Source organism: Curcuma longa, chromosome 7 (genome assembly GCF_044706935.1).
Source record: "Curcuma longa cultivar G26 ecotype Majalengka, Jawa Barat chromosome 7, ITB_CL_G26_1.1, whole genome shotgun sequence".
NCBI classification, from domain to species: Eukaryota; Viridiplantae; Streptophyta; class Magnoliopsida; order Zingiberales; family Zingiberaceae; genus Curcuma; species Curcuma longa.
Window position 1 is genome coordinate 3,499,020 of NC_133867.1, and position 60,948 is coordinate 3,559,967.

A 60,948-nucleotide genomic window follows, 5' to 3' on the forward strand; every position below is an offset into this window, starting at 1 on the left:
GGCTTGGCTTGATTTGGTTACCTTATCAAACAAGTTTGAACATCATAAAACTTGACTCGACTTAACTTGTTTACAACCCTAACTAAAGCCAAATTAAGATTATGACAACTACATGGTGTGTAAAAAACTCTATGATTTATTTCAAGCAATCTTTTTTGTACGCCTTTGTATCTTCCACTCATGTTAGACCCGTTGTTGTATCTCTGTCCTCTTATGTCATCAATGTCAAGCCCAACTCTAGTTAACACATTCAAAAGTTCACTTGATAACTCAAAACTTGATGTGTCATCTACCTTCAAAAACTTAATACAATATTTTCTACTTTTGGTGTGTCCTGTTGAATTATCCAAGCATCGTAGCACTAGAGATATTTGTGTTAAAATCGATGGAATCAAAATATCTCCATAATGGTATGATATTGTCCACTTTGGGCCTAAACCCTCATGACTTTGTTCTTGGGCTCTCCCCAAAAGGCCTCTAATGGAGATACTTTCTATCCTTTTAAACTCATGATCTTTTCCATGTGCTTTAGATGTGGGACTATGTTTGCACCCTTGCAACCCAACAATCTCCCCCTCAAACAAAGGACCACAAGCCCCCCTCAACGTCGTTTTTGATATCTGAATCATTGACCCACCAGAACTTTTTGCCCCTCGGTCCACCCAACCTACTAGGACTTCCCACCTAGCCGCAGCTAGGACTTTTTGCCCCTCGATCCACCTGACCTACTAGGACTTCTCACCTGGTGTCTGGTCCTCTTGATTCAGATATGAGAGCACCCACTTCCTTTGTTTAAGGTTCAAACCACAGGATTAGATATGGATTATGGCTCATCCGGTGGTTAGTCCGATGAAGAGCGGTCTCGCTCTGATACCACTTTGTTAAAATCGATGGAATCAAAATATCTCCATAATGGTATGATATTGTCCACTTTGGGCCTAAACCCTCATGGCTTTGTTCTTAGGCTCTCCCCAAAAGGCCTCATCCAATGGAGATTACTTTCCATCCTTTTAAACTCATGATCTTTTCCATGTGCTTTAGATGTAGAACTATGATTGCACCCTTGCAACCCAACAATTTGTTCTTGATAATTCGCAAATGGAGTACAATTAAGTGTTACTAAAAAATATTTTACATTTTAACTATTGCAATGATTGCCCTTTTCACTTCTTTGCCAAAGTCTCTGTCAATTCATTTTGAATTTTAAGACTAAAATATGTATACTGAGATTTCCTTGTTTCAGAATGTCAAACATGCTCCTCCATCACTAGATTAAACTCAGCAACCATTTCTATCATTTGCAAAAATAGTCCATTATTCTCGACATAAAGTTTCTCATCATCTTCTTGAAAGGCCAAAGTATTTTTGGCAAGAATTTTTACAATGAAGATTATTTTTGTTAACTTTAGCATAAAGGTGGAATCTGTTACCCCAGCGGCCCCACACGGTCGGCTCCACGACCATCTATGAGGAGGTAAATCTAGAAGTTGTAGTTGACCACGATAGGGGAAGGCATTGCCTCGGCTTTGCCGAGATTCGACCTTTGCCTACTTCAGCAAGTCTTCCCCGTAATAACCAACTCAACTATACTCCGGGGGCGAAATTATTTTTGTTAACACTTACCTTCAATGTTGTCTTTCTTTGTTGATTTTAAGTTGCATATTGTAACCAATTGTTTGATTTTTTTCAACCTCTTTTCTAATTCAACCTAAGCAATCATATAATCCATATGGTCTCTACTAGTTTCATGATGTTTAAGACTTCTATGCATATTACACTAGTTTTTGTATCTATCATTATTCAAATTCCCTATTTTACTCATCATTTGTTCAATCTTGAACAACTTGCAATAGAAGTAAAATATTCTATCCAATGAAATAGAATATACAAGCTTCTTCTATCTAATGTTTGTCAATTTGCCTTACCCGTATATAATGCAATGAATCAAAATGTCTATTATTACTATCCTTAGAAAATAAAAATTCATTCACTCTTTTTCGATCAATTTCTACTAAGTAATCTTTCAATTTTTGATAGATGTTATTCTAATTTTCAGAATCCTTCAAATTCAGAGTTGAAGTTAATTTTTCATGTTGAGAGTCTTCTTATGAGATTTTATTGGACTTAACTAAATTGGCAACCTCAGCCAATTCTTCATTTTCAAAGTGACTTTTTTCTTAAATCACCACATTATCTCCTAATTCTTCTATTTCTATTCTACTACTTCTAATAAAATATTTATTAATATCACCAACTTGACTTTGAGTTAATATCTCTTCCCTTTATTTCATTTTTCTCTTTGGAGCCAGACAGATATTTTGAAGGTATTTTAAATATTCTTTTATTATACCTACAAATTATAAAAGTGAATATATAACTCAACAATTCATAATGAAATTAATTCAAATCATAATTTTAATCTTCAAACCTAATTTTAGAAAATTAGGGCTTGTAGTATCCAAATTTAAGGTTTTTCAAATTTATACCTTAAATTCTCGAAATTCCAACTCCTACACAAAATTTATTAGCATCTAATTTGAAAGTTGAATAAAAAATCAAACAATAATTGGATTGTATTTTATCCACCTCAAAATTGATCGAACGGACTAATAATTCAAACAACAAAGTGGTTGAAATCAAAGTCCAAGGAAAAAGATAGTTTTGCCAGTCGTCGTTGATAGAAGAGGAGTAGTCCGTTGGCGACAATGATGTGCAAGTAGAATGGGAAGGGCCACAATTAGGGGTTGAACTAAATATTTACCTAGAGATGAAATAGAAGACTAATGGATTTATGTGTATCAATGTAAATACTTATTTATTTATTTGTACTTTTTTAAAATTCATGCTTTTATCATATGCCATCAATAATACAAGCATAATTTTTTAAAAAAAATTGAGCCCCTTCTATCTATTGGACTCATAAAAGCTTCTTCAACCGAGGTAACGGTTCTGACGTCATGTGGCTGAAACATATTCTTGAGCTCATGGACATCATTAGGGATTGGAATAGATTAAGCAGGCAAGATTATGCCCCTTAATCCACTTATTTAATTATTAACTAAACTGGAAATTAACGGAGATGCATGCATGAAATGAAAGTCCACTGGCATTCATGGCGATGCGCATCTCCTCATGATCCTGACCTTGAATCCGTTCTTCATGTGGAGGATTATCGACAGCTTGGGCTCCACTGGATGCCCTTCCACCGCCTCCAGCCGGAACCTGTAGACCACCGCCGCCGCCGCCGCCTTCATCTGCGTGAAGACCACCTCCTTCCCCAGGCACGCCCGCGGCCCGGAATTGAACGGCACGAACTTGTAGGAAGGCTCGTGCCTCAGCCGCCCCTTCTCCGAGATCCACCGCTCCGGCCGGAACTTGCCGCAGTCCTCCCCCCAGACCCCGTCCATCCGCCCGATCGCGTAGAGCAACACCAAGATCTTGGCGCCCCGCTCCACCTTTTGCCCGCTCGGCAGCACATCCGGCCCGACCGCCTCCTTTTGATTGATGGGAACCGGCGGGAACAGCCTCAGCGCCTCCAACAGCGAGGCGTGGAGGTACACCATCTTCCCCAGCTCCTCTTCCTCGAACACCGCCGAGCCCGAGCTCGAGCTCGATCGTTCTGCTAATATGGTCTTCAATTCCTCCAGTATTTTCTCTTCTGCCGTGGGATTCTTGGACAGCGACCAAAAGAACCATGAGAGAGCTGCACCGGTGGTGTCCCTTCCGGCGAGCATATAGTTGACGGCCGTGTCGCGGAGGAACTTGTGGTCGATTTCTGTTCCTTGTTGGTCGTCGTCGTTCATGTAAGACGAGAGTAGATCGGTGCTTGCTTGGGTTTGGTTGGAGTTCTTCCTCTTCTCCGCAACGCATTCCGCTATGAAACGATCTATTTCCTTCCACGCCGTGGCCATCTTCCTCTCCGCCGCCCCGACGCGGTGCCGTCTCATCCACTTCCACCACGCCGGCGGCACGGTGTAGCGGAGCAGCACGGTCTCCATGGCGTCGTCAATGGCCCGCGCGAAGGGGATCGTCGGGAAGTCTATGGAGAGGCAGCAGGGGTCGACGCCGAAGACCAGGTAGGCGGTCATGTCGAAGGTCAGCCGCAGGAACACGTCCTGCAAGTCCACGGCCGCCCCTCGTCGCGCGACCTCGTCGAGGAGCGGGAGCAGCCCCTTCTCGACCTTGTCGCGGCTGGCCGCGGCGACGAATGACCGGAAGCTCCTCTGGCCGAGGAGGGCGTGCGCCTTTGCGCGTTGCCGCCTCCATCGCTCCCCGTCGGAGATAAAAATGCCGTCGCCGAGGATGTCGAAGATGTCTGCGAATTCGTCGCCCTTGGGATAGTTGTGGAAATTGGTGTTGAAGATGTGCTGCAGGTTTGCAGGGTCGCAGGTGACGATGTAGTTCAGGTCGAGGAACCAGGGACCTCGGAAGGAGAAGGTGCACCCTGTCTCCCGGAGGATCTCCTTACCCCAATTGTCCAGTCTGTGGAAGTTGACAAGGAGACCGGGAAACATCCCGGCGAGCGGCCAGTTCATCGGGACAGTGCTCGGAGTTCCGAAAAAGAAGCGGTAGTAACAGTAGAAGAGGGCAAGACAGAACAAGGAGATGAGGAACTCGGGATAAACTTGGAGGAGAGCCATGAAGAACCAACAACCGTCATTGCCACCAGCCATGGTTTGAGCTAATTTGAAGGAGGAAAGTGGGTTTTGGAACTGATATATAGATCAATTGATAGATAATCATTAATCAAGCAATATATATATATATATATATAAAGGTGCAGTACAATATAATTGGCCATTGGATGCCTGCAAATTTTACCTCTTTCACGTGTTTAGCGTTTAGAATAGATTGAGAGATATTAAGGGCATTTTGGGATTCCGACAAATGTACATGCTTAAGTTAAATTTTGAGAGATCTTGTAAAAGAAAGAGTAAAATATAGTTCGGATATCCTATATCATCATTAGTTTTACCTTTTTCTTTCTTCATACATGTTAAAGTAATGATTTTCTGCAAAAGATGAAATTCATCATTTCAACAATCCTACATGGTCAACTCAATGATCATCTGTGAATTAAAGTAATGATTGAAATTTGCTCAATCCAAGTCTTGTTGTACTAGTACATACCATGTATTTCTGTATTAAATATGTGTAAAAAATTTATAATCAAAATAAAATCATTCAATATATAATTAAAATCTAATTAACAAATATATAAATAAGATTTGTAACTAAATAAAATCTTTTCAATATTTTAACACTTGACACATATGTGTCTCATCATTCACTAAATGACTAAATGAGTGAACAAGATATATGAATCATGACTATAGGTTCTCTAAACACGAATATTATCTTCTATATATCACAATGATCAATATATCTTAATGAATAAACCTTATATGTTTATTCAAGGTCCAACTTTAATGATATTTCTCAAATTAATATGTACACAAATATGAGAAATATCATAATTGAGTTTTATTGATAACTAAATTATTCTTACAACAAAAATTACATAAGGGAACAAAGTCACATTCCCTCTACATGATCCTTAAATTTCAACGATGACATGCCCTTAGTCAAAAGATCAACAATCATCAATTCAGTACTAATGTATCTAATAAACCATTGTCTTATCTTTAACACATTCTTTTATGGCTAGATACTTAATGTTGATATATAGATCAGTATAATATATTCTCAATGGCCTAAAAATAGAATCCACAATTCTAAGCCCTGAAATAAAACTCTTCATCCAAACACCATGTAAGATCGGCTCAAAATAGGATACGAACTCAACCTTCATAGTGGAAGTGGCAGTCAACATCTACTTTGCACTTCTCCAAGACACAACTCCATCGGCTAGCATAAAAATATATCCTGACGTTGAAGTCGACATAATCTGAATCAGTGTAGTCAATCACTTCTACATTTTCAACTTATCTAAAAACAATCATGTAGTCTTTAGTCCCTTGAAGGTATCTCATCGCCTTCTTTGCAGCTTTTCAGTGGTCTATACCCGAATTACTTTGATATCTTTCCAACATGAAAACAACAAATGTAATGTCAGGTCTAGTGCAGACCTGAGCATACATCAAGCTTTCGACAACAAAGGCATAAGGAATTAATGTTTTTCATTTATTCCCTTTCAAAGTAAATTTTTCTAATATTGATTTATATTGAATTTGTCACCCTTCACAATGGGAGCTATATTTGGTGAACAATTTTTCATCCAAAATTTTTCTAAAACTTTATTGATATAGGTTTCTTGAGACAGTTAAAATTCTTTGAAATCTGTCTCTATGTATCTTAATGCTAATGATATAAGATGCATCACCCATATCTTTCATATCAAATTTCTTATATAGGAATTATTTTACCTCATATAGTAAACCTTTATCATTAGTTGCAAGTAAAATATCATTCACATAGAGTATAAGGAAACAAATCTTGCTTCCATCGACCTTTTAGTAGATACATTGATCCATGACATTCTCCAAGAAACCAAATAATGAGATGACATCATGAAATTTCAGAAGTTTATTTCAATCCACATATGGATTTCTTGAGCTTGCATACCAAGTGCTCATTATTACTAGAGGAAAATCTTTTTTGTTGTTTCATATAAACCTCTTCCTTTAGATCTCCATTAAGAAATATTATTTTCACATCCATCTATTACAACTCTAAGGCAAAACGTGCAACTACCTATCTCCTGATATTTTGCAAAATCAACAAGGCTTAGAAGATCGCTTTTGATATTTGTGCATGAATCAACGTAATCAATAGTTATCCACTGCATCACTTTTCCCTTTATTATTTAATATTTTTCTACTCAATAAAAAGGAAACAACCAATCTTCATTTTGCTAAAATTAACCCTAGGCAGTTGATTTTTTGTGGCTTAAAAAGTTTAAAAAAATATCATGGCTTGGAGAGGGAAAGCAGGCGAGGGGAAAGGGGAGATCGGAACAAGAATGATCTCTAGGGCTAGCGAAGGAGCGTTATAGAGGATGGAACTCAGTTGACGAACACCGAGATGATAGAAGCAGAAGCGCAACCTCTCCGCCTCAGTTGGATGTTGCTCCCGCTAGGCAGGGCGACCTCAACAATCTAGGAGACCCTCAGCCATGACAGTTAGTTCATCCAATACATATTTGGAAACATCTTCGAGGTTACCTCCAAGTATAATCCCCCAATCATGGCCATCGGCAAGGGAGCCTATGAGATCATATGGTGAGTTGTGTCCCTCTCCTTTGGTTTTTCCCCTTCAAGATGGCGATACATCTGAATTGATCTACATGAATGTGATCCTGATTCTGCTTTTTAGGAAAGATATTTTTTTCTTCTCTTTTACATGGTTTGCCTATCTGAATCCTTGTTGCCTTTTTTGGGTTATAGCTTGTCTTTGAATTCGAAGATGGGCGAGCATGTTGCGATAAAGAAGATAGCAAACGTGTTTGATAACAAGATCGACGAGAAGAGGACTTTGCAATGTTAGTTTTTTTATTGCTATGTTTCCTTCATTAGGGGTGAGTAAAAATTCAGTTAAATCAAATAAATCAACCGAATTAAAAAATTTGATTCGATTATTTCAAAATTTTGGTTATTTTTTCTAAAAAAATCAATTAATTCGATTCGATTTTAAAATTTCTTATTTGATTAAATCAAATAAACCAAATTAATCAAACTAAAAAAATAATTTATAAATTCTAAATAAATAAATTTATAAATCCTTAATTAATTAGTAAAATTTTCATAATATTTAAAAATTTTGATTAATTTAGTCAAAAACTGAATTAACTGATAAAATATCAGTTCTATTTGTTTGATTTTTATTGAAAAATTCAGTCTATTAGTTCTATTTGTTCGATTTTTATTGAAAAATTCAGTCTATTCAGTTGGTTCAAAAAAAATTAATTTATTCAATTTTTGATTAATTCAATTCGATTCGATTCAATTTTAATTGAATACTCAGCCCTATATCTTTCCTTCTCCTTTGCCCAATTTGGTGATTTTGCTACCCTTGCAACTATCCTATTCTTTTACATGCTTATTTAATGATTGATAAAAGTGCGGTTAATATATGCAATGAAAATTCTTATAACTTATAGTTTAATATTCTCTTTATTAGAAACTCTTTTGATAATAGATAATAGATTGTCGCCGATCTTATTAAAGTTCCATGGATTTTACATTTTTTATTTACTATAATATCTTCAAATTTCGATCAACTCCAAATTAAAGAAGCAGTAGAACCCTTGAAGTAGTTTGAAGATTACCTACATCTAGCCGTAAATAATACAAAAAATTTATGGAGATGAAAGAGATAGGTGTCTAGCAAATTTTGATTTACATGGGATATCTTATATATGTCTTAAATACAATGTTTGTTCGCATGCTTTTGCTTAATTAATTCTGTTAAAACATTTAATATATAGTTGTTGCATGAGATAAATCATTATACAGATTTTGATGGATTAAGTTGTATGTGTACAAAATTTATGACTACGTATACTACATACTAGTCAATGCTATATTGTCGTTTGTGTAGGTACTATTGGATCTTAAATATAATAAATAAAGAAAAAATATAATATATTTATTGGACTCTATGGAAAACAGGAACCGAGATGATGCTTGGAAAACTATTATAACCAAATAGGTAGTAGATTATACTAATTGTGAATGCATTCAGTTATAAATATGAAAAAATAACTTTTATTTTTACAATGTAGTGGGATCAAGATGTATAATGCCTTGAGGGGTATTTCAAAAGGATCAATTTTAAACAATTGATGATATGTATTGTAACTATGTATTTCGACATCAATTGATAGTTCATTTGGATTGTAACTAATCGTATTACCTTTTCAATACCATTAGGGTAATCTAAAATAAAATGGTGGTATTGAATGTAAATATTGTATAATGTGGTATATGAAAGAGATAGTCTTGAATAGATTCATAGTTGGAGAAGAGCATGAATTTCTTCTTTATGAAATATTGAGTCATTTTGCATTAGGTCTTAAACTTCTGCTAATATTTTTAGAACTTTTATTTCTAAGGTCATAAGTCTAAATATATCTTGATTTATTTACTGTTATTTGATTGAAGCAAAATCTCAATCTAAGTTATTAACATTGTACTTTTTATATTTCAGTTTATAGCATTAATCAAGAATAAGTATTATAAGCAATCTCAATATGATGAAGTAAGAAGTAAATGGAGTGAATTCGTCTACTCCTATATAGGTGCTTAAGAGTAGTGTACATTGTGATATAAATTTTTGAATTGTATTTAGATATATATGAATGCACTTTTGGGTGAAGTTAGTCAAACATATCTCAAGTTTGAACTTGTGAATTTCATTTGTTGGTTTTAACACTTTATTTGGGTCAATCTAAGTTGGATTTCATTTTCAATTTTGTATATATTTGTGGTAAATTTGTTCAATTTTGATGATATTTTTTACTTCACTATTTTATAAAACAAAATGAAGTTAAAGATAATTCAAATACTTCCTAAATTTATTAAATTAGTGAAGGTAATCAACAATTACTTCGCAAATACTTCGGTACTTTTATTAAATCGATGAAGTAAAAGAACCTTTTTACTTCATAATCGATCCAAATTTCAAATCGGTTATGCATTCTTAGATTAGCCAAAGACTTTGATTTTTTTACTGGATATGACTTCGATTTTAAAGTGAAGTATTAAAATATTCTTTTAGTTAATGTGCATCTACTTCGGTATTTATCTATTTATTATTTCGTTGAATATCCAAAGTCTATCAATAAAATTCTACTAGTGTGTTACTATTATATATATTCTCATCAAATAAAAACATATTATGTGCAGTGTGTATGGCAATAATACGTCGTAGTGGGCTCACTATAGTTCAATCGTTCAACGAAGAGCAGCAAGAATATAGTAAATTGCATTTGATAGATTTAGGCTCAAATTATTGATGACTCCAAGGATTATAATAAATTGGTGATAGTTAGGAAACTCACTTTGTTATCAAGTGATAAGAATTTGCGTCTTATCTCATAGGAAGAGGGGGATGGGATCGATCTCAAGTATTGATTGCATAATTTGAATATGTCTATTTCGGCATCATCTCACCTTATAGGGATATTCTCCCTCCACCCAAGACTAGGTCTCGAGCATGCTTTGCTTCAACTTCAACGAAGAGGAGATCATGAAACTTTTATTTGAGTGTGCAACCTCCTCTACTCCGAAAACTTTACCAATGATCAAGGTTGTGCCTCTATCATTTCTTCATTGGAAGAGAGGAAATTGCCCATATTCACCCCCTTCATAACCAAGTTATCTCTTCCCTTCATGTCCCTCTCATTTTTAGCAATTCATGGATTTAGATGCCAATCTCTTTTCCTAACTAGTGTTCCTCCCCTCCCTTTTTCTTCTATGCGATTAAGATCTTCATCAACAACCATCTCTTGTTCAATCAACTAGCAAGGCAATCAATTTCCCTTTTAGCCAAAAGATCAACTTTGTCGAATCATCTAATTTTCTCTTTAGAGCTTCAACTATCATAGAGATTCGACTTGCTCATCCAATAGTCCATTGTATAGTGTTCTAATCATCTACCTTTTTTCCCTTCTACTTTTTTTCAATGTTTGTAATCTCTCTTAGTGTTTTAAGTTTTTCATCATGATTATCACAAAGAGTCTTATGACAATTTAACAATGAATAAAAGTAATACACTTCATCATTCAAAATAAACTTTTGTGACCATCTAATTGACTGTCTCCTAACCCTTGACCTTTTAGGGCTAACTTGGAGAAAGGGCAATATATTACCCTGTAAATAAGAGTTGTTTGGCTAAATAGAGGTTGATTCTTGCTAGTTTTAATGAAGCCCTCTCTTTGTTGTTCTTGAATAAAACTTAAAACTTATCAATTATAGCAAAAGATAAAATTCACCATCCGAGCAATACTATCATTTTCATGATCAGATCATTTTCATGATCAGATCATTTTCATGATCATCTATGAAGAAATAAATCAAGAAGTTACAATTAATCAAGAAGTTGCAATTGACCACGTTAATTCTGTCATCAAATTGTTGTTCTGTGTTCCCTGCAATTCTTCTTATCTACCCTTGTCTCCAAAATGTGTATTATCTGAACGCAGGGATGCAAATCTTTGTGTTAAAACATGGATATAAAGAAAGAAAGATTTGGTCCAAAAGTGACTGTGATCGCCATTGCCTACTGCCTCAATCAAATCCAAGATTCAACAGTGAAGCTGTACTTGAACGAATTCACTCCCCTGATATGGTCAAGCGTGTCAGAGCCGTCGAGGATGCCTCCGCCTTCTTCTTCTTCCTTCTCCACCATCTGCAAATAATCTCATAAGAAGCAACTTTGATCGATGATATTCAATGAAACTTGAACTTGTTTGCCAGAGTCGCGATGAGTTTAAATTACTTCCGCATCGTCATCGAGCTCATTGGCACTGGGCCTCAGCCTCGCCGCCTCTCCCAGTTCGTCATCCTCGCCGCCTCTCCTAGTTCGTCATTCTTCGTGAATCTCCCACGCACTCGAGGCCGGCTATCTGCTAAAGTTTTTCTGAAGGCGTGCTGCGCCCAAGAAGTATTAGAAGACAGAGTTAGTTTACTTGGAGGGAGAGGTACCCGCCTACCTTGATTTTTGTTGACGATTTTTCGCCGGAGAGAGCTGAGTGGCTGAGTGGCCAAGTGGTCGAGTCACCGAGTGACCGAGACGCCGAGTGGTCGAGTCGCCAAGCCGGATGGCCAAGACACCAAGTGGCTAAGACGCCGAGCTGAATTGCTGAGCTGAGTGGGCGACTACTGAGACGAGTGACCCAACCGAGATGTAGACTGTCGAGCCGAGTGGGCGAGATGCCGAGAGGTCGATTGTCGAGACGAGCTGCCTAGTCGAGTTGCCGAGGTAGGTAGCTGAGTGCCGAGCCGAGACAAGTGGCCGAGCCAAGAGATCGACTGCCAAGACAAGTGACTGAGCCGAGAAGTCGACTACCGAGCTGAGTAGGCGAGATGCCGAGAGGTCGACTGCCGAACCGAATGGGCAAGTTGCTGAGCCGAGTGGCTGAGTGGCAAGACGGATAAGTTGCTAAGGCCTGCGTTCAACACAGTTTCCTTAAAACAGATTCGTCCCCTCCGGCAGTGCTTAGAGGTAAAGACGGACGTCTATTTTCCAGGATTCAACGACAGAACCGGAGAAAGATGAAGCACAGATCGTTACTGACGAACTGATTACACCCGTAGGATATCACAGGGAGAAGCAGGGGAAAGAGAAGCGAGGGATCGAAAATACTCTTGTTGTGCTCTCCTATCGCTGCTTCGCTACCTCTTTTATAACCTCACACCATATCTCCAATTAATTGAGGATTAATGGTAGAATTGATAGCTTGATTCAAAACGTCAGGTAATTAACTCTGACCGTTTCAACGCCAAATAATAACTCTTATCCGTTTCACCGCAGCCATTGTTACAAAAAAATGAAAGGAATGACAAAATATTAATTCATTTGTTTAGGCAAATTATGTCCTAACTGGTCCGACATTTGACGTGCGCAGGTCACACTCGCACATGCAATTCGAGCCCTGGATTTGCACCCCTGCGCACCCATACGTGAAAAAAAGTCTCTCTCCTTGTATTTGTTCACAACATCAATGTTTGTTATAAAATATAAACCAACCAAGTTACCCCTCAACCATCAATATGAGACTAAACTCCTCCATATAAGAGTTTTCTCTATCTTTCCATTTCATTGTTTCCATTCATATTTCCAACAATTTTCTTGCTGAAGTTTCTCTCATTCCTCTTCTTCATGTACATGTGGATCTTCTCCTTCCTCTCCTCCACGGACAGGTGGCCTACAAGCCTTGTAGGCGGGATCATCCGACGACGCAATGGCGTCGGAGGTCGGCAGCGGCCACATGCTGCTGCCCGCCACCGGGTGCTGCTGGCTGCATCCACCGATTACCTTCATCGTTGTTTTCAAAGGCAAAAGGCGCGCGGATTAATTGCGATTCTTGGTGTGCAGGGGCGGATGTATTAAGGGGACCGGGGGGGCCATGGCCCCCCAGCCCAAGTTGAACCTTTAATGTATTTAGATTAAACCCTTAGGGTTACTGGTTAATAGGTTTTAGGGTTAATGGGTTGTTGATCTATTGGATCCTAAACCAACCCGATAAGCCGATAAGGAAACCTAGAAATCGCGAGTCTGCCTTCGTTGGGTCCCGATCGCGCCTCCGTCTTCTTCGTGTCTTCGTCGGGCGCGGCGGCAACAACTTCAGCTTGGATTGCCGGCGATCTGCAAGGTGGCTGAGGACGCCGGTGAGTGAAGGGTGGATTGGGCAGTGCCGGTAACAGGGTCAATCGGCGGCGGTAGTGGCGTGAAGGGCAGACCGAAGAGTCAAAGAGAAGAAGTAAATCGGGTGAGTTTCAGCCGAATAGCTTGATCTCTAGGGTTTTTTGGGCTGTGATTTGAGTTCTTTTTTGGTTTCCACTTTCCAGGGCTTGGGTGGTTTGATCATCGAATCAGAGAGATTGGTGGGTGTCGATCACAAGGAAGAAGAGAAACGTCGGTAAGGCCTCAGGTACTCTGTCCAGGTGCTTTTTCTTGTCAAGTTGCTGCCTTTGAGCCTTTCTCACATTTACCACCATATATTCATATATCTTTATGCAGAAATTTGTCTCATTGGTTTTTTTTTCAAGGAACTGCAGATAATGTAGACTTTAATTTACTGTCTATGGTAGGTTTATATTATGCTATATTAGGTTTTTGTGCTAAGGATTATAAATGTTAATTTAGTTATTCTTTATTTTTTTATATAATTATTTAAGTGATTAAGTTTGTACTTAGGTCCTTGATATGTATCTTTGGGCAATTCTTTTGTTCAAATGAGTATATCGTTTTCATTATATGGCCCCCCAAATATGAAATCCTGGATCCGCCCCTGTTGGTGTGGAATTCAACATGCACGAGTGTACCTGCAAGTCGCCGGAGCCAAACAGGCGCTGTTGCAGGGCTTCGTGCCCGAATGAGCACACTGGAGCTCCTCTTTCGGACGCATCAGCCAGCAGCCTTGTGGTGGGGTCTACAGTCGGCGTGACTCCACCGAAGAGCCCCTGCGTGTTGGCTCCGCCGTAGAGCGTCGCGTTAATGCTTTCTAGAAACTCGAACGAAGGTGCGTTCAACCCTACCATTTCCGGCGGAGCATAGCCCGGCTCCAAAAAGAAATAAACTTTATTGATTATGTTGCATCCCTAAACGATGCAATATATAGATGTTTACATAAACAAGGTCAATTGACCAATTCTAAATTAACGGACAAAATCTAAAAACAATATTTAATTAACAATATTAAAATTACTTAGCTTCTATTACCCCCCGACAAACTTAACGGGAGATCTTTGACGTTGAGTTTGCATCTTAGCTTGCCGAAACGTTGTCCGGATAATGGCTTGGTAAAAATATCGGCAATTTGATCTTCTGCTGAGATGTATGAAACAGATAATTGTTGGCTAGCCACACGCTCTCGAACAAAGTGAAAGTCAATCTCAACGTGTTTCGTACGAGCATGAAAAACCGGATTTGCTGTAAGATATGTTGCTCCAATATTATCACACCAAATTTTCGGTGTAGTTTTTGAGGCAAGATGAAGTTCTGAAAGAAGTGATTGAATCCAAATAAGTTCTGAAGTTGCATTAGCTATAGCTTTATATTCAGCTTCAGTGCTTGAACGAGATACAGTGGGTTGCTTTTTCGAATTCCAAGAGATAAGATTCCGACCAAGAAATATTGCATAGCCACTGGTAGAGCGTCTATCTTCGGGAGAACTTGCCCAATCCGCATCACTATAGGCATGTAAATCTCGGGATGAGTTGCGATATAAAAGAAAACCATGTAGAATAGTGCCTTTAAGATAGCGAAGTATTCTTTTCACACTTTCCCAATTTTGATCGGTGGGAGCATGCATAAACTGACAGGCACGATTGACTGCAAATGTGATATCAGGACGTGTAATAGTCACATACTGTAAAGCACCAACGATACTTCGATAGATCTGGGGATCAGACATCGCTGAGGTTGAAGATGATGTGACACCTGTATTTGTAGCCATCGGCGTAGAGACCGGTCGTGCTCCATCCATTTTAGCCTTTTGAAGAAGCCCAGTGATATATTTGGTCTGAGAGAGAACATAACCTTCTTCATGCGGAATAAGTTCAATGCCAAGAAAATAATGAGCATTTCCTAAATCTCGAATAGGAAATTCTTGGTTAAGAAGACTTAATAGATTGTTGATGCCCTTCTGATCATTGCCAGTTAATAAGATGTCATCCACATAAATAAGAAAGAATATCATGGATTCATCATTGTGTCTATAGAAAAGAGAGGAGTCAGTTTTTGAACCAGAAAATCCTTGACTCTGCAACCATTTGGATAATCGATGAAACCATGCACGAGGAGCTTGTCGAAGACCATATATGGATTTCTTGAGGTGACATACATGAGACGGAAATTGTGGATGAATAAACCCAGGTGGTTGTTCCATAAACACCGTCTCCTCAAGATTACCATGAAGAAATGCATTAGAAACATCCAATTGTCGGATAGACCAATTAGAACTAATGGCAATTGATAATAATAATCTGACAGATGTAATTTTGACTACTGGGCTAAAAGTGTCATTGAAGTCAATACCTTGTTGTTGACTAAAACCCTTTGCAACAAGCCGAGCCTTATATCTTTCAAGAGAACCATCAGCGCGATGTTTAAGACGGAAGATCCATTTAGAGCCCACAATATTCATAGAGGGAGTGCGTGGAACTAAGCTCCATGTTCCATTGCGAAGAAGTGCATCAAATTCCGTTGCCATTGCATTACGCCAATTCGGATCTTTGTTTGCTTGTGTAAAACAAGTTGGTTCAATGGTTTTCGAGGAAACCACTAGAGCTTGAGGAAGTGGATGCCGAGTAGCCATTGAGCATCGTGCATATATGTCACTCAAGGAACGCATGCGACAAGGAGTATCACCACTTGTTGATGTTGAAGGTGAGTTTGATGAAGGGGTTGTGTTATTTGATGATTCTGAATGAGGAACCATGTTTCCTGTAGTGGGAGATGCCTCCAAAATTGGACATGGAATAGGTTCTAAGGCCTTGTCACCCCTGAAATTATTAGTCCGTCCAGCTCGTACTGGAGAAGACACATGAGGCGATTCAGATGACCCAGATGAATTTTCAACAGAAGCTGGAGCAGGCCCTAGAATGCCATCACCACCTGTATTTGTAGCAGGACTGGTCGGAGCAGCAGTCTGTGAGAACTCAGAAGAAATATTAGGTGGTGGTATTAAGAAAGTTCCATTATTCCCTGAAGATGGAGGTGCAGTTGAGGCTGTAAAAGGAAATAGAGACTCATCAAAAATAACATGTCGAGATATATATATACGCCCTGTCGGAATATGCAGACAACGGTAGCCATGGTGCAAATTACTATAACCAAGAAAAACACATTGTTGAGAACGTGGATTCAGTTTATGTTTAGAATAGGGTCGGAGCCATGGATAACATGCGCAACCAAAGATACGTAAGAAGGTGTAGTTAGGAGTTTGATTGTAGAGTTTTTCCATGGGACTTTTATGCTGAAGCAACGGAGTAGGTAGACGATTAATAAGATAGACTGCAGTTTGAACTGCATCATCCCAAAATTTAAGTGGAACTGATGCATGATTGAGAAGAGCTAATGCAGTTTCTATTATATGACGATGTTTCCGTTCAGCAGAGCCATTTTGTTCGGGAGTGTGAGGACATGAAACTCGATGAAGAATGCCAGAAGAATTTAGATGACGATGAAGGGCTTGATATTCTCCACCCCAATCAGAATGGAGAGAAAGGATCTTACGATTAAAGAAACGCTCCACATGTTTTTGAAACTGACAAAAGATATCAAGCAGGTCAGATTTTCGTTTCATGAGAAAAACCCAAGTAAATCTACTAAAATCATCAATAAAAATTACATAATAGATAAAACCTTGGTTTGACAAAACAGGAGCAGGACCCCAAACATCAGAGTGAATTAATTCTAAAGGAAATTTAGACACATGACAAGAAGAACCAAAAGGTAATTTATGACTCTTTGCTTTCAGACAAGCATCACAAGAATGAGATGAAGAGGATAAATTGGTTGGTAGATCAAACTGACTGATGATGTTCTGAACCAGACGTAAAGATGGATGTCCCAGACGTGCATGCCAAGAGTCTTTATTTGTGCGTTCTCCAATAAGCGCTTTGGTGGAGGTAGGTTGTAAGTGATAAAGACCATCTTTAATTTCTCCTCTGAGCAGGATGGTTTGGGTGATGGGATCCTTCACAAGACAAAAATGAGGATGAAATTCAAAGAACACATTATTATCTAGAGCGAATTGACGAACTGATAGTAGATTTTTAGTAATAGATGGAACATGAAGAGTATTGCGCATGTAAAAGAGACGACCAGATGAGTGAAAAAATGTGTTTCCAAGGTGAGCAATTTGCAAACCTGAACCGTTGCCTATTTGTACCGTGTCAGGACCATGATAGGAGGTAGCCTCTGTAAGAATGTCATAATTTGATGTGACGTGATGAGTCGCGCCAGAATCTGGATGCCACCCTGATCCTGAGGAATCCGCTGTAGGTGTATAAGAATTACTTGTAAGAGAGAATGCCCCAGGATAAGATGGAGTTGATGATGACGCTCGAGTTGAGGATGCAAAACCACCACTAAAATTTGAATCAAATCTCTTATAACATTGATGAGCAAGGTGACCATTCTTGAGACAGATTTGACAACGGCCTCGACCTCGACCTCGTCCTTGACCTCGTCCTTGATCTTGACCTCGGCCTCGACCTCTATTTCGTCGTCCTGGACTTTCTTGATGATGATGAGTGTTGTCAGATTTATAAGCCGATTGTGCCGAAAGAGCAAAAGAATCCGAAACCCTGTGAGATTGCAATTGAAGAAGTATCTCATGTGAAGATAGTAATCCATGTAGGGTATTAAGAGACACTTGATCAATGCGAGTAGTTATGCTGGGAATAAAGCTGTCATATTGAGGCCCCAATCCTGTAAGAACCTGAACCACCAAATCTGAATCTGAAACAGGATGACCAATCGCAGCTAAATTATTGGCAATTGTCTTTATAGATTGCATGTATTCATTGATAGACTTTTCTCCTCGATGAATTGATTGTAATTGCATGCGCAGTTGAAGAACACGTGCTTGAGAATCTGAGGCAAAAGTTCGAGCAAGAACCTCCCATATTTGCTGAGAGGTAACAAGTCCTACAATCATAGGAAGTATAGATATATCAATTGTCGAAATTAACCATGTCATAATAATTTGATCCTTCTTGCTCCAAATGGCATAATTTGCATCGGCTTCTTGTGGCTTGGGAGAAGAACCATCAACGATGCCAAGTAAGTCATGAACTCGTAATAGAGAAAGAAACTGCATCTTCCAAAGCATATAATTATCATTGGTAAGTTTGATGGGTAAATACGCCATGGCATTTAGAGGCAAAGCAGAAGATTGCATTGAAAAATTTATATCGGCGGTCGATGATGGCGAAGAATTATCTGACATTTTGTAGATGAAGAAAATATGCACTGAATTTTGCACCTCCGGATTTGGGGTTTTGCTCAAGGAACAAGGGGTGAAGGGGTTCTTTTGCGCTTCGGGCGGAAGAAAGAGCAGGCGACGGGATCCGGCTAGGGGAAGAAAAGGGAAGTCGCGGCAGTGGGAAGAAGAAGGGTTGCGTCCAGCGGTGTCGGTGCGTCAGGCGCCGACGGTGAGAAGGGGAGAAGCGGGGATCGAGGGAGGAGGCGTCGGCAAAAGAGGGATTGAGGGTTTAAGAGGAAGGGTGGCGGCGGGAAGACTCTGATACCATATTAGAACAAAAAAAAATAAACTTTATTGATTATGTTACATCCCTAAACGATGCAATATATAGATGTTTACATAAACAAGGTCAATTGACCAATTCTAAATTAACGGATAAAATCTAAAAATAATATTTCATTAACAATATTAAAATTACTTAGCTCGAGAAAGCTGCCGCAGCGAATCTGACAGAATATTTGTACAATAATTAGCCAAAGCCAAATTGCGCGCAAGATTCTCCCACAATAAATTACAGTCGACGTCTCGTCCAAAATCCAGAAGAGAGAGGTTGGTGGCGCTTTGCCGTACTGCCATAAGGCTCGGATTCTAAAACACGACAAACAAAGACGCGGCCGCAGACCAGCGTTTCGTTTCCTCTATCGCTACTTCATCTCTCAATCGAAAGTGTTGCATTAATCTAGAAATGGATTTTCTAAATCTAAAATGAAAAATGAGACCAGAAGGATCACGAGGATGTCAGAGACTCACAATCAAGAGCTCGCCGGAGGCCGCCGGTTCCATAATCTCCTGAAGCATGTCTCCTTCGCCGACCCTCAACCTCTAGCTACGACAAGCAGAAACGATTCGAAGAAGGAGAAGGAAACTGAAGCTAACTCCGGTTCATATCTCCGGCGACCCATTGCTCCAACAGCAGGTATATATATATAGAGAGAGAAGGGAGATTAATTAAAGAAGGAAAGGCTGTTGGCTTATTATAAACAGTTGCTAAAAATGGGATGATGAGGAGAAGGAAAAGATAAACAGAATACTGGAGAAAGATAGAGATGCTGCATGCGGAGAGCGACGGCGACGAACTAACGCTGACGGGCACACGGCGTGTCGGCGTCAATTAAAGTTTGCCCCCCGCCGAGTTTGACGGAGCTCCGTGACCCTCAGTCAAACTCCTCCTTTCTCTAGCCATGGATGCTACTTACGCATCATCTTCTAGGGTTCGCTGTTCAGAATCAAATCTATTCTGCATGCTTTGCTCTTGTTCAGAGTCAAAGCTGCAGATATGGTCAGTACTCCTTGAAATTGTTTATGAGCTCGGGATGGAACTAATTCCCATCAATCCCTCAAAAGACCTCCCACTGTCTCCAAACTTTTAAGGCCACGAAGATAATTGCCTGTTGGCTAGGAAGGGAAAAGAGAAAGCAGATGAAATCTCTCCTTGAGTGATCTCTGCTGCCTCTTTAGAGCTCCACTGGAATCTCGTGTCCTTCTCTCGAGATTTTCTGTTTACATATCAATCAATAGTAATCAACAATGGCATAACATAACAATAATATATTGATAAATCAAAAATGATAAAAAAATATCACTAATACAACATCTGAATACAACATACATATCAAAATATTTAATATACTTCAATACAATCTTAATACAATAACATAAATACAAATATCTGCATATACTGATACTGTATCAAATGTCAAAATATAATAACATATCAAAATTATATCTAAACGATCGAGCCCAGCCAAAATAAAAGATCCTACAAAAAGACAATAAGATATGTTAGTAATAACTTAATTATAACAACGTATTTGAAAAAAAGCATGTTTACAAGTAATAATTTTAAAAAAAATAAAAGTAATAGAAATGTTAACATACCTTGCAGACAGCTACTTATCAGGAGCATTAAGGTCTTGAGCCTCCGTATCAGGGTCTGCACCTCGTATCGCATGATAAGTAGGCATGGATGGTGTCGGGCCGAAGGCCTCAATGAAGGTCGTCATCTGCCGCGCAAGCTGATCATGTTACTACGTCTCATCTGTGGCTGCTGCTGCGCCTCTAATGCGGAGAGTCGATCCTTTAATTCTTGATTTTCTTTTTGTAGGGCTTCTATCGCAGAAGATGATCCGTTGGGACGACCCCTGGCTCTAGGGGCCATCACACGATCATATACGACTTTCGCTTGGGACCCTAGACCATAGAGGATGGAGTTCTTCTTCCTTCCACCGACCACATCATAGTAGATCTCATTCAACTGGTCGGTTGAGAGCTCCTGCCTCTCTCCTCCCTCAACTACAGGCGTAGACGCCTGTGCAACTCTAGCAGAATATTCAGCCTGTTTAAAAATAAATTATTATAAAATTTAAGATTAGAAAAAATAATTACATGACGGTAATGTGAAATAAATTTAAAAATTATTTTCTTACGTCTAATGCATGCGAGCGAGGATCGATAAAAGTGCTATCCTTGGACTTATGTGTCTTCATAAAAATCTCCCAACAAGTAGGAGGACGCTGCAACTCGTGCTCCTGAAAAATTATAAATACAATTAAATAAAAATCAAATCATTACTAATTAATTAAAAATATATTAATTGTAAACTTACTAAGTCCAAGGTATGCTCCACAATGGAGCAGGATTCAACTGTATGTTTTGTGGATCCGGCTAGGGCCAACTAGCTCAGTGTTTCTGTTGTACTGAACTGTCGCTGTATTTGTCTGCCATCTTTCTACTTGCCATACTGCTTGCCATGCAGCCCAGATGTCCTTTGTGATCTAAGATAGTCTGGTGCACTTTCTTCTGCATTTATATAGCAGATCTTTATATAATTTGACACAAGCAGCATTCCAGATGTCTTGAAACTCCTGTTCATGCCCTAGCTCAAAAGTATACTTTTTCTGCAAGAAAAAAAAATAATTAATAGAAACAAAAACAACTTCATTATAAGGTGTTTAAAATGATTTATCACAAACTCATCGTAGTAGAAGGTTCGCATGTCATCATCGACATGCCTCCAAGTATACCATTAACACTTAGCAAAATCAAAATCATGTCTCTAAATTGTTTGAATGACTTAGAAGAATCACGTATGCCTCTCCTTCACTCTCTCATGCACGGGCTTCATGAGAGAATGAAATACATGAATTTATAATGAGTTTGGAGGTGGCTGAGAAGAGGGGAGTTTGCATGCTACAGTTTGCATGCACGGGCTCCAGCTAACAGTGTTGCCATACTCAGGCCAATTCTAATACATGTGCTATCATGAGTTCAATCATTCCTAGCTAATTAAGTCTTGCTGTTATATAAAGAAACACAACAATCATTAGTTAGTATAAGCTAGTTAATTCTCCAGTCCACCACATACATGCATATGAGTTCAGGCAAGGAGATAGCAAATTAAAGGGTTTCTGATAACTGTCATGAATTGGGCGAGAAGTTAGTTGTGCACTTGGCTAAACACCTCTGGCTCATTGACAGATGAGTGAGAACAAATATATTAAAATACACTGTCTTTACCAGAAAATGATAACAGCAAAAGCCTTTAACAATAAGTGTCACGTGGTAACATAAAATACATAAAAGTTTACTGGCAGATATCAATCATCAACATTAACATTTTCTTGATCCTCCTCACTAGACTCAGTTAGCTCAACAACCTCCTCACTGCTCGAATTGGTTCCATCATCTATCTCCTGGTAAGCTACATTAGCATCTACAAGTAAAACAGATGAATTTTGAATCTGAGAATCTACTAAATGTGTCTCTACTTCTTCATTTTGAAATGCATCATGGTGTTGAGCTATGTTGGAGTTCGGTGTTTCTATGGTTGAACGGGCCTTCGTATGACAAACAGCTAACCATTCACTAACTCTTCTTGCCTTCGTCGGATATTCAAGATAGAAAACCTGACCCGCTTGGACCGCAAAAATGAAAGGTTCAAACTTGTTAAACCTTTTGTTTGCATTAACCTCAACTAAATTGTAGTTTGAGTGTATTCTGGTTCCTGTTCTGGGAGTCGGATCATACCAAGAACATTTGAATAACACACATCTTTTTATGGGTAAGGCAGGATATTCAATCTCAATAATTTCTTCGAGTCTCCCGTAATAATCAAATTCTGAGTTATTGTTGTTGATAGATCCTTTTACGTAAACACCAGCATTAAAGGTCAATCTTTGTGATTCCCGTTGTGTCACGTGGAATTTGAAACCGTTAACGTAGTAACCAGAATATACTTGTATCTTACGGAGGGGTCCAGATGCAAGATTGATTATCCTTCCATCTTCCACATTTGATAATCTACGATCGCTCACCTATAATAATATATATGATATAAATTAGATAAAAACTTTGATATTCCTGTATGAAAAATTATTTATTCTTTAACTTACATAGATTTGAAACCACAGTGCAAATTCTGTCTCTAACTTTTCCTCGACTTCACTTTGACTGATAGATGGATTTTCATAATGAAGTTGTTGTTCGTAAAGGCTGAAATGGATGAAAAGTTAAATAAAAATTAATTCAGATATCAAGACATAACTAAATAGGGATTACTAGTTGATTATATCAATCAACTCACCTTATGTATGGTTTGACCTCCTCACAATTCAGGAGTATATATGTTCTTGCAGCATGATATTCTTGTTGATTTAACCATCTTGAATTAGAAGCACCAAATGGTTTGCCAGGAAACTTGAAAATAGAAAGCAATGAAGGATCAATTGGCTGAGTATCATCATAATTTCTGGGATTCTTGCGATGTCTCGTGTTGACATTATCAGCAAAATAATAGGAGCAGAAAGAAGTTGCTTCTTCAACCAAATAAGCATTGCATATCGATCCCTCGACTCTGGCTTTGTTGCGAACATTATTCTTTAATTTTCTCAAAAATCTTTCAAATGGATACATCCATCTATACTGAACAGGACCACCTAATTGTGCCTCATAAGGTAGGTGAACTGGTAGATGTTCCATTGAATCAAAAAAACTTGGTGGAAATATACGCTCAAGCTTACATAATATGACAGGAATATCTTTTTCAAGCTTAAGCATATCGGCCGTCATAATACACCTGGCAGACAAATCTCTGAAAAATAGACTCAGTTCTGTAAGTGCTTGCCAAACATTATTAGGCAGAAGGTCATGAAAAGCTATTGACATAAGTCTTTGCATGAACACATGACAATCATGACTCTTCATTCCAAACATTTTTAACCTATTCATATCCACGCATCGTGCCATGTTGGAAGCATACCCATCAGGGAATTTTACCTGTTTCAACCAACTACATAAAGCTTGTTTACCTTCTCTGTCTAATGTATAACAAGCCTTTGGATATTTTTTGTTGTTTCATTCTGATGTAATTCTGGTCTGTTAACCAATCCTTTTAATTCCTCTCGTGATTTTGCAGTGTCTTTAGTTCTTCCAGGAACATTCATCACTGTATTAAATATATTATCAAAAAAATTTTTCTCGACATGCATCACATCTAAATTATGTCGAATCAATAAATACTTCCAGTACGGCAGGTCCCAGAAAATGCTTCTTTTCTTCCAACCACATTTGCACATCCTGACAATGTATTTATTTATCTCCTCAGAATTTTGATCATATACTGGTAGAAATCCATAACTGTCTATTTGGTCAATGATTTCTGCACCTGACTTCATTGTTGGTTGTAATTTTCTGACTACAACATTCTTTAGGAAATTTTTCTTATTTCTCCTGAAAGGGTGTTCAAGTGGCAAAAATTTACGGTGATTATCAAACCAAGATACCTTTCCACTGCATGGTAATGAAAATGCATCAGACTCTGTCATGCAATGTGGGCATGCTAATTTACCAGCTGTGCTCCATCCCGATAACATAGAGTATGCTGGAAAATCACTAATTGTCCATAATAAAGCAGCATGCAAGGTAAAATTGGTTTTACTTGCAACATCATAAGTCTCTGATCCTACATTCCATAATTCATTCAACTCGGCAATCAGAGGTTGCAAGAAAATATCTATCTTCTCTTTCGGGTTCGTTGGACCTGGAATAAGTACAGTCAGAAACATAAATTCATCTTTCATGCACATCCATGGCGGTAAATTATAAGGTGTTAAAATAACTGGCCAAGATGAATATTGTTGTCCTGACTGACCAAATGGTTGAAATCCATCTGCAGAAAGTCCCAATCTCACATTACGTGGTTCCATCGCAAATGTAGGAAATATTGTATCAAGATGTTTCCATGCAGGGGAATCACAAGGATGACACATTATACCTCCTTCGTGCATATGCTGATGATGCCACCTCATGTGGGAAGCTGTGGCGGCAGATGCATACAAGCGTTGAAGTCTAGCAGTTAAGGGAAAATAATACATAACCTTCCATGCAATATTTTTCTTTTTCTTCCCTGCAATGCGACTACGATGCTTGTAGCGAGGGTGACCACAAATTTTGCATTCAATCAGTTCACTGTCTTCATTCCAATATATCATGCAATTGTTTATACAACAATCGATCTTCTCTACGGGCAAACCTAAACCCCTCACCAATTTCTTTGTACTGTAAAAACTATCAGTCATTTGGTGATCAGCAGGGAGCAACTCTGACATCAATTGACAAATGTCATCGTAACATCGTTCTGAGAAATGATGTTCAGCTTTGATGTTCAATAATCTTGCAGTAGCTGATAGTTGGGAATGACCAGATGGAATACCTTCCCACACTTCTCTTTCACTAGCCTTTAACATGTCATATAGTTGCTGGAACTGCAGGTGTTGGTAGTTCATCTACATTAGATGGATCAACTGCATTAATAGCGTCATAAACCATTGATTGCATCATCTGATCATTAGATGTTGATTCATCTAAAACAGTTGTGCCAGATGAAGAAGCAGCCGAAGTTCCAATTCGTTCTGAGACATAAGGCTCCCCGTGACAATACCAATTGTAGTAGTTTGGAACAAAACCATTTTTACAGATATGCACTTTGACGGTATCCTCATCACGGAAAGCTTTATTTCTGCATTTGCAATGATTGCACGGACAACGTAACTCTGCACCATTCATGCATTCTGGATGACTCTTAGCAAAGTTTACAAACTCTTCAACTCCAGCATAAAATTCAGCTCGGATAAATCCATCGTCTAATCTATTGTACATCCAAGCTTTATTCATATACATTGTAACCTTCTGCAAAGATAAATTTTTATTGCATATAAATGATATGTTAAATTGAACGCACACATTAATTAAATTTCTACTAATTTTCTACAAATTAAATCACACTGCAAGGTACATTGTTGAATCGAAATATTGCAAAGTTCCAAGTACTTTCCAATTGACTTAAATTAAGTCCTAAATTTGAACTAAATCAAAGCCCTAAATTTGAACTAAATCAAGCCCTCCATCTCAGTGTTCGTGTGGATACCGTGGAGGCGCGAACACACTGATCGTGCTGAGATCCGACGACCTTGAAGGCAAAGAGTTGCTGTCGGGATTGCGAAGGGCACGCATCGAAGGTAAACTCGATTCTAGTAGGTAGAATCGTCTAACGAGTATGTTTTCGCATGGATCTTCTGGAGGGATCCTGTTTTCTGCTGCGTTATATGCGGTTTAATCGGTTTTTCGCGCATATAGATCCCTACACAAATAATAATAGAAGGTTCCATATTCTCATACTCTCATCTCTCTCGTCCTCAAACCACCAACTAAGGCACACAACTAATGCTTCATCACATACATGTATGCGACTGACAATTACTACCAAGTTCCATTTGAAATTTGATGGCATGAAATACTAGTCATATGCATGAACTAAATCAAGCACTAAATTTGAACTAAATCAAGCTTAACTCAAATTGACTTACAGAATCCTAAAAATATAAACTGCTCAGTAATTCTAAAAGTTAATTACTATCTGCCGGAGGAGACTGTGCCGGCAGTCAAAAATGACCGGAGGGGTTACCTTTGGGGAGAAAGTCAGGAGTATCTGCCGGAGGAGACTGTGCCGGAGCAAAAATGGCGCAAGGAGATTTCGTCGGAGGAGACTTTGCCGCGAGGATCTGCTGGAGCGACGCTGAGGAGCGACCGAGCGTTCGAACGCCGGAGGGACAGCGATTTCGCTGAGAGAAAGAACGTCGGACGGAGATCACAAAGAGAAAGAACGCATGGAGAAGAAAAATCAGGATCGGATCCAATCCTAAATCGCGATTATAGCGACGGAAGTAAATTTTTGTCGCTAATTAGCGACGGATATTTTACTTCCGTCGCTAGACAAGTTAGATTAGCGACAGATAATTAATCCCGTCGTTAATTAGCGACGGAATTAAAATATCCGTCGCTAATTAGCGATGGAATTAAAATCTCCGTCACTAATTAATAACAGAATTATTTATCCGTCGCAGATTTTATCATTAGCGACGAAATTTAATATTCCATCACTAATTATAACGATGGAATTTTATTCCATCACTATTTCATGATTTTTTTTGTAGTGTCTCTTTCCGGCGGTATCCATTTTCAGAGCTCATTCCTGACTTTTTTGAATCCCTGTCCTTTCCCCTCTTAAGATCCTCTCCCTTGATAACAACCTCTATTGAATCATTTCCAATCCCTGACTTTTTTGAATCCCTGTCCTTTCCCCTCTTAAGAACCTCTCCCTTGATAACAACCTCAACTGAATCATTTCCAATCCCTGACTTTTTTGAATCCCTGTCCTTTCCCCTCTTAAGATCCTCTCCCTTGATAACAACCTCTACTGAATCATTTCCAGGTCTACTTGGGTAATGAGATGGAGAATCACTAAGCAAATCGCTCACCTTCTCTTCCACACAAAGTGAACTTCTTGGAGCAACAGCTTTCTTCTGCCCTTCTTGTTTTTGATTGCTTCCCCTCCTTCCCCAGTTAGTAAACCAACTTTTCCTCTCCTGTCTACCTTCGCACATACTACTACTACTACCTACATCCTGGATTTCGATCTCCCTGGGCTCATAGCAACTGTGACGATGAGCAACATGTTGGGTTGGTCTCTCCTATGTGAGAGCGGCCCAAGCCCGTGATTCTTTACACGGATGAAGCCCAAGCCCTCATTTATATTAAGGGGTCATCTAGGGTTATCTTCGGAGGATAAGAGAGAAAAACGCAGCCAAGCAAGTTAGCCGAAAAACAGATTTCGTCGCAGTTCTATTTCAGCCTGCGCGATGTTCACTTAACCGGGCGTTGCCGCTAATTGCACCGTTGGATCTTCCTGAAATTTAGAGAGAGTATTCCCAACTTGAGGTTCTTCATTCTGAACGGTGGAGATCGTCATTGGAGTCTTCCAGCTGGTGATTTCATCCCTGTTTCGAAACTGTCAGATTCGGTATTCTTGATTTTAACTTCTTCTATTTGTGTTGTTAAGCGTATGATTGCCAAGACGAGTTCTTGATGTTACGCTGAGTAGAAGAAGAAGTTTATGTGCTGGTTGTTGGTGGCTAGAGAAGAACAGTTGTGTACCCACTTCTTTGTTGATTTAGTGGAAGTTTTTGGTGGTGCCTCAGGCCGTGGTTTTACTCCTCACATTGAGGAGGTTTCCACGTTAAATCTCGGTGTTGATTCTTGTCTTTGATTGTTTATTTCCGCTGTGAAAATTTTATTATAGTCTTAAGAAAGTCATTCAACGAATTTCGGGGTGTGTTAGTTCGTGTCACATCCTTTCAAGTGGTATCAGAGCAAGGTTCTGATTTGTGTCGAGTGATGGAGGCTAATACGAGCAAGATGATTATGTTGACTGGTTCGAATTATTCTTCTTGGAAGTCTCGGATGGAAGATCTGCTTTATGTAAAGAATTACTACATGCCTGTTTTCTCTACAGAAAAACCAGAGGATAAGACAGAGAAGCAGTGGACTATCTTTCATAGGCAAGTGTGTGGATTTATCAGACAGTGGGTTGAGGATAATGTACTAAATCATGTCAGTGGAATCAACCATGCTCGAACTCTCTGGAGTAAACTTGAGGAGCTTTATGCAAGCAATACAGGAAGCAACAAGATGTATGTGATGAATCAGCTGTTGGGATTGAAGTATAAGGATGGTTCTTCAATGGCGGATCATATCAACAACTTTCAGGGTCATATTAATCAGTTGTCTTCCATGGGTCTTAAATTTGAAGACGAGTTGCTTGGTTTGTGGTTGTTTGGTAGTTTGCCGCACACTTGGGATACTTTCAGAACATCAGTTTCGAATTCAGCTCCAAAAGGAGTGATTACATATGATATGGCGAAGGCTAGCTGCATGAATGAAGAGGTGAGGAGAAAGTCTCTTGATTCTAATTCTTCTTCAAAGTCAGATATTTTGGTTACCGAGTCACGAGGGAGAAATTATAACCGTGGACCGAAGAGTAGAGATGGCAATGGCAGAAGTAAGTCTCGAGGAAAATTTACTGATGTTGAATGTCATCATTGTGGTAAGAAGGGACATATCAAGCCTTTCTGTAGGCTATTGAAGAAGGAGAATAAGCAAAGATATAAAGAGAAGGGCAAAGACAAGAAATCAGGCGAAAGTAGTGATACGGAACGCGCTGCCACTACCACTGAAGATTTCCTGATTGTCTATGACTATGATGTGGTTAATTTAACTAATCATGATATCAGTTGGGTGATTGACAGTGGTGCTTCTACTCATACTACCTCTCGGAAGGATTTCTTCACTTCTTACATGCCAGGTAGTTTTGGTTTTGTGAAGATGGGAAATGATGGTGAAGCAAAGGTTGTTGGCATTGGCGATATATGCTTGGAGACTAGTACTGGTTCTAAGTTGATTCTAAGAGATGTGAAACATGTCCCAGACATTAGGTTGAACTTGATTTCGACTGGAAAGCTAGATGATGATGGTTATTGTAGTTCCTTTGCAGATGGAAGATGGAAGCTTACCAAAGGCTCGATGATTGTGGCCAGAGGTGAGAGATCTTCGGCCTTATACATGTTGCATGCTAAGATTGTGAACCATGCAGTGAATGTGGTAGAAAATGTGGCTATATCTAAGTTGTGGCATAAAAGGCTTGATCATATCAGTGAAAAAGGTCTTTCTCTCTTAGGCAGGAAAAATGTCTTATCTGATTTAAAGAATGTCAGTTTGCAGAGGTGTGATCATTGTTTGGCAGGAAAACAGAATCGTATTTCATTTAAGTCTTCATCACCTGGTAGAAAAGAAAATATTCTTGACCTAGTGCACTCTGATTTATGTGGTCCTATGAAGACTCAGACTATGGGTGGATCTCTTTATTTTGTTACTTTCATTGATGATCATTCGAGAAAGACTTGGGTTTATACTCTGAGGCACAAGAGCGAGGTTATAGATGTGTTCAAACAGTTTCATATTTCAGTTGAGAGGGAAACTGGAAGAAAGCTCAAGTGCATTCGATCAGATAATGGAGGTGAGTATTTGGGGCCATTTGATGAGTATTGTATACAGCAGGGCATTCGACATCAAAAGACGCCACCCAAGACACCTCAGTTAAATGGGTTAGCAGAGAGAATGAATAGAACACTCGTTGAACGAGTAAGATGTCTACTTTCACATGCCAAGTTACCAAAGTCTTTCTGGGGTGAAGCTCTTAACACTGTTGTTCACGTGTTAAATCTTACACCGTGTGTTCCCTTGAAGTTTGATATTCCAAATCGAGTTTGGAGTGGTAAGGATCCCTCTTATGATCACTTAAAAGTTTTTGGATGCAAAGCTTCTGTGCATATTCCTAGTGATGAGAGAAGTAAGCTTGATTTGAAGTCAAAGCAGTGTGTTTTTATCGGATATGGTCAGGATGAGTTTGGCTATAGATTTTATGATCCTATCTCAAAGAAGCTTGTTCGAAGTCGAGATGCAATTTTTGCAGAGGATCATACTATAGAGGACATTGACAAGGTGAAATCTTCCTTTGTTTCTAGTAGTGAGAACTTGGATATGAGTATTGTTCCTCCTATGTCAATTTCATCGCAGAGTGAAGTTCAAGATGATGAACATGAAACAGATGAAATAGAAACCGAAGTTGTTGAGGATATACCAACAACTGAAACTCCAAGTGATATGCCACTCAGAAGGTCGTTGAGAGAACGACAACCATCCACCAGGTATCCAGTTAATGAGTACATTCTGTTGACTGATGGGGGAGAGCCCGAATATTTTGAAGAAGCCATGGAGAGTGAGCAAAAGGTAGAATGGGTTCGTGCCATGGATGATGAGATGAAATCACTTCATGATAATGATACTTATGATTTAGTGAAGTTGCCTAAGGGTAAGCGTGCTTTGAAGAACAGGTGGATATTCAGGATAAAGCATGAACTCAACTCTAAGGCACGATACAAAGCAAGATTGGTAGTAAAGGGCTTCAGTCAGAGGAAAGGAGTTGATTTTGATGAGATTTTCTCTCCGGTTGTGAAGATGTCATCCATTTGAGTTGTGATGGGTTTAGCTGCCAGCCTTGACTTGGAGATTGAGCAAATGGATGTCAAGACTGCCTTTCTTCATGGTGACTTGCACGAAGAGATTTACATGGAGCAACCTGAAGGTTTCATAGTAAAAGGAAAAGAAGAGTTTGTGTGCAAGCTCAACAAAAGTCTCTACGGTTTGAAACAAGCCCCAAGGCAATGGTATATGAAATTTGAGTCCTTTATGGGGGAGCATGGCTACACCAGAACCAATACAGACCATTATGTCTTCTTTCAGAGGTTTGGTGATAATGACTTCATTATTCTTCTGTTATATGTGGATGATATGCTCCTTGTTGGCAAGAATATTTCACGCATTAATCAGTTGAAGAAGCAATTGAACAAGTTTTTTGCTATGAAAGACTTAGGTCCTGCAGAACAGATTCTTGCCATGAGAATTATCAGAAGAAGAGAAAAGAAGAAGATCTTCTTATCACAAGAGAGGTATATTCACAAAGTGTTGGAAAGGTTCAATATTGGAAATGCTAAATCAGTAAGTTCTCCTTTTCCTTCTGGTGTTAAGTTGAGCCACGATTATTGTCCTTCTTCTGATGAGCATAGACAGTACATGCAAAAGGTTCCTTATAGCTCTGCGGTTGGTAGTTTGATGTATGCGATGGTGTGCACGAGACCTGATATAGCGCATGCCATTAGCGTGGTGAGTCGATTCTTATCTGATCCTGGAAAAGAGCATTGGAATGTGGTGAAATGGATTATGAGGTATTTGCGTGGTACCGCACACTATGGTATATGTTTCGGAGGTGGTGAGCCAAAGTTGATTGGCTATGCAGATGCAGATATGGCTGGAGATATTGATACTCGTAAGTCGACATCAGGTTATCTGATTACCTTTGTAGGGGGAGCTGTTTCTTGGCAATCTAGGCTTCAGAAATGTGTTGCACTATCTACCACCGAGGCGGAATTCATTGCTGCCACGGAAGCGTGCAAAGAACTACTGTGGTTGAAGAATTTTCTCCAAGAGCTTGGATTCAATCAAGAACAGTACGTCCTCTTTTGTGATAATCAAAGTGCTATATATCTTGCGAAGAATTCAACCTTCCATGCGAAGTCGAAGCATATAGATATGAGATATCATTGGATTCGAGATGTTGTGAATTCTAAGGCAGTGCATATTGAGAAGATCCACACCGATGATAATGGATCGGATATGATGACGAAGGCGCTTTCAAGAGAAAAGATTATTGCTTGTCGTCAAGTCGCCGGTGTTTCGGCGAGCTCCTCCACATAGTCGAGAGGGGGAGATTTGTTGGGTTGGTCTCTCCTATGTGAGAGCGGCCCAAGCCCGTGATTCTTTACACGGATGAAACCCAAGCCCTCATCTATATTAAGGGGTCATCTAGGGTTATCTTCGGAGGATAAGAGAGAAAAAACGCAGCCAAGCAAGTTAGCCAAAAAATAGATTTCGTCGCAGTTCTATTTCAGCCTGCGCGACGTTCACTTAACCGGGCGTTGCCGCCAATTGCACCGTTGGATCTTCCTGAAATTTTGAGAGAGTATTCCCAACTTGAGGTTCTTCATTATGAACGGTGGAGATCGTCATTGGAGTCTTCCAGCTGGTGATTTCGTCCCTGTTTCAAAACTGTCAGATTTGGTATTCTTGATTTTAACTTCTTCTATTTGTGTTGTTAAGCGTATGATTACCAAGACGAGTTCTTAATGTTACGCTGAGTAGAAGAAGAAGTTTATGTGCTGGTTGTTGGTGGCTAGAGAAGAACACTTGTGTACCCACTTCTTTGTTGATTTAGTGAAAGTTTTTGGTGGTGCCTCAGGCCGTGGTTTTACTCCTCACATTGAGGAGGTTTCCACGTTAAATCTCGGTGTTGATTCTTGTCTTAGATTGTTTATTTCCGCTGTGAAAATTTTATTATAGTCTTAAGAAAGTCATTCGACGAATTCCGGGGTGTGTTAGTTCGTGTCACATCCTTTCAAGACATGCCCATCTGATTGGTAGGCATCAATTATGTCAGGTGATTCCATTTTGAAGGCATGCTCTAATTGATTCCTCTCTTCCTCTGTCAAAATATCGTCAAACTCTTCATTCTCAGTATCATTGTCATTACAGGCAGAAAGGAACTCCTCATCCGTCATGGCCCCTGGCACCCGGCGGGACTTCACACTCACCACAACATTATGCATATCATGCACCTTGGCTTTCCAAGGTCCAACCATTTCTGACCTCTCCTGCCGCCTCCATGTCAACTGCGGAAGAAGGACCGCCTGCGTGACGTCAAGCCCTGGCCGGAAGATGTTTGTCTGAGACATGGCGGTGACTTCTTGCTGAACCTCTGCCTCGGTGGCTGGCGCGCCTGCCCCATCCAAAGCATTCATTACTTCCTTGTCCTTGTGGGAGATCATGCACAGGGATCTAGGCGGCACCTTCCCGTCCTCCGATCCATCGCCGAGGAAAAGAATGCTCTGATCGGAGCGCTGAATCCTGAACCCATCGAATCCGGCGAGGGTCATATCGGCCCGCAGGTTGGAACCCCGCTTCCAGATCTTGTAGGTATCGGAAGGGGCTATTCGAGAGATGAAAGGGATAACGGAGCTCTCGAAGTGGAAGGTGATCTCCATGTAAAAGTCCCGCATCCGACGCATGGTGGCGACGACCCGTGGCAGCCGCCGGCACCACTTGGCCCAGGCGAACGGCTAGTAATGGCGGACGATGATCCGGGCGAGATTTTCCTCCCGAGCGTATATAGCCTCCTGGAGCGCACTCCAACCCTGCTCGTTCTGCAGGCTTCAGTCAGCGCCGGCGGCCATGAGCATCTCGATGGCGATGGTATCCCCGAGGCGCCGGCGGCCATGAGCATCTCGACGGCGACGGCATCCCCGAGGCAGACCGCGAGGTGGGAGGTTGAACCAGCTTGGCCTCGTTTGTGTTCCGAACCACCACTGGACAGAGAGGAAGGCTTGTAGATTGATGTTTTTGGTTGTACACGTTGCCCCTCCTTTTATAGTATGCTCAGGTCGACTTGACTCCATCTCAGGTCGACCCCGCGTAGGTCGCGATCCTCTTTCTCCGCAGCGACTTCATCTTCAAGTTGATTGGAGTTTCTACTCAGGTCGACTCCAATCTGACGTGGTGGATCTGGATAAACTTTGACTTCCATAACATTTATCCACCTCCGGTCGACTGGACTGACCACTCAGGTCGACTGGACCGAGTTGACTTAGGTTGACCTGAGTTGACCCCAGACTTGGTTCAGCTGTCTTTGTTTGCTTCACCTCTGCTTTCTTCATCTCCCTTCTAGCTCCTGGTTCCTGCAAGACAAGCATACAAATAAACAAAACTATCTAAACCTTAACTTGTGGGCCTAACTTCACCTTATGGGTCTAACTTTATATTTCTATCAAAATCCTGGGTTAGTCTGACGCTTACTGTTCTAACCCTTACAAGTTTTGCCAACAAGTCCTTCAGACTTGTTGGACTTCCTGCTTAGCTTTGTCCTTGGCCCCCAGAAATTTTATGCTACGATTCGGTCCTCCAGACCGCTCAGACTTCACCAATCCTCTGGTCCTTCTGACCGCTCAGACTTCACCAACCCTCTGGTCCTTCTGATCATACCCGATTGGACTTTGGTCATGCTTCCCGATCCTCCTGACATTACATGGACTTGCACCTGGTGCACTTGACTTTGCTAACACTTTTGCCTGATCCTCCAAATCAGGACTTTCCCTTGCCTAGTGTAAGATATGAGGGTAATGGATCAGGTTTTGGGTTAAACCCGAAACCCGTTAGGAATTCTTAAAATTAAAAAACAAAAGACAAAGTCGGGAGTCGCACAAATCGCGCGATCGCGACTTCGTCGGCAACCATCGCGGAGGATGGGGATAAGAGGAGGCGGGCGCTGGCGGAATGTGAAGGAAACCCTAAACGCCGCTGCTCTCTTGCGTGTCCCAGCCGTCGCCTCTGCCCGACGATCATAGCGCGTGGAGAGAAGGAGGTCGCCGCGTTCTTCCTTCCTCTCTGGTTCGCGAAGCACCGTCGGCTTCGCCTGGTTCCGTGGGTTGCCGTAGCCGTTGTCTCCCTCGTCGGTGAGCAAGTTCTCGGCTTCAAACCAAGGTGTGATTCTAGGTTCTTTCTGTTCGGATTTGTTTGCTGGTTGGATGGGGGTAGGTGCTTCTCACTAGTTTTGATTTAGTCCCTCACTTGATAAGGAATACGCTGTCTGGGATATGCTATTTTTGCCCTTTCGACGCTGCAATGTTCCCTGTTATAGATTGAAAGGAAAAATGAATGATGACTACGATATTCTAGTGATGGGTTAAATCTGAATGATTATGTGGTATTCCTATCTTCTTGTTGAAAGGAACTTATCATGCTGATATGTTAGTACATTGGAGTTATTGGTTTCTCATGAAATTCCCTCCCAAGATTTTCTGTTTAATTATATATATTCTTATAAGTTCTTATTGTGATTACCAGGATCTGGAACATTTGGAGAAAATTGTTCAGAACTATTCTTCCACTTGGAAAATAGTAATTCATTACACGCAACTAAATTCTAATTATTAAATTAGTTGGTAAGAAGAGGAAGAACAGTGATTTCAAAATATCCTACGAACGCTTACTTTAATGTGTAATCTTTGAAATTTGAAATCTTATGGAATCAGATTATTGTTGGTGAAAGATTAGATTAGGTCAATTTGGTTACATTGGGTTTATGTGATGAGTTTGGTTTGATCTGTTGAGGAAGTACGTCGGTTTTATTCGTGAAATTTTTGGGGATTGATTAGAATCATAATTAAGGTTAAGTATGGATTAAGCTTAACCAAACTAATTGGTTGGGTTAGGTTTGTCGGCTTAATTAGAGTTGGTTGGTTCTGGTTGATCAAGTTGGTTGGACCCTTTGACGGACTTGATTCGGTTGATCCGGTTAAGGTTAACCCTAGTTTTGATTAGAGTTTGATTTTGTTGTATAATTTAAAATACAGTCTAGTATTTAGTAGATGTTGTTAATATAATTGCAGGACTTGATCGTTGATCCTGTTACACACGAGAGGGTTCTTTATCGTCATTCGTCATATCAGGTGGGTACTCCTGTGCTTAGTCAACACAGGACTATTTGTAAGTAAATAGTTACTTTCACTGTTAATTCCCTGTTGATAATTTTACTATTTTAGATGTTGAACCTGATATGATACATAGTTATGGATTCATGCTGTTGACTTGTATAGATGATGTTTTACTGTGATTAGCATGTTATTTGTTGTTTGATACTATTTTATGACCCGTTGATTATGCCTGATTAGATATAGGCTTAATTGTTGCACTGAGCATCATGACGCATACATGGTAGTAATAGACTTGTTGATCATTATTGTTGTTGTTGGCCTCACTTGTCGTTGTATGATAGTGACACAAGAGTGAGAGCAATTGTTGCGCTAAGTTGGGTGCAACCAAGACTGACCCTCCTGATCCTGCCCGCTCCCCACTTATTGGTAGTGGTTTGTTATTAGAGCGAGTGCAGTTTTCCTGTCGTGCGCCTCAGTTCACTACACTGGATGAGTGTCTGGGGGTGGCGAGTGCAGACAGTGACATGCATTGCATATATGCATACATTGTTAATAGTAGTCTGCTGCATTTATGATTGCATTGGTTATTACACGACTATAGCTATTACATTTGTTGATATATGTGCCTATGATTGAATTGCATGATATTTGCTGTTATACATAAATTATTGATCTTGTATGCTATCCTGCTGTTATCATATATTTTTTTTATGTTCTGCACTTACTTGATTATACCTACTGAGTATTATATACTCACTACCCAGACCCTGGAGGGTCTCTTTGTTTTCTCCCCAGGTAACAGGTAAGGATGATCTCTAAAGCTTGGAGTGATGCCGGACTATCCTATCTCACAGCTTAAGAAGTCACGTTATATTATTATTTCTGAGTTTTATTCATGTTATACCTTGTGGACTTTCGTCATTTTATTTCGTGGAATTTGTGGGTCATGTTGAGTCTTATGTTTACTTCGTATTGACTTGAACTTTGGTAAATTTCCGTTGTAGTAATTTTATTATTGGAGATTGTGGAATTTTGTTTATCGTGGTGTTTCAAAATTTTTCGTAGTTATGTACTATCATATGTATGTGTTGGATATGTGAATGTGGTCGTGTTGGCCTTTAATGTCGTAGATAGTAGTTTTGTTCATGTATTGTATTAGTATGGCCGTGTGGGCCTTCTACATTACTATGTATCAGGAAAAAGTTGGATTGTTACAAGGGAGATGCTGCCAAAATTTTTCGGATGGCCGTCTCTCGGGGCGTAACACCTAGCCTACAACTAGGATTTTCCCTTGCCCAATATTCCAGCAGGACTTCCTCTGCCTAGTCTAACCGACTAGGACTTCTCACTCACATCCAAACATCAAGTCCTGTTTGGATTAATCCTTTGTCAAACTAACCAGACCTAAGTGTATTGTCAAACATCGAAACTTTAGGCAAGATCTAGTACTTCTTAGCTTGCACCAACATTTTATTCATTGTTATATATATATATATATATATATATATATATATATCATGATGAAAAACTTAAAACACTAAGAGAGATTACAAACATTGAAAAAAAGTAGAACGGAAAAAATGTAGATGATTAGAACACTATATACAATGGACTGTTGGATGAGCAAGTTAAATCTCTATGATAGTTGAAGCTCTAAAAAGACAATTAGATGATTCGACAAAGTTGATCTTCTGCCTAAAAGGGAAATTGATTGCCTTGCTAGTTGACCGAACAAGAGAAGGTTGTTGATGAAGATCTTAATCGCATAGAAGAAAAAGGGAGGGGAGGAACAGTACTAGTTAGCAAAAGAGATTGACATCTAAATCCATGAATTGCTAAAAATGAGAGGGACATGAAGGGAAGAGATAACTTGGTTATGAAGGGGAAGAATATAGGCAATTTCCTCTCTTCCAATGAAGAATGATAGAGGCACAACCTTGATCATTGGTAAAGTTTTCGGAGTAGAGGAGGTTGCACACTCAAATAAAAGTTTCATGATCTCCTCTTCGTTGAAGTTGAAGCAAAGCATGCTCGAGACCTAGTCTTGGGTAGAGGGAGAATATCTCGATGAGGTGAGATGATCTCGAAATAGACATATTCAAATTATGCAATCAATACTTGAGATTGATCCATCCCCCTCCTATCCTCCTATGAGATAAGACACAGATTCTTATCACTTGATAACAAAGTGAGTTTCCTAGCTATCACCAATTTATTATAGTCCTTGGAGTCATCAACAATTTGAACCTAAATCTATCAATTGCAATTTACTATATTATTGGTGCTCTTCATTGAACGATTGAACTAGTGAGCCCACTACCACATATTATTGCCATACACACTGCACATATAATATGTTTTTATTTGATGAGAATATATATAATAATAACATGCTAGTAGAATTTTATTGATAGACTTCGGATATTTAACGAAGTAATAAATAGATAAATACCAAAGTAGATGCACGTGAAGTAAAAGAGTATTTTAATACTTCACTTTAAAACCGAAGTCATATCCAATAAAAAATTGAAGTCTTTGGCTAATCTAAGAATGCATAATCAGTCCAAACTTGGATTGATTATGAAGTAAAAAGGCTCTTTTATTTCATCAATTTAATAAAAATACTGAAGTATTTGATTATGTATGACTTCACATGTTATATTGATTGAAGAAGTAATTGTTGATACTACTTCACTACTTCACTAATTTAATAAATTTATGAAGTATTTGAATTACCTTTAACTTCATTTTGTTTCATAAAATAGTGAAGTAAAAAATATTTTTCAGTTCACCAAAATTAAACAAATTTATCACAAATATCTACAAAATTGAAAATGAAATCCAACTTATATTGACCTAAATAAAGTGTTAAAATCAACAAATGAAATTCACAAGTTCAAACTTGAGACATGTTTAACCAACTTGAGACATGTTTGACGAACAAATGAAATCCACAAGTTCAAACTTGAGATATGTTTAACCAACTTGAGATATTTTTGACTAACTTCACCCAAAAATGCATCCACAAATTTCTAAATACAACTCAAAATTAAATTTATATCACAATATACACGACCCTTAGACACTCACATAGGAGTAGACGAATTCGCTCCATTCACTTCTTACTTCATTATATTGAGATTGATTATAACACTGATTCTTGATTGATGCTACAAATTGAAATATACAAAGTACAATGTTAATAAGTTAGGTTGAGATTTTGCTTCAATCAAATAACAATAAATAGATCAAGATGTATTTAGATTTATGACCTTAGAAATAGAAGTTCCAGAAGCATTAATAGAAGTTTAAGACCCAATGCAAAATGATTCAATATTTCATAAAGAAGAAATCATATTCTGGATCTTCATCCAAGATTATCTTTTTCATATACTGCATTACACAATGATGTAGTGTAAATCTATTATCTCCACGTGCCATGCGGGAGTAAAGTCATGATGAGCTATCAGTTAAAGGGGTACCGACCTCAACCTTTACTCAGTATTAGGCGGGGCTTATAAAGCCGATTCATCCTTAAGATTAGGAAATCCTAAAATTATTTCACTCAGAGAACAAGAAAAATATCTAGGAAGACATGAGTAATTAGAATGCGTATATCGGAACAGAAGTACGTATTTCAAAATATTTTCTAAATGGACATTGATGTTTCGAAGATCAACTCTATAAAAGATTACACATACCCATGAGCACAGGTATGCACACACAAAATTCTAACTTCTCCAACTCTTTAATTTCCTTCCTCACACCAAATCCTAACTTGAGCGTTAGAGTAGTTTATCGGGATCCCTCTCCAGTGTTATTCTAACTCTCTTTTTGAATGTTTTTCAAGTCCTTTCATCTCTTCGGATGACTATCTCCAGGAAGCATGCACATCAGCCAGTTCGCCAGCGAGTGGCTTGATCATCCAGTATTTGACTGAAACACACAATATTTACATTCAACACCACCATTTTATTTTAGATTACCCTAATGAAATTGAAAAAGTAATGCAATTAATCAGAATCCAAAAGAAATATCAATTGATGCCTAAATACATAGTCACAATACATATCGTCAATTGTTTAAAATTTGGTCCTTTTAAAATTCCCCTCAAGGCATTATACATCTTGATCCCACTACATTGTAAAAATAAAAAATTATTTTTTCATATTTGTAACTAAATACATTCACAATTAGCATAATCTACTACCTACTTGGTCATAATAGTTTTCCAAGCATCATCTTGATTCTTATTACCCATAAAGTCCAATAAACATATCATATTCTTTTCTTCATTTTTGATAGTTAGGATCCAATGGTACCTACACAAACGACAATATAACATTGCCTATGATGTAGTATACGTAGTCACAAATTTTGTACACATACAACTCAATACATCAAAATCTGTATAATTATTTATCTCATACAGCAACTATATATTAAATGTTTTAATAGAATTAAGCAAAAATATGCGAACAAACATTGTATTTAAGACATAACATATCCCATGTAAACCAAAATTTGCCAGACACCTATCTCTTTCATCTCCATAATTTTTTTTATTATTTACAACTAGATGTAGGTAATCCTCAAACTACTTCAAGGGTTCTACTGCTTCTTTAATTTGGAGTTGATCGAAATCTGAAGATATTATAGTAAATAAAAAAATGTAAAATCCATGGAACTTTAATAAGATCAGCGACAATCTATTATCTACTATCAAAAGAAGAGTTTCTAACAAAGAGAATATTAAACTATAAGTTATAAGAATTTCCATTGCACATATTAACCGCACTTTTATCAATCATTAAATAAACATGTAAAAGAATAGGGACAGAGGCAAGGGTAGCAAAATCAGCAAATTGGGCAAAGGTGAAGGAAAGATACAAAGGAAGCATAGGAAAAAAAACTAACATTTTCATGATTCATGTGCCTGAGAAGCTTCATCTCCCGCAAAGTCCTCTTCTCATCGATCTTGTTATCAAACACGTTTGCTATATTCTTTATCGCAACATGCTCAGCCATCTCGATCCGAATTCAAAGCCAAGCTATAACCCAAAAAAGGCAACAAGGATTCAGATAGGCAAACCCTGTAAAAGAGAAGAAAAAATATCTTTCCTGAAACGCAAAATCGAGATCATATTCATGCAGATCAATTCAGATGTATCGCCATCTTGAAGGGGAAAAACCAAAGGAGAGGGACACAACTCATCATATGATCTCATAGGCTCCCTTGCCGATGGCCATGATTGGGGGATTATACTTGGAGGTAACCTCGAAGATGTTTCCAAATATGTATTGGATGAACTAACTGTCATGGCTGAGGGTATCCTAGATGTTGTTGAGGTCGCCTTGCCTAGCGGGAGCAACATCCAACTGAGGCGGAGAGGTTGCGCTTCTGCCTCTATCATCTCAGTGTTTGTCAACTGAGCTCTCCGATCTCCCCTTTCCCCTCGCCTTCTTTCGCTCTCTAAGCCATGATATTTTTTAAAACTTTTTAAGCCACAAAAAATCAATGGCCTAGGGTTTTAGCAAAATGAAGATAGATTGTTTCATTTTTACTGAGTAGAAAAATATTAAATAATGAAGGGAAAAGTGATGCAGTGGATAACTATCGATTGCGTTGATTTATGCACAAATATCGAAAGCGATCTTCTAAATTTTGTTGATTTTGTAAAATATCAAGAGATAGGTAGTTGCATGTTTTGACTTAGAGTTGTAATAGATGGATGTGAAAATAGTATTTATTAATAGAAATCTAGAAGAAGAAGAGGTTTATATGAAACAATCAGAAAGATTTTCCTCTAGTAATGGTGAGCACTTGGTATGCAAGCTCAAGAAATCCATATATGGATTGAAATAAGCTTCCCGTCAATGGTATTTGAAATTTCATGATGTCATCTCATTATTTGGTTTCTTGGAGAATGTCATAGATCAATGTATCCAGGGGCGGAGCTAGGATCTTGATTCAATGTAGGCACCAATATAATATAATTAATAAAATAATATATATATATATATATAATCTTATAATTATAAAGCATTATTAAAAATGTGTCATAGATCAATGTCATAGATAAAGCATTATTAATAATAATTTTTTTGAATCTTTAAATTTTGAAACTTTTATACAATAACTTTATTATTAACCATTAGAAATATATCCTTCTTTACATATACAATAAAATGTGAACATATCATCCATTTTAAGAACATCAATATAATATTGCTAAAAAATATTGAACCTTTTCTAAAAATGAATTTCAACCAACAGTTCTCATACTTTGGAGTTGGTGTTTGTGTACTGTATCAAATCCATTGCATTCATAATATCCTAATCTTTCTTTTGTAATGTCGTTGATATTTTACTTAAAATTTCTAAGACATTTCATTAAGTATAGATTGAATACGAAATCAAATGAAAGTATTGACTCTAATAAATTAAATGTCTCAATTTTTAATCAAGAGAACTAGAAATATTATTTTAGAAGCATGTTTGGAGCTCTGTGCCATTTGTTTGTCCTTGCTAGAAGACTACATGCCCCATTGATTCCTATGATGGTTCTTTACCACCGAATAGGTAGAGACAGCAACCACCAAGAACAACACAACCAAAACCAAGAGCTTCAAAATAATCAACAAGAGCATGTGAAAGTGACCTCCAAAGTTTATATTTAAAATCAATACTCAAATATTTTTCCATCATGACCTCTCTTGATGGCATACACCTACTCTCCTATGCCACCCCTAGCTTTTGAATACAAAATCATTTTTTTATTTGGGTCCACTAGTTGTGTAGGTAAAGAATTACTATCAACCACTCAATTTGAAACTAACTAATATTTTTTTTATTTGATCTAAATCCCAGTGTAGGCAACCGCCTACACTGGGCCTAAGGCTCCGCCCATGAACCCAACCAATTAGTTTGGTTAAGCTTAATCCATACTTAACCTTAATTACGATTCTAATCAATCCTCCAAAATTTCACGAATAAAACCCACATACTTCCTCAACAGATCAAACCAAACTCATCACATAAACCCAATGTAACCAAATTGACCTAATCTAATCTTTCACCAACAATAATCTGATTCCATAAGATTTCAAATTTCAAAGATTACACATTAAAGTAAGCTTTCGTAGGATATTTTGAAATCACCGTTCTTCCTCTTCTTACCAACTAATTTAATAATTAGAATTTGGTTGCGTGTAATGAACTACTATTTTCCAAGTGGAAGAATAGTACTGAACAATTTTCTCCAAATGTTCCAGATCTTGGTAATCACAATAAGAACTTATAAGAATATATATAATTAAACAGAAAATCTTGGGAGGGAATTTCATGAGAAACCAATAACTCCAATGTACTAACATATCAGCATGATAAGTTCCTTTCAACAAGAAGATAGGAATACCACATAATCATTCAGATTTAACCCATCACTAGAATATCGTAGTCATCATTCATTTTTCCTTTCAATCTATAACAGGGAACATTGCAACGTCGAAAGGGCAAAAATAGCATATCCCAGACCGCGTATTCCTTATCAAGTGAGGGACTAAATCAAAACTAGTGAGAAGCACCTACCCCCATCCAACCAGCAAACAAATCCGAACAGAAAGAACCTAGAATCTCAACTTGGTTTGAAGCCGAGAACTTGCTCACCGGCAAGGGAGACAACGGCTACGACAACCCACGGAACCATGCGAAGCCGACGGTGCTTCGCGAACCAGAGAGGAGAAGGAAGAACGCGGCGACCTCCTTCTCTCCACGCGCTATGATCGTCGGGCAGAGGCGACGGCTGGGACACGCGAGAGAGAGCAGCGACGTTTAGGGTTTCCTTGATGTTCCGCCAGCGCCCGTCTCCTCTTATCCCCATCCTCCGCGACGGTTGCCGACGAAGTCGCGATCGCGCGATTTGTGCGACACCCGACTTTGTCTTTTGTTTTTTTTATTTTAAGAATTCTTAACGGGTTTCGTGTTTAATCCGAAACCCGACCCATTACCCTCATATCTTACACTAGGCAAGGGAAAGTCCTGATTTGGAGGATCAGGCAAAAGTGTTAGCAAAGTCAAGTGTACCAGGTGCATGTCCATGTAATGTCAGGAGGACCGGGAAGCATGATTAAAGTCCAATCGGGTACGATCAGGAGGACCAGAAGATTGGTGAAGTCTAGGCGGTCAGAAGGACCAAGGAATTGGTGAAGTCTGAGCGATCTGGAGGACCGAGTCGTAGCATAAAATTCCTGGGGGCCAAGGACAAAGTTAAGCGGGAAGTCCAACAAGTTTGGAGGACTTGTTGGCAAAACTTCTCCCGAGTGGAGTGGGTAAGGCTGCAACAGTAATCGTCAGATTAACTCAGGATTTCGGTAGAAATCCAAAGTTAGACTCATAAGGTGAAGTTAGGCCCACAAGTTAAGGTTTAGATATTTTTATTTGTTTGTATGCTTGTCTTGCAGGAACCAGGAGCTAGAAGCGAGATGGAGAAAGCAGAGGTGAAGCAAACAAAGACAGTTGAACCAAGTCCAGGATCAACTCAAGTCAAACCTGAGTCAACTCGGTCCAGTCGACCTGAGTGGTCAGTCCAGTCGATTGGAGGTGGATAAATGCTACGGAAGTCAAAGTTTATCCAGATCCGTCACGTTAGATTGGAGTCGACCTGAGTAGAAACTCCAATCGACTTGAAGACGAAGTCGCTGCGGAGAAAGAGGATCGCGATCTACGTGGGATCTATCTGAGATGGAGTCGAGTCGACTTGAGCATACTATAAAATGAGGAGAAACGTGTACAACCAAAAACATCAATCTACAAGTCTTCCTCTGTCTAGTGGTGGTTCGGAACACAAACGAGGCCAAGCTGGTTCAACCTCCCACCTCGCGGTCCGCCTCGGGGATGCTGTCGCCGTCGAGATGCTCATGGCCTCTGGCGCCTCGGGGATGCCGTCGCCGTCGAGATGCTTATGGCCGCCGGCGCCTCGGGGATGCCGTCTCCGGCGCCTCGGGGATGCCATCGCTCGTGCCTCGGGGATGCCGTCGCCGTCGAGATGCTCATGGCCGCCGGCGCTGACTGGAGCCTGCAGAACGAGCAGGGTTGGAGTGCGCTCCAGGAGGCTATATGCGCTCGGGAGGAAAATCTCGCCCGGATCATCGTCCGCCATTACCAGCCGCTCGCCTGGGCCAAGTGGTGCCGCCGGCTACCGCGGGTCGTCGCCACCATGCATCGGATGCGGGACTTTTACATGGAGATCACCTTCCACTTCGAGAGCTCCGTTATCCCTTTCATCTCTCGAATAGCCCCTTCCGACACCTACAAGATTTGGAAGCGGGGTTCCAACCTGCGGACCGATATGACCCTCGCCGGATTCGATGGGTTCAGGATTCAGCGCTCCGATCAGAGCATTCTTTTCCTTGGTGATGGATCGGAGGACGGGAAGGTGCCACCTGGATCCCTGTGCATGATCTCCCACAAGGACAAGGAAGTAATGAATGCTTTGGATGGGGCAGGCGCGCCTGCCACCGAAGCAGAGGTTCAGCAAGAAGTCACCGCCATGTCTCAGACAAACATCTTCCGGCCAGGGCTTGACGTCACGCAGGCGGTCCTTCTTCCGCAGTTGACATGGAGGCGGCAGGAGAGGTCAGAAATGGTTGGACCTTGGAAAGCCAAGGTGCATGATATGCATAACGTTGTGGTGAGTGTGAAGTCCCGCCGGGTGCCAGGGGCCATGACGGATGAGGAGTTCCTTTCTGCCTGTAATGACAATGATACTGAGAATGAAGAGTTTGACGATATTTTGACAGAGGAAGAGAGGAATCAATTAGAGCATGCCTTCAAAATGGAATCACCTGACATAATTGATGCCTACCAATCAGATGGGCATGTTGCTCATCGTCATAGTTGCTATGAGCCCAGGGAGATCGAAATCCAGGATGTAGGTAGTAGACAGGAGAGGAAAAGTTGGTTTACTAACTGGGGAAGGAGGGGAAGCAATCAAAAACAAGAAGGGCAGAAGAAAGCTGTTGCTCCAAGAAGTTCACTTTGTGTGGAAGAGAAGGTGAGTGATCTGCTTAGTGATTCTCCATCTCATTACCCAAGTAGACCTGGAAATGATTCAGTAGAGGTTGTTATCAAGGGAGAGGATCTTAAGAGGGGAAAGGACAGGGATTCAAAAAGTCAGTAGAGGTTGTTATCAAGGGAGAGGCTCAAAAAAGTGAAAATGGATACCGCCGGAAAGAGAGTAGCAAAGAGAGTGAGTATAAAAAAGGTCTAAGGCCTGTTTTATGGCTCTCTCCAGATTTTCCGCTTAGGACAGAAGAGCTATTGCCACTGCTTGATATCATGGCAAACAAAGTCAAGGCAATTCGTCGTCTAAGGGATCTGCTCACTACAAAGCTCCCTTCTGGAACATTCCCAGTTAAGGTATGGGATAAAACTTAAATCAGCATGGAAGTTATATCTTTAATTGCCTATTAACTTCTTTTGACATCTACCATATTGTGCCACTTCAGCACATTCTTGCACATGGATGATCACTGTTATTTTGTGTGTTCAGCATTAAGTCCTTTATAAATTGTGAAATCTGTACTGTGATATGAATTGCTTGTCATCTGAAGATGCACCATGTAGAAATTGTTTACCATGTGAAGATCCACCATGTAGTGCTATTTTCTAATTCTTGGTTAGTCTATATGTAGAATGCTAGCATTCTCTCACAGAATTTGGTACTTCTATGATGCAACTGCCATGTTATCAAACCAGTTAATATTTTCACTTCTTCCTTCGACTCCCTAGTTGTAACTGAATTTGGTTTGAACCTGTTGTTTAACTTACAAGTAGATGCTTAGAGTATTGATTTTGTTGATGACAAAATTCAGTCTTGATCATGCACACAGTTGGAATGATCATTAAGAGTTTATTTTTACACACTATTCTTGCAGTTGTTTAATAATTCTTGTGAAAGAAATTATATTAGCTATTGACTTACATATCTCTAATGTTTTATGCAACAACAACTTCTATATTGAACTATTTTGGTTTGACTAAGATATCGTATCCTCCATTCCATTAAGTAGACTCATCCTATGAACACCTTCGTTATTTACATACCTCATATGTAAGTTTCTTTGTTTTCTATTTTCCTTTAAACCTTTAGCTCTAATTAATTCAAGTATATAATATGTTTGCCATTTTTATATGTATTTCCTTTAACCTTTAGCTCTAATTAATTCAAGTATATAATATGTTTGCCATTTTATATGTATTTTCCAGATTATAGCATTTATTTTATTTGTCCTAGTAATGTTGAGCATCCATCTCAATGTTTTCATCTTTACTACATTGATATTTTCCTTATTTTTTAATCTACCAGGACTGTGTCTAACTCTCAGGTATTATTATTATTATTAATTATCTGCCCTAGTAACCTCATGCATTCATCTCAATATCCTAATCTTTTATAGATTAACTTGTTAGATGTCCAACACTCTAGTCTATAAGGTACAGTCTAGTTGTTACATTTTTGATGTAATATGCTTGAAGAGAGACCCCTTAAAATGTTTTGCATGCGTTTCTCAAAGAATGCAAAATAATGTCTTTGTTTGTCAATGCTCTACTAGACACTGAAGCATGAAAAATGTGGATCGAATGTGAAAACTCACAGAGAGAATATGAAGTGTTTGAATGACATACACAGTATGTTTTTAAATTGTGCATCCTTTGATGAATGAAGATTGTATATGTCACCTTGCCTTTATTATAAAGTCCAAATGAGATAATTGGATATTAAGGACATCATGAGAGAGAGATAGTATGCAGAGGACGAGTGAGATTTTGGCAGTTGTTTTGCTGAGTCATATAAGGGGAAGGCAGGAAACCCCTGCTGGATTGCATTGAAATAATTATATACATTTGAGAGGAATGATTAGGTATGCCCATATATGGGCAGTCTCTTAAAAGCTCAGCCATTTAATGAGACACAAGAACAACTCCTCTGGGTTTTATAATCTTTACAAGGATAGAGTGACAAGTCAAGTTTAGTCATTTATGAGCAGGATTCATTTGGCTGCAAAAAGTGAATATATTTAATTTGTGTCAAGTATGTATCTCTAGAGAGAAGTTTGTTTGTAATTATTGTCTTTAATTGTGAGAGAAATGGCACATTTAACCTTGTAAGGACGAAACACTAGCCCAAAATGCCTATGCCCAAGTTAGTATTTGCTTAGTTATCCAAGCTGCTTCATGAACCCACAACTCAGCATATGTGATTGAACTAGGTTGTTGCAACATTCTCCACTTGAGGCCTGATTTCTCCATTAAGACTAACATCTAACTTATAGCTCAGAATTATCTCTAATAGTGGGATGTGAAACCTAATGATGACTCCAAGAAACATATAACCCTTTCAAAATATCTCACAATGACTAGGTTTTAATGCCCCCCAGTGATGACTCTAACACAAAATAACACTTTCAAAACAACCCACAATAGATGCACCCTAGTCCATTTAATTTTTTGGGCCATACATCCAAGCTTATAAATGCCTACAATTTGGTTTGTTCTAAATAACCCAACTTAAACTCAAATTAAACCAATTAAATGTATCCAAACCAAGGCTTGGAATCTTGAGCCACATTTGAGATTTGACTTTTAACTGGAGCTGTACAATTTTGGTACCGTACTATGTTGTGCCAGCATGGTTTCAAGGTTTCTTTAATTGAAATGTTAATTATAATTAATTTTAGTTAGTATAAAAGTATAAATTATAACTAATCATTTAATTTTTTTTTATTTACTTGTAATTATAATTACTAACAATTAAGCAAATGTTTACTGATAGTTGTGAGTAAATATTACAAGTAAATCATTTACTAGTATTTACTTTCAATTATAATTATTTCCTATAAAAATATATTGCAGGAGTAAATTATGTTAGTATTTACTGATATTATATATTGATGTAGGAGGATTTGAAAATTTTTATTATTAATTTTGATAATTTTTATTTTTAATAATTTTTGGAGTTTTTGATATTTAGAATAGTTTTGAAAAGTTCTATTTTTTATTTTTGAATTTTTTAAATTTGTTTAGGATTTTTAGAATTGAGTCTTTAAAATTTTTCTTATGATTTTATATTTGAAGTCTGTTTAGGATTTCGAGTTTGTTAAGAAATTTTCTTTTTTATTAGGAATCTTTCTTTTCAAATTTGTTAAGAAATTTTCCTTTTTATTAGGAATCTTTCTTATGGTTTGAGTCTATATAAACATCTTATGAGTTGATGTTTTAGGAGAAAGTTTTGATTTAATAATAATTCCGGCAATGCCATTTATTTCCCTATCTCTTGTTATTTTTTCGAATTAACTGGTTTTAGAAGATTGTTTCCAACGTTGGCAGTCGAACTAACGGATTCAATATTGCCCCTGGGATAATCGCTATCCCATCCGGCGTCAGTTGGTATCAGAGCGCATCAGATCCGATGGAGGGACGTCGTGGTCGTGGACGTGGCGGTCACGGTTGCATTCATCAGGTTCCGATAGAGGAAGCTCGAATCGTGCAAGAGGAGACAATTGAGGATTTGCGGAGGCAAGTTGCAGAATTAACCTAGCGTCTGGCGACGCAGAGTTTTGAAGATCGAAGGAGCTATGACCGTACTTCTGATTCCGCATCTACCTTTGACAATCCTTACCACCACCCCGATAGGATTGCGGATCGTCAAGGTCGAGAAGAATGGTACGTAGACTTCGATTTTCAAGTTGACCTACCTGAGTTTTCAGGAACTCTACAAGCAGAAGGATTCGTTGACTGACTCAACGAAATAGAAAGAATTTTCGACTACAAGGAGGTACCCGATCGAATGAAGGTCAAGTTGGTTGCCATCCGATTCAAGGGTCGAGCATCCGCTTGGTGGAAACAACTACGACGCTCACGAGAGAAACAAGGCAAGACCAAGATCACCGACTGGGAGAAAATGAAGAAGAAGATGAAGAGTTACTTTCTTCCTTTCGACTATACTCAGACTATGTTTCAACGATATCAGACGTTGAGGCAAGAGGCAAGATCAGTCAATGATCACACAAAGGAGTTTTACCAGTTGATCGAAGGATTTGAGATTAACCACTCAACCACCTACAACTTCAAAAGAAAACCGACTCCGCAGCACCTCTATGTCCCCCCTTCCTCCTACGACGACGAGGACAACCATGAAGATGAGAACCTCGACAACACCGAGTACGATCAGTCCTACTCTCTCGATCGTCCGATCACTGGAGGCGGCAAAGATGACGACAAGATCAAAATAGTTGGTGATTCAGTTTATAACGATGCTGACGAAAAGGAGATAGACTTAGACGAAGTGCTAATCGAAGACTAGAAGCCCACTTTCTCCGACGATAATCAACAACATGGTTCATCTATCAACGAAGTTCAAATCTCCATCGTCTTACCTTGCATTGATTCGGAGTCCCAATTCATTCAGCAGGAAGAAAATGAGACCGAGTTAATTGGTGATCCAATATATGATGAGGTACTTTATGATAATGAAGTTGTCAATGAAGATGGTGACTATGTGTTGCAGGTTTTGAACACTGAGAATTTCCTCAATGGAGGCACCGTTGGCAGAAAAGAACTTCCATGTTCAAGTTCTGTTCAAAATGATGATGAAGTTGTCGATAAAGTTGGTATGGATCTTCAAATTCAAGAAGAAGCACAACAAACTGAAGATGTTGATATGGATGAGCGTTAAGATTTTGATATCAATGAAAAGTTCAAGTTCAATCTTATGGATCTACCTCCTGGAAAGTTATCTCCAGAGAGGGATGACTTTAATGTTTTTGACCTTTATCACAATCTACATGACCCAAACATTGAAATGGTGTTAAAGGTGAACAAAGATAAGACGGAGGAAAAACGTACGGAGATTGTAGTGATGAAAGATTTAAGTTCACAGGAACGTCGTTTTAACATATGTGAAGTATCTCCAGAATGGTCATTTTCTTATGACAGCACCAAGGTTATCATCATGGGAGAGTTTCTTTGTGATCCATTGGAGCCTCCTTGGACAATCATGTTTGAAGACATTACGGATCCCATTAAGATTAAAAGAACAAGTTGGTGTCATCACCGTTAAATGCAATTTGTAAGGGAAAGAAATGCTTGGAGAATGTGAAGATAGACAAGAACAACATCCACAATGTCATGCTTGTTAGCGAATCGACGAAGATTCCTAAAGTCCAGCAACTACTAGAAGATTTTGCCGAATTGATATCAGATGATCTTTTTTCTGGACGACCACCTGATACTACTTTAAACTCGAGGACGAGTTTCTTTCAACCTGGGGCGACTGATGCAGGAGGATTTGAAAATTTTTATTATTAATTTTGATAATTTTTATTTTTAGTAATTTTTGGAGTTTTTGATATTTATAGTAGTTTTGAAAAGTTCTATTTTTTATTTTTGGATTTTTTAAATCCGTTTAGGATTTTTAGGATTGAGTCTTTAAAATTTTTCTTATGATTTTATATTTGAAGTCTGTTTAGGATTTCGAGTTTGTTAAGAAATTTTCCTTTTTATTAGGAATCTTTCTTTTCAAATTTGTTAAGAAATTTTCTTTTTTTTATTAGGAATCTTTCTTAGGGTTTGAGTCTATATAAACATCTTATAAGTTGATGTTTAAAAGGCAGTTTGATTGATTAATAAAAAATTCTCTTTTTGGCAAAAACCTAGAAGTGGCGCCGTCGACGGCTTTCTACCTCGTTTTCCAATGTTCTCGATCTTGATCCCTTCTCAATTCTCCTCCAATCTTCCGCCTTCGAAATAATCGCTATTTCGTCCGGCGTCATATATACATATGTATAATTATGATGAATTATAACTTAATTTTTTTACTTATAACATAATATATTCTATTGCTATTACTCATAAGTTTATAGCATGATTTGTTTACTTTTAAGTGATTAGCATATATGATATAATACATAGTTATGAACCTATAATTGAAAGTGTAGGATGTATTCCATCCTGTCCCTGCCACTGCCACCTATCTGTGACCACTGCAACTCATAGACTTATGAGGCAGACTCCATCAACCAAACTAATGGTAAATCACAACTAAAGTCAAGGACATTTTTGCCTGAGTTCTATTCTGAGTTCACCTAGCGTATTTCTTTGTGAGCCTACAAAGACAAAGTCCTTTTCAAGCCAAAACTAACTCAAAAGCCTCACAATATTTTTGCGAAATCCCAAGGTACTCTCAAGTCTCAACACCTTGTGGCAAGGGCAACATAGAATGATACATCTTAGTCATGTCGTTCAACATTATTCTAGATTTCAATTCATGATAAATACCCAAAACTAAACTTTTTGTTCAATTCTAGCCTATTATCTTTGGTTAACTATTCCTTTATACACCAATGGTCATATTGTAATCTAAATCAAAATTGAACCTAATTAGACTTGCTTAGAGGTGCCAAATGGACTAAGCCTTAACCCTAAATGGGCATAGGCTAGATTACACTTTTGCAGCCCATGGGATGAGCTAGGCACGTCCCAGAGCAGTGTGAGGTTGAGGCAACTTAGCTCATTCTTAGCATGACCTAAACACGACCCTACTAGATTTCCTCCAAAGGAATACCATTCATATACCCTAGAATGACCAAAATATCCCTAAAATGCTAAAAAATTAAAATTGATGAGGGTATTATGGTCATTGGCTATAAATTTATAACAAATTTCTTTAGATATTCAAGAGTTAACTAATTGTTCCCTATTCCTCATCCCTAAACAAATAAATTTTCAAACGCTTCTCAAGCTATTAAGGTCTTAATTCTCAAATTCATTTGACTTCTCCATAATTTTTTTCCTCCTAATCTTTCTTTTTAATTCTCTTCTAGTTTGTTTATTGTTGTATTTGTTGATGCAGTTTGTCCTGATTGTTGTTCTGATGTTGACACAGATTTAAGTTCATAGGAATTAAGTTCAATATATTCAGATTGACCAATGACGGATGAAGTCGGAAAGGACTCGGTAGCTCGTTCTCCGGACTAGGTCAGAGAGGGCTCGGTAGCTCGTTCTCTGGACCAGATGAAGTCGGAGAGGGCTCGGTAGCTCATTCTCCGGACTAGGTCAGAGAGGGCTCGGTAGCTCGTTCTCTGGACCAGATGAAGTCGGAGAGGGCTCGGTAGCTCGTTCTAAGGACTAGGTTAGAGAAGGCTCAGTAGCTCGTTCTCTGGACCAGATGAAATCGGAGAGGGCTCGGTAGCTCGTTCTCCGGACTAGGTCAGAGAGGGCTCGGTAGCTCGTTCTCTGGACCAGATGAAGTCGGAGAGGGCTCGGTAGCTCGTTCTCCAGGCTAAGGTCAGAGAGGGCTCAGTAGCTCGTTCTCTGTACCGGACTATGATCGGAGAAGACTTAGTTGCTTGTCTCCGGATCAGATCATTGTGCTCTCTGAATACATGGTCCAATGTGGTTGACTCGGGTGAAATATACCAAGTATCAGATAATTGATAGATGAATCGATTAAGTCATGACTAAGATGGTTAGTCGATCACCGGATAGATTACAGAGCATTCTGTGAGAAATTGGACTTCCCACAGAACCCACCATAATCGATTGGTCAATCAATTAAGGATAAGCTTAATCGATTCCGTGATCGATTAAAAACTTTTCTGAGGAAACCAAATAGCGACAATTAATCGATCCACTGATCGATTAATCGTGCTTTAATCGATCCACTGATCGATTAAGCATGCCTTAATCGATCTCCTAATCGATTAAGAATGCCTGATCGATTAGCCTTTCTCTCGGGAAACCATGTGTTTTTTGCCCGGGACAGGTTATGTTGCTCGGGAACTCATGAGACTGAGAGCTTCTTGCCCGGGGATAAGTTATAGAGTTTCTCCCGGGAACGCATGAGAATAAAAGGTTCTTACCCGGGAATACATTAGAATAAGAGCTTCTTGCCCGGGCAAGCTTCTTACTCGGGACAAGTCTTAGTGTCTCTTGCCCGGGTGTGTATAAGAATGAGCATGTTTTGCCCGGGAATGCCTGGACATGAAATAGTCCTCGGGCATGTCTCTCCCGGGAACGTAAGAGAAAGTTTTCCGGGATATGAAAAAACTACTTAACCACTAGTGTTTCTTGCCCGGGAACAAGTCCTAGTGTTTCTCCCGGGTATGTATAAGTATAAGCATGTTTTTCCCGGGAATGTATGAGAATAAGCGTGTTTTTCCCGGAACGCCTGGACATGGAAAAAGTCCTCGGGCGGGTAATGTCTCTCCCGGGAATGCAGGAGAACGTTGCCCGGGACATTGAATAAGCACTCGGCACTCGACCAATATTTCTCCCGGGAAAGCAGAACAGATATAAAATCACACTGGCAGTTTTATCCGGGACATGCAAACATTTCACCCGGGCTGTGGGAGAAGTCATCGAAAGTTCCTTAGTGTTTCTCTCTGGAATAGGGAAGAACGAATATCTTTGCTCTCTAGTGCTTTCTGCTATTTCCTATGATTACTAATGGATCTATGAGTTTGCAGGTATTTGAATTCAAATGAAAGAACAGAGAAAGTCAGAGTTGGCTTTCTATTCGGCTAGTTTGTCTGATATCCGTTTTCTTGATAAACGGTAACCGACGACCACCGAACTAACCTGCCAATTGGAGAAGAGGATGATCTCAGTGTGCAGGAGGGCTCAGAGGGGTTCAGATGGTTCAGGTGGCCACCGAACTAATCTGCCAATGGGAGGAGATGATGACCTCAGTGTGCAGGAGGGCTCAGTGGAGCTCAGATGGTTCAGGCGGCCTCCGAACTAACCTGCCAATGGGAGGAGAGGATGACCTCAGTGTGCAGGAGGGCTCAGAGGGGCTCAGATGGTTCAGCAGGTGACGGTTGCATGAGCAGAAGAAAAGAAGGATAAAAGGAGGATGGAGGAGTGGAGAGCGATTCAAGGATTGGAAACAGAAAGAAATCTATGATTCTGTGAATTGTGAACTCTCTACTCGCGTTCATTGCTCTTGCTTGAGTTCTCGCCTGAGGAAAAGTAAGTATTGGTGTTCTTGCTCTCGGGTGAACCTTCTGATCTTCTGTTGGTGTTGTGATTGAGTTGAGGCAGCGATGCTGTAAGTTGTTATTGTTCTGATAACTGCCTCAACCTCCTTCTTATCTCTGTGCTTAATTCATATCTGTGAGATTTGTTGTGGAGAGGTCTCTCCACCGAGAAGGAGCATTATCTAGCCGGATTTATCCGGGGTGTGATCTACCGAAGATCAAGGAATCGTCCACCTTACGGACACGCCGAGGAGTAGGGGCAAGTTATCCCCGAACCTCGTACATCCTTGTGTTAGCTTCTTCTCTGCTTTGTTAGCTGTATTTCTTCCTATTTCCGCTGCGTACTAACTCATTATAGGAGAAAAATCGATTGAAAAGAGAGGCTATTCACTCCTCCCTCTCTAGCCATCTCCCAGATCCTAACAGTATTGTGCCTAATCATCAATGTTGTCCTTTCTTCTTCATGAGATATATTCTTATTTTTAATCTTTACTATTTCAATTTAAATTAAATTGCATTAATGTTCTTAATTTGTTTTTGTTAGAAAAATGTATGAAGCTTGACCCTTTAGGACTTAATCACTTTGGATTAATGATTAGGAGTTAGCTTGGAGCAATACAATCAACTCCAATTGGCCCTAAATACCCTTAAGTCAAATATTGGCCTTTGACCAAATTTAAGGGTGAAGAAGTGGTGGGCATAATGATGACAACCATCTCAATGACCTAATCTATGCCTAAGTGAGGTCAATATGCTAGAAATATAATTACATGACATAATTTATAATTTAATCCAATTTTATTTCTTATCACTTTTTCTAAACTTTTTGTTAGTTTACTTTTAATATTTTTTCTATTTTTTAATGATTTATAATTTTTAAAATAAATTAAAAAAGACAACTCGATTCCCCTTGGGCTTATGCAAAGCTAGCCTAACTTTCATAGTTGTGCATGATACAACACTATGATACTCGGGCATGAAAGCATGCCTAGCTTGACACGGGTATAGATGGGTCATCTTAGGAATCTACTATCAAATCCATTTACAATTTGAACTTCAATACCAACTAACTATATATTTCAAAGTAAGGCATAATAATATTAAAATGTGGATTACCTTGATTACTCAACTCTTCATTATCTTTAATGTTGGATTTAATTATATCATACCCTAGATTAATCAAATATTGGCACAACCAAATCTAATCTAGGCTATCTCTCAACAACACCTAGATAACTCCATTTATCCTCGACAATCAATTTATTTCCAATTTAGGGTCTAATTAGAACTCTAGTTTAACTCAAGTCACTTTCCTAAACTTCAAATTGCTAAAGTGGAAATGTTACAAAACATCTAACCTAAGCCTTTATGCTCTGACACCTTAATCCTTAGTGAGTCCTATCTGTTTGCTCTGTCACTTTGATTTGAAGAAACATTGATGAAATTATTAAATCTGGAAACTATAAAAAATAAAAAAATCTTTTGATCTTTTATAATCAAATAAAGCAACAAATGAAAGCTGTATTTTGCTGCCTTTTAATGCCACTAAATTGTTGTGTCCTGATGGGCTTGCCCTTTTATAGGAAAGGTTGTCTTGAGCCACATGATACTTTTAACTAATTAAATATTCTAAAATTATTAGACAAAGGGCAAATATTCCCTATGCTTTCACGGCATCAAAATCCTTTGCAATTTATTCTTTTTGTACAAAAATCCATTTATATCACAATAACTGAAGTATGTCACAATTATCTATCGGCATAACAAACAATTGGCCATGAAATATGAATGAAAACTTAGCAGAATATTTATACAGCAATAAGATACCTCTGTTAGCAAGCAACACAAATTTAATACTTTACGAAAGGCACTTATCAAATAAAGACCTCATGTTTTAAAAATTGTTAGTGTGTTCTCGAGTGAGCATTTGATAGATACCAAAAACAACTTCTAGTCCTCTATTGTTAAATAAGTTTGAAAACTGGAGGCAAACAACAAAAGCTTCAACAGAATATTATAGATATCACAATCAATATTGCAAACAGATCAAACTAAATTTACACATATAATGATGATTGCAAGAACAAAAATAAGACAATGCCATAACTAAATAAAAATAATCATTGTTGTAACTAAGTCATATGTGACATTTGAATATGAAAAATGAAAATTATATCTAAATGTAGGCTCAACAAATTATAAAATCAGCTCCAGAATAAATTTTGAGTGGACCCAGAACCAATTCCCTTATCTATATGAATATTTGATGATTAGTATTAGAGAATGAACTAATCCTAAACTTTGTGGGATGTATGAAAAGGATGAGTCTGTGTGATGGAAAAAAAACACCATTAGGTCTCACTACCATCTATTAGAGAAGATTTTGACTATGAGTTGGGCATTTATTTTTGACAAGGATATTCAACCGTATCTGGGAAAATCATGACATTCTAGTTCAGTTGCAAATATTGAGTTGTGACTAATGAATGAAATTTATGAGCTTAAATAGGCGAACTAGTATTTAACTTGGGCTTAAGCATTTTAGGCCAGTGGTTGTGTCTAACAAATTAACGGGTTAGTTCACTGATGTATATCGATTGTGACAATTTATATCAAAGTAGACCTATCCTAGACATAGTGGGGTGTTTAGAAAGGGGGTGCTTGTATCAGCTAGGGTAGAGTCACTATTAGACGTCACATGCCACCAATCTGGGATAATTTTAGACTTGGTATTAGATTTTTGATTATTACGGGCGATAAGTCTTGATTGGGGAGATTATGACATCGTTGTTTGTGTTGGGATCGAGGCGTTCGCTAGAGGGGGGTGAATAGCGTCTTTCGATTTTTCTCTGCGAGTTTGTTAGCGGAAGCAAAGAGATAATGATAAAGCACAAAGAAACAAACGCTAACCCGGTTCGATTTACTTGGTATCCACCTCAATGAGGTGACTAATCCAAGGATCCACACACGCAGCCGACGATTCCACTATGAAAACAATCTCCTTCTCGAATCACACTTCGAAGGCGGAGAAACCTTCACAACAGGACGTCTTCCTCGTACAAGATTTGTAGTGAAGTATGAGAGGAAGAGAAGAGCTTTTACAGTGTAAAAAAGCAGTAAAGAAGATGAAAGAATCTGATTCTTATGCTCTGCGACGTTGACCGCTCTTTTTATAAATTTCAGTGCACCAGTCGACTGCTCTTAGGGCCAGTCGTCTGATGGGCTTCAACGGCAATTAAATATGCATTTAATTTGCCAGCTGTTGCTCAACGGTAGTCTACCAGTCGACTACTCCAAGGCCAGTCGACTGGTCCCAGTCGACTGCTCCAAGGCCAGTCGACTGTCCACTCGACTGATTTTTCTATTTTTGGCTGTGTGTTCTTCGGATCAACCCCAGTCGACTGTTGGCAGGGCCAGTCGACTGATCAAGCTGAAAACTCTCTTTTTCAGCTTCTTCTTCATCCCTTAACCTTGACACAAGTCTTCAAACGCCTTCCACAAGCCTTGTGCACTTCCTTGCACTTGCTTGACACGTTTCCCTCGACTTTGTCGTGCTAAGACTTCTCTTGCCAAGAGGCCTCGCCTCCGGGACTTCACCTTTGCCAAGAGGCCGCGCCTCCGGGACTTCATCAAGTGCCAAGACTTCATTCCTGGACTTTCCTATGAACTCAAGTCACACATGTTAGATCAACAAGCATTGCCTAACTTAACCTGATTTAGCCAAACATTAAAATTCAAATCACTTGGGGAAAATTGCCCCAACAGTTTGGTCTCATATAATGAGTTGTGAGCTAACAAAAAAGAGCTTTATAAATTTAACTATGTAACTACTTGTCATCTTGAGTTTGAGTATTTTGGGTCAATAATGAAGTTTGATAACTACTTTCGAATACCTTCCTAAAAATCATTTGGTCCATTCATAGAATTCTATTTAATGATTTTCTTAATCACCTTCATCCTTAATAACTGATCCATTTCACCTTTGACCATGCATGCTAGATGATGTTACTTGGCACATTTATAATTGGGGATGGACCTGTAATTGGCATGATTTCAGTGGTAAATGCTCATAGGTTTTAATAATGAGCATAAATGGGCTTGCTTCAGTTTTGACTGATTTTCCTTTGAATGTTTGAATTAAAGAATTAAAGGATGTGTTAAAAGTTGGTATATATTTCTTAATTAAAGCTTTAAATTTGAGATAAGAAAAATGATTAGACTAATACACTGAGAGATTTTGTTTTGGTGTCGCATGCTGTGGCATCTTCTAAAGTATTAATCACATGACAATTTTGTTTTGGTCTACCGCCAAGATTTCCACTTTGTGAAGAAAATTGTTTTTAGATTTAATTCAATTTATTGGACAATATGAAAAAAAAATTGTTCTGCAGCATGAGGATCCATTTCATAAAGTTTGACACTTAAAGTCAGGCTGTAAACCTTGCCTAGAACATCTTTTATGTTGTCTGATAATAACATATGTTTACAGGTTGCCATTCCAGTTGTTCCTACTATTCGAGTCCTGATTACTTTCACTAAATTTGAGGAGCTACAGCCATTGGAAGAGTTCTCGACACCTCCTTCTAGTCCCATGTGCAAGTCCCCTGAAAAAAATACATCGAGCTCATGGATTCGATGAATAAAGGTACCCTATCGCCAAAGTAACACCATGATCTTAGGACCTAGTAGCCGCGTGGAAGATATACAAGATCCATTTATGATTCCGCCCGACTATACTTGGATTACACCCGAAGCTAAAAAGAAGAGGATGCAGGAGGGCAAGATCAAATCCAAGAAGGGAAAGATCCAAACAAAGTGAATTATTGTGGATGAAAACTAAACTGAAAGATGTAATGTGATGATGCATGCATTTGGATAGAAAAGACTCCATTCAGAAGTTAATCTGTTTGATTGGTGATCAGCGATGATTGTTATCATGTTAAATTGTATTTCAACACTGGCTCGGGTTTATTGTTCAGTTTAATTTAGAAGATTTCAATGGATAGTCATGTACAATATCAAGTGCTTATAAACAGATTTGTTGGAATATTGTTTCACAAACTGATTCTGTCAATACTTTCAGTCAGGGCCTCAGCGTTATTGGCATGTTTGATCGACCAAACCGATACATGAAAGTCGAATCCACGACATATTTCTCACCCTTCGGAAGCTATAGAATATCAAGCCTACGATGGTAAATCCTAAACCCTAAATCCTAAGCTACTTTTTGAGTCTTTGGTTGTATGTGTTATGTGTTTTTCTTAGACTTTGTATGTGTTTGTGAAAAATGTTAAACCATGACAAACACGAGTATGAGAATATAATTAACTAGTGATTGGGGCAACAAGTCAAGGAGAGATAAATGTAGTAGAAACTCTACTTGACAAACATAATTCATATCGATCGAAGTGGAATCACATATGTTTGGTCTTGATAATGAGGTGTGCCCACACACAGATATTTTTGGTTCATATTTCGCGGGAAAAGCTTCTTATTTATATCAACAAAATCTCTCGAACCATTATTATCTTTGGCCCAAAGGTGTGATAATTTCTATTTAGAAATGAAGCAACAAAATTAAATCCCATATCCGAACCTAACAACTTTCTACTAAATGAAACAACAATCATACATCGAAATTTGGCAACGAATAACTATCGATCATTTATGGCAATTTGAGTCTTGACTCTTCACCGATTGAGTGGAGACTTTTGCCGACAAGTTGGGTCCCTCTTTTGT

The 60,948-nt window shown here is 38.9% G+C and overlaps 2 protein-coding genes, 1 long non-coding RNA gene and 2 pseudogenes across 3 annotated transcripts; 2 read left to right on the plus strand and 3 right to left on the minus strand.

The window, feature by feature from the left end:
- Positions 1 to 2,953: 2,953 nt before the first annotated feature.
- On the minus strand, positions 2,954 to 4,673 carry LOC141832310 (noroxomaritidine synthase-like). The gene has a single exon (XM_074719800.1). It carries the CDS (start codon positions 4,671 to 4,673, stop codon positions 3,111 to 3,113), a length of 1,563 nt encoding a protein of 520 aa, XP_074575901.1. The 3' UTR covers positions 2,954 to 3,110.
- A 22,477-nt stretch (positions 4,674 to 27,150) lies between these two features.
- Positions 27,151 to 34,265, minus strand: LOC141832469 (uncharacterized; annotated as a pseudogene).
- Positions 34,266 to 34,957: 692 nt separating this feature from the next.
- Positions 34,958 to 37,134, plus strand: LOC141831432 (uncharacterized). The gene is made up of 3 exons (XR_012602070.1): positions 34,958 to 35,218; positions 36,127 to 36,186; positions 36,967 to 37,134. It is a non-coding gene; the product is annotated as an uncharacterized LOC141831432 (long non-coding RNA).
- A 2,115-nt stretch (positions 37,135 to 39,249) lies between these two features.
- On the minus strand, positions 39,250 to 45,185 carry LOC141832470 (uncharacterized). Its single transcript, XM_074719977.1, has 4 exons — positions 45,049 to 45,185; positions 40,386 to 40,493; positions 40,240 to 40,307; positions 39,250 to 39,341 (listed from the first exon to the last, which is right to left on the minus strand). The coding sequence occupies exons 1-4, from the start codon at positions 45,183 to 45,185 to the stop codon at positions 39,250 to 39,252; spliced, it is 405 nt and encodes a 134-aa protein (XP_074576078.1).
- Positions 45,186 to 45,200: 15 nt separating this feature from the next.
- On the plus strand, positions 45,201 to 60,229 carry LOC141831677 (uncharacterized; annotated as a pseudogene).
- The last annotated feature ends 719 nt before the right edge of the window (positions 60,230 to 60,948 follow it).

Coding starts and splice junctions, on each gene's coding strand:
- LOC141832310 (XM_074719800.1), bottom strand. CDS start 4,673: ATGGCTGGTGGCAATGACGGTTGTTGGTTCTTCATGGCTCTCCTCCAA.
- LOC141832470 (XM_074719977.1), bottom strand. CDS start 45,185: ATGGCATCCCCGAGGCGCCGGAGACGGCATCCCCGAGGCGCCGGCGGC. Junction 40,494..45,048: donor TCCCCGAGGCGGACCGCGAG/GTGGGAGGTTGA, acceptor TCGTTTGTGTAG/GTACCATTGGATCCTAACTA. Junction 40,308..40,385: donor TGGAAAACTATTATGACCAA/GTAGGTAGTAGA, acceptor TTTACAATGTAG/TGGGATCAAGATGTATAATG.